The 58,359-nt window shown below is 40.6% G+C and overlaps 2 protein-coding genes and 1 long non-coding RNA gene across 8 annotated transcripts; 1 reads left to right on the top strand and 2 right to left on the bottom strand.

Moving 5' to 3' along the window:
- Positions 1-15,904: 15,904 nt before the first annotated feature.
- On the bottom strand, positions 15,905-21,990 carry Phospho2 (phosphatase, orphan 2). Of its 3 annotated transcripts, none has more exons than XR_013050503.1 (4): positions 21,650-21,972; positions 21,304-21,337; positions 19,224-19,378; positions 15,905-16,667 (listed from the first exon to the last, which is right to left on the bottom strand). XR_013050503.1 is itself a non-coding variant. In XM_006972396.4 (4 exons), the coding sequence occupies exon 4, from the start codon at positions 16,639-16,641 to the stop codon at positions 15,916-15,918; it is 726 nt and encodes a 241-aa protein (XP_006972458.1). In that variant the 5' UTR covers positions 16,642-16,667; positions 19,224-19,378; positions 21,304-21,337; positions 21,866-21,990; the 3' UTR covers positions 15,905-15,915. The 3 variants fall into 3 exon arrangements, 2 of the variants coding, with proteins under 2 accessions (XP_006972458.1, XP_006972457.1); XM_006972396.4 differs by having other exon boundaries at positions 21,866-21,990; XM_006972395.4 differs by having other exon boundaries at positions 21,732-21,958.
- Positions 21,991-22,065: 75 nt separating this feature from the next.
- On the top strand, positions 22,066-54,600 carry Cfap210 (cilia and flagella associated protein 210). 4 transcript variants are annotated; one of them, XM_006972394.4, is made up of 9 exons: positions 22,066-22,220; positions 22,985-23,211; positions 27,533-27,706; positions 27,815-28,008; positions 33,552-33,708; positions 35,512-35,651; positions 39,173-39,365; positions 47,275-47,439; positions 54,158-54,600. In XM_006972394.4, exons 1-9 carry the CDS (start codon positions 22,172-22,174, stop codon positions 54,500-54,502), a joined length of 1,644 nt encoding a protein of 547 aa, XP_006972456.1. In that variant the 5' UTR covers positions 22,066-22,171; the 3' UTR covers positions 54,503-54,600. The 4 variants fall into 4 exon arrangements, 3 of the variants coding, with proteins under 3 accessions (XP_006972456.1, XP_076425724.1, XP_076425723.1); XM_076569608.1 differs by lacking the exon at positions 22,066-22,220 and adding an exon at positions 26,356-26,468 and having other exon boundaries at positions 23,090-23,211; XR_013050502.1 differs by lacking the exon at positions 39,173-39,365.
- LOC121828673 (uncharacterized) lies at positions 33,938-36,256 on the bottom strand. The gene is made up of 3 exons (XR_006071148.2): positions 35,893-36,256; positions 35,685-35,800; positions 33,938-35,202 (listed from the first exon to the last, which is right to left on the bottom strand). It is a non-coding gene; the product is annotated as an uncharacterized LOC121828673 (long non-coding RNA).
- Positions 54,601-58,359: the final 3,759 nt, after the last annotated feature.

Raw genomic sequence — 58,359 nt, 5'->3', positions numbered from 1 at the left:
TTTGTTTGTTTTTTTCAAGACAGGGTTTCTCTGTGTAGCTTTGTGCCTTTCCTGGTACTTACTCTGTAGGCTAGCCTCGAACTCGCAGAGATCCGTTTGCCTCTGCCTCCCGAGTGCTGGGATTAAAGGCGTGCGCCACCACCGCCCAGCTAAATATTTATTTATTTATTATATATACAGTGTTCTGTCTGCATGTATGTCTACAGGCCAGAAGAGGGCGCCAGATCTCATTACAGATGGTTGTGAGCCACCAGGTGGGTGCTGGGAATTGAACTCGGGACCTTAGGAAGAGCAGCTGGTGCCCTTAACCGCTGAGCCACCTCTCCAGCCCCTGGCAAATGGTCTTTTTATAGTCCCAACTCAATTAGAGATTAAAGCTGGCTTTGGAGCTGGAGTGTGGCTCTCTCCTTTGCTAATACAAAGCATGCTTATTAAAACAATCCAAAATCTTTGTCTCATGTCAAAAGAGCCACATGGTATGTGACAGAGGGAAAAGAAAAATTAAGGGACTATTCTATTGCTGGTAATCTCATAAGCATTTGGTTTTATTTTGACTCAAAAATTTTTCTTAAGGTACAAATATTATGCCAAAATTTATAAAATTAATTTTTATATATTTAAGCTTTCTGTTGTGATACTAATGGTCATATAGAGTACTAACTAACTCTAGAAATATGCTTCGTCTAGCTTCCTGTACCTGATTTCGGGCTTGAGTCTGAATCAGACAACTAGTAATTAAGCTTGTGTACCCTGGATGTATTTAATGGATTGTGGTCCTTTAAAATCTCAGAGATCTGCTGCATATGACATGTAAAATATTTAAGTTTTCTGCAGTGAACCATGACCGCTCCTAACAGTGATGTTTGAAGTCTGAAAGGATGATGGAGCCCCCCAATGATGATTCTACCTGGATTGTGGTAATGCCATAAACCGGCAAATACCACCCAAAGATCAACTTTGGACTGCTAACTGCTCAGAACATTTTCAAGGGGGTTAGCTGGTATGGTCCAGCCTTACAGACTACTCCAGCCAGGACTTCAGAGAAGCCCTGCCACTTACCCATCACTCCAAGCCTGGACAATAGCTAACTCTCCTAGGACTTGACCGTTATCTTAATTTTCTCATGATCCCCTAAAGATACCATTGTCCCCAGACAACAGGAAGTAATTTTGAGAAAATGATGCCCAGATCCCAAGAGGTGGGGTGGGTGGTTTTTGGTCGTTCAGTGGATTATGGATGTTTGTCATTGTTTATGGGGGGTTGGTTACAAGTTGTTGGTCGTGGTCAGGGAGGAAACTAAGAAAAGGAGATTAGATTCAGGGATCTCATTATGAAAAGAAAATGGGGGTGTTTAGGAATCATGGACTAAAAGGGTAGATTAGTGAACCTACTTTTAACCTAAAAGAGCAACTACCAGTCTTAAATATTTTACATTGGTATGGATTTTTCTATATTGATACAAATTTAAGGTTATTTTTGTTATACTGGATATATGTTTCTACTCCTGTTTAAGGTAGTTTTGTACACTGATAAAAATTTAAAGTTTTTTTGTTATTATATATATTTTAGTTGTGCTTAATATGTTGTTACCTATGGAGTTCATTTAACAATGTAATGTAAATTTCTAGTCCTTGAAAGTTATTATTATTTAGGATAATTAAGAAATATAGATTAGTAGTCATCTAACAATCAAATTTGTGGCCATGTTAGGTATGTTTTCCAGGTTAAACACAGATATATTTTAGATAGACAGATGGTCTTCAAACACTCCTATAGAATATGTACAGAGATCTACGGAATATGGCATTTAAGATGTCATAATAACATAAAGCTTTCATGACAGTCCTCCTGGCAGCACATACTTCAGAGAAGATTACAGGCATTGAAGAACCTCCATTTGCAGTTGGCTTTCATTGTGCGAAGTTAGCCACTGGGCAAGAAACTGCCCTTGCCTTGACTTCTGACAGTATGCTGTCCAAATTGAAAAAAGCAGGACACAAAAGAAAGTGACTACCAAACTTTGCCACGACAATGTAGGACTGTCCTTCAACATTCCTGCTTTACAGAACAGTCTGTCAGATATTCTAGGCCTGCAGGCTGAAGATGGTTGTCCCAGTGTTGCAGAGGACACTTAGGATGACTGTTCCAGCAGCTAGTTGTCTCAACAGTTTTGGAAGTTGTTTGCTCTGCACTTCCTGATTACTCAAGTAATATTTTATCCTTCTCAGGTCTCTGATGGAGTTGAAGATGAGATAGTTATAATTACAACTTTCCTTCTTACCTAATTCAGAAAAGAAACTCACAAAAGAGGTGTAACGTGTATAAGGTTGAGAGACATAAAAGCTTAATTTGTTTATCTAAGAAAATGTTACGAGGTCTAAAATGATAGTTTTGGGTTGGTAATAGAAGTTAGGATAGAAAATTAATTAGGTACAAAACTTTGGATTCACCAAGATAGGATAGATAATGGAGTATTTTCTCTGAATTTTCCAAATGCAAATGGACTGGACATTGTGAATGTAATTCTTTTTTTTTTTTTTCTTCAAGACAGGGTTTCTCTGTGTAGCTTTGGTGCCTGTCCTGGATCTCACTCTGTAGACCAGGTTGGCCTTGAACTCACAGAGATCCGCCTGGCTCTGCCTCCCGAGTGCTGGTACTAAAGGTGTGCACTACCACCGCCCATTGTGAATGTAATTCTTAGCTGATAATTTTTTTATTGTATATAGTTTTACTGTGTTAGACTTAAAACCTTCCCTTTTTATTTAGATAAAAAGGGGGAAATGTGGGATATTTTGATCAAATTCCAACACTTCCAAGACTGACAATAAAGTTTACTTTGAATCAGAAGGCAGTGCTAGCTACTAGCTGACCAGAATTAGCCGTAGAGGTTTTGGAGGACCAAGAACATATAGAGAGACACAGGAAGTAGTAGGGAGGGCCTTAGAAAAATTCTTGGCCCTGGTTCAAGGAAGGAGAGAGAGAGAGAGTAGGTTACTGGTCGCTTCTCCACTGGTTCTGTGATCCTTTAGGTTCTTACCCCAATATCTGACTCCTGAGTTTTTATTGATAAATAGTAATTAGATAAGGGCTTCAGAAGTGTGTCACTGGGAGTGGGTTTTGAGGTTTTAAAAGCCCATGCCAAGCCCAGAATATCTCTCTCTGCCTGCTGATCATGATGTAGCTCTCAGCTACTGCTCTAGCACCTGCCTGGTGCTGCCTTGCTCCCTGCCATGATGATAATGAACTAAATCTCTGAAATTTTCAGCAAGCCCCAATTAAATGCTTTCTTTAATGAGAGCTATGTGGTCCTGATGTTTCTTCACACTGACTAAGCTTTAATAAACACAAAAGTACCAAAGTAATTTTTTTTTTTTTTGATTTTTCGAGACAGGGTTTCTCTGTGTAGCTTTGCGCCTTTCCTGAATCTCGCTCTGTAGACCAGGCTGGCCTCGAACTCACAGAGATCCACCTGCCTCTGCTTCCCGACAAAGTAATTTCTTATATCCACTGAAACCATAATGGAATAAAACTAGAATCCAATGGCAAGAGAAACTATATACAAATATATGGAATTGATCAGTCTTAAATGATCGATCAGTGGGCTACAGACCAGTGAAAAATGAAACGAATAATGCATTGGAGAATAAAAGAACAACAGCTACAAAAAAAAAAAAAAAAAAAAAAAAAAAAAAAAAAGGCTTCCCTGGAAAGATAAAGAAGAACAACAAACCCTTAACTAAACTAACCATAAGACAGAGAAGGCCAATATTAATAAAATTAGAGATGCCGGGACTGGAAAATAGCTCAGCTATGTAGAGTGCATCCTGCTCTTCCAAAGACCCAAAGTTCTGTTATCAGCACCCATATGGGTGGCTGACAACTACCTGTAGGTCCCACTCCAGAGGATCTGATGCCCTCTTCTGGCTTCCTTGGACATCTGCACTCATGGTGCACATGTTCACATAAACAGCACATACAGAAGATAAATCTTCAAAAGAATTCAAGATTAGAGATGAAAGGGGAGACATTTAAGAGAGATAAATGAAATCTAGAGGCCCATTCAGGAATACTTGTAAAACTTGTATTCGAACTGAGAATATATAAAAGAAATATATAAATTTCTAGACACGTATGACTGACCAAAACTAAATAAGAGGCTATAAAATTAAATAGATGTAGAATGAAAACTGAGCTTGAGGCAGTAATACTGTGTCTCCCAACCAAGGATTCCTGTCAGATCTTTAAAGAACTAACAGTGTTTCTCAAACTATTTCATAAAGTAAAAAGGGAAGGCATGCTATGAAGTCAGTCTAAAAATCCAGTATTAGCCCCATAATAACCGCTCTAAAACCTAGTTTGGAGATCAGACGTAGAGAAGGAGAGATGAAGAGGTGGCTCAGCAGGTAAAGGCGCTTGCTGCCAAGTCTGAAGACCTGCATTCCATTCCCATTCGATATGGTGGAAAAAGAGAGCCAACCCCTGCAGTTTGTTCTCTACCTCCCCATGCACGCTGTGACACACATGGACCCACACACATACACCTACACATGATGAAAAATAAACACAATTCCAAAATGTTTTAATAAGGAAAGGATACAGCAAGAAAGAAAACTATGGGCCAACAAGTACAAAAATATACACCTAATTTTTCTGTCTTATAGATCATGATGGAATATGATAGACCATCATTTTCTTTGATGCACATAGCCACAAAACTCAATAAAATAATGCAAATAGAATCCAACAACACATTAAAAAGATCATTTACATAACTGTGATTAACTTGGTTTCATTTCAAAGATACAAGGGTGGTTCAGCAAACCTGTACCCAACATTATACTAAATGGTAAAAAAATTTAAAGGTTTCCTTAAAACAATAGAAAAGAATGTCCACTCTCTTAATTCTGTCTCAATATAGTGCCTGCATTTTTTTTATTCTTCTCTCATATATTACATCCTGACAAGAATACCTCCCCAATCTCCTTGCCCTACCTCCCCTCTTCCCCAGATCCACCTCCCTTCCCACTTCCATCTCCCCTCTGAAAAGAGAAGATCTCCCAGGGACATCAATCAAACACAATAGTGCCTGTATTCTTAGCCAGTGCAATAAGAGAGTGAAAAGGGATACAAATATGATATAGAGATTGTCAAGTCTTCCCCATTTCAGGAGTGTGGAATATTTCTTTATACTGGGTAAACATATGTCACTGTGATTAGTTTAATAAAAAAGCTGATTGGTCAGTAGCTGGATAAGGTTAGGTGGGAGAACCAGGCTAAGGATACTGGGAAGAAGGGCAGACTCAGAGGAGTTGCCAGCCAGACATGGAGAGGAAAGAGGAGGTGCAAGATGAACAAGAGGTAACACCACATGGCAAAATGTAGATTAGCATAAGGAGTTAATTTAAGTTGTAAGAGTTGGCTAGTAACAAGCCTGAGCTATTGGCTGATCATTTATAATTAATATTAAGTCTCTGTAAATAATTTATAATTAATATTAAGTCTCTGTACATTTATTTTGGAGGTGGCAGTCAGAACAAAAACTCTGCCTATACAGGTGATAGGCTTCTATATTTAAAAGATCCTAGAAATTCCATCTGAAAACTCTTAAATCTAATAGACACTTCCATAAAATTATCAGATACAAAACAAGTAGGGTTTTTTAAAATATACTAATGACATGCTGAGAAAGAATCAGGAAAAGTTCTATTCAGACACACACACACACACACACTTACGCAATGTGCCACCTCTATAAATAAATCTAACCAAGAAGAGGAAAGATCTCTACAATTAGAAGTTTAAAATGCTGAAGAAGACAGTAGAAAACAGAAAGACAGGACATGCTCATCCATGAGCAGAATGAACATTATGAAAATGACTGTGTTGCTGAAAGCAATGTAGATTCAATTCAATCCATATAAAATCACAACATCCTTCACAGAAGCAGAAACAAACCTTAAAAGCCAGGTAGAAGCACACACACACCAAAACTCCCAATAGTTAAAAGTAACTCTGGGCAAAGAGAACAATGCCGGAAGGAAGTATCATGTCACCTGATTTCAACTTCTACAATGGTCTTTGTAAAGCAACAAAGGAATAGGAATAGCATCTGGGCATGGGGGCACACATCTTTAATTCCAGGCCTAGTGGTGCAGAGGCAGGCAGATCTCTGTGAGTTTCAGGACGGCCTGGTCTATATTGAGAGTTCCGGGACAGCCGCAGCTTTATAGATTTTTGCTGTAACTCCCGCGCTACCACCACCCATTTATCATGTCCATGCAAGGGGCTGTGGATCAAAAAACAAAGACAAGAGACAGCAGGTCATTTGCCTCAGCAGAATGCCAAATGCCATTTATTGAAGGAGGAAGGAGGCCTTAAATACAGGCTTACAGCACAATGGGAGAACCCCAGAAGGAAGAAGTTCTATACCAATATTTTACAATCTTGCATCTAAGCTGTTAATGCCCAGTATGCAGGATACATAAACAAGGAACTTCCCTTAAGCATTCAGGAGGGTGGAAACCAGCAAGGAATTAGCATAGGGAGGACATCAAGGTCTAGGTCAGCAAGCAAGGCAACAACTACCCAAAACGGGGGCTAGGGCCCTACAATAGATAGACCTTCTCTTAAACAAACAAACAAACAAACAAACACAACTACACTTATCCTTTTCTTTTTAAAAAGGTGCAAAAAAATATAAAACAAAACAAATAAACAAGACAAACAAACAAAAACACCTGTTGGAGAAGAAATATCTTCAAAATAGGTACTGGGAAAATTGTAGTGCATCTGTAGAAAAGGGAAACTCCATCCTTATTTCTCAGCCTGAAAAAAAAAAAGCCAATTCAAAATAGAAGATCTTGAGTAAAGCTTTAAACTTTGAAGCTGACAGGGGAAAGTAGGTCAAGATACAGGCACAGACAAGGATCTTCTGAATAGGACTCTGGTGGTCAAGGGAATAATAGCAAGAATATTGGCAAATGGGCTTCCATGATATTAAAACGCCTCTGCATAAAGCCGGGCGCTGGTGGCACACGCTTTTAAATTCTAGCATTTGGGGGGCAGAAGTAGGTGGATCTCTGTGAATTGGAGGCTAGCTTGGTTCATATGGTGAGTTCTAGGACAGCCTGAGCTACATAGTGAGACCCTGTCTCAACAAACAATAACAAACAACAAACAAACAAACAAACAAAGCCTCTGCTGAGCAAAAGAAAAAGATTACTAAAGAGAGAGCACACAGACGGAGGGAAAAAAATCTACCTACTGCAAGGAATTAACACAGAATATATAAAGAACTAAAAAACCTTCCCAGAACAAATAACCTAATCAGTAAATGGGTAAATTAATTGGACATTGCTCACAAAAAAAATACAAATGGCCAAAAAATATGAAAAAATGTTCAATGTCTTTAGCCATAGCAGAAAAGGCAAATCAAGGTGGTCGGTGGTTGTGCATGCCTTTAATCTCAGCACTCGGAAGGCAGAGCCAGGAGGATCTCTGTGAGTTCAAGGCCAGCCTGATCTACAGAGCGAGATCCAGGACAGGCACCAAAAACTACACCGAGAAACTCTGTCTCAAAAAACCAAACAAAACAGAGAGAGAGAAAGAGAGAGAGAGAGAGAGAGAGAGAGAGAGAGAGAGAGAGAGAGAGAGAGAGAGAGAGAGAGATTGATTCCGTCTTATCTAGTCAGAAGTACCACAATTGAGAAAATAGCCAGTTGTTGATGGGAGTGAATAGTAAGTAGGAAAGGCCCTTAAAAACTAAAAGTAGAACCTCACGACTTTACTGTACCATTCTCAGGTACATACCTAAGACAGACTATAATAGAGATACATACCTGTATATCCATGTTTGTTGTGACACTATTCACAAAAGCCACATTAGAGGATTAGCCCAGGCACCTTTCAACAAAGGAAGAAAATGTGGTATATAAGCACAATGGAGTTTCAGTCCACCATGATGAACAAAATTTTGTCATCAAAAAATTTCCTCTATAGGAAGATATAGGAAACTGGAGATTGCCATGCTAAGTGAAAGAAGCAAAACCCAGAAAGACAATATAAGTTTTTCATTCACTTTGCAGAAGGTAGATTTTAAAAAGACAAGAAATTAGAGAGGGGCTGTTTGAAGAAAGGGAGGGGAAGAGGTTAGGAACATGATGGTTAATCTCAATTATAACATTTTTGAGACCCAGAATCACCTAGGAGATGGGCCTCTGGGGGTGGTTTTGATTAGGTTAATTGATCCTGGAAGGCCCAGCCTCACTGTGGGTGGTGCTATCCTGGTCTGAGATCCTGGACTGCCTGCAAAGGAGGAAGTGAACTGAATGCAAGTCTTCATCGCTCTCTGCTTCCTGACTGTAGATGTGATGTTTGCAGCTGACTCAAGCTGCAGCTCCCTGCCTTGATTTCTCATCTGTAATGGACGGTGCCCACAGACTGTGAGCCAAAATGAACCCTTTCTCTCTGAGTTGCAAGAGGAAGAGAAGCTAAGACAGGGGGCAAATGTGATTGAAGCACATGGTGTATGTGCGAAATCTCAGGACGAAACCATTATTTTGCACAAATAGTACGCTTTCATAAAAGGGTAGGGATAAACTAATAAATCCTCTTCTGTAATAACAATGAGAGGTAGGCTCTCAAGTCCCCTTCCACATTTGTTGAAATAGAATTGACATTTTAATTGTTATTTCAACAGATTAAGTGAAAAAAGGAATCAGAGTGAGACAATGGTCGTAAGAGCGAACTGGGGTGATCAGTGGCGTGGTGGTTCTTGCTGCGTGTCTCAGAGACACTCTTGTAGGCCACAGAATGCTTAGATCAGAGAAGATGCAAAAATGAAGACAGCTGCCTGAGGACCAAATAAAAATTGAGCTTTTTGGCTCTAAGACAAGAAAACTGAATGCTGGGTGCAGTGGCACATGCCGTGATCCCAGCACTCGGGAGGCAGAGCCAGGCAGATCTCTGTGAGTTGGAGGCCAGCCTGGTCTACAGAGTGAGATCCAGGACAGGCAACAAAACTACACAGAGAAACCCTGTCTCGAAAAAAATGGACAAAAAAAACCAAAAACAAAAACAAAAAAATTAGCTAGATGATAGATGATAGATAGAACTCAGACATTACCCATGGGCTTTAAATCAAAATAAAACGAAAAGCCTCATCTAATGGCCTTTAAAGATGAGTGTGATTATTTTGTTTCAAATAATTAGTTTACTTTTGCCTGTGTATGTGTCGTGTGTGCACACGTGCATGTAGGTATGCATATACATGTGTACATTAGTGGAGGCTAAAGGTCAATGTTGAGTGTTTTTCTTGACTCCATCACTCTGTACCTTATTTTTTGAGACTGGGTCTCTCAGTGAACTGGAGCTCACTGATTCCACTAGAATGGTTGGCCACTGAGCTCCAAGGATCCACAGGGCTGGGGTTAGAGGTACATGCAACCACATCAGCTTTTTCATGGGTGCTTGGGGATCTGAACTTGTCCCCATGCTTACGTGGCAGAACCCCATAAGATTGGAAATGTAAGCCTCCTGCCAACAATCTTTGATAAACTAAGCCTTCATATATATATATATATCACTCAGGAACTAGGCCTCCTACTAAAAGGCATGATTGACCCACCTGAGAAGAGGCTCCTCTAGCCTGTCTTTCATCTGACTGAAGAGCCAGCCAGTATCTTGAACCCCTTTTATCTCAAGCCAGAACCATCTAGCCAACTCCTGACTTCAAATAGTTCATGTTTATTATTCTAAGCTGTTAGGTTTATTTTGTTATCATTGAGAGGACATCACTATGTTGTCCACATGGTCTCAAATTTCTGTGTGTGTGTGTGTGTGTGTGTGTGTGTGTAGTGTGAATCTCACAAGAAGCTGGAACTACAGGTGTACAACACTGAATTTGGCTAAGCTGTTCAATTCTGATCATTTGTGCAACAATAAATAATTGATACTTAAAAACTACCAAAGAACAATCAAGAGAAACTATACAGCTGGAGGAGCTGAGCTATTAAATGATTGAGTTAGTGGTTAAAAACCTTGCACAACAGAAACTCTGGGTCTGCTTCACTACCATTATTTTAGAAATAGAGAGCAGGCTTTTGGCTCCTCGCACTTTTTGAATCTTTTGTTATGTGATGATGATGTGATCATGGTTTTCTTGTTGATGGTGATGTTTTTGTGCTAGGGGTTAAACCCAGTGTCTCACGGGTGCCAGTATGTATCCTGATACTAGGTTGCACCCTAAGCCTAAGTTTTTATTCATCCTGTTATGTTATGGGATATTTGTTCACTGTATGGCAGTGTATTACTGTGACTGGTGTAATAAAAAGCTGAACAGCCAATAGCTAGGCAGGAGGTATAGGTGGGATTTCAGGAGAGAGAAAGGAAGAGGAGGAATCTAGGTGTGCAGGAGAAGCCAGGAGACCCAGAGAGAAAATAGGAGGTACAGGATGAAAGAGAGAAAGCACCATGTGATAGAACATAGATTAACATAAATGGGCTAATTTAAGTTATAAGAGCTAGTTAGGAACAAGCCTAACTATAGGCTAAGCTTTCATAATTAATAAGAAGTCTCCCTTACGGTTTCTGTAGGGCTGGGTTTGTGGATAGGTATTGTTTAAATCTGGTTTTATCATGGAATATTTTATTTTTTCCATCTATGGTGATTAAAAGTTTTGCTGGGTATAGTATTCTGGGCTGGGGGAGTGGCAGGGGGGGAGGTTGGGGGAGTGGGAGGAGGGATGAGAGGGGAATCTGTGGTTGGTATGTAAAATGAATCAAAAAATTTTCTTAAATGAAAAAAAAAAAGTCTCTGTAGTACAGCAGGCCCATAGGGTTGAGGAAACTGGCTCAGTTGCCAAGGCATGCACATAACATACTCCTTAAGAGCCACCCTGGAGTCTGCCTGAGACCTTAGCAACAGTTGTTGTCAGAGTTCCTGATCATGCCCAGCCAATGAGGGATGGCCACATAGACTGGGCGCTGGGAGGAGGGTATATAAGGCCTACTCTGTTATTGAATAAATGAGTTCGTTATTTGCCTTCAACAGACTCCTGGTGTCTGTGTTGTTGATGCTGCACCTTCTCACCCACTCCCTGAGGGAGCCGTTAGAATTCAAGCTACAAGTCTCCATGTCTTTCATTACTTGGGAGGGACAGAAAAAGACTCATTACACTGCTAAAATTTTATTTATTATGCTAAGAACTGTTTTTGTTTTGGTTTTTTTCAGCTATGTTGACAAGGCTGGTCTGTGGGGGTTCTTGCATCTTTAGTTCCATCTCTTCTTCAGTTTGTAAAGTTTTGTCATCTAAACTATGCTCACACTTAGTCTTCTCTCACAAGGAACACCAATTTCCTGTTACACCTTAACATATCTTCGTTTCGGCTTCTCTTTTGCTCTGTTTTAGGCCTGCTGCATCACTCTGAAGTTTCTTCTAACTTTTGTTCATTCACAAACTCTCATTTCAGCTATGCTGACTCTGATGTAAGATCCTAATTCCAAGCTGGACATAGTGACACATCCTGGTAAGCCTAGCACTTGGGAGGCTGACAACTTTTGATTTTGAGGCCAACATGGCCTACACAGGGAGAACCTATCTAAAAGAAAAGAAAAATTAAAAAGAACAGATACCTAATTTGGGTACACGGTCATTTTCAGTTCTAATATTTCTGCCTTTTTTTTTCTTTTGTTGAGACCTGATCTTACTATATAGCTAAGCCTGGCCTTGAACCTACAATGCAACTACACTCATCTCAAACTTACTTCCCTGCTAGAGAATACCAAGTGTAGAATCAAGGTGTATATCACCATGCTAGGCTTCTACTTTTTTTTTTTTTTTAAAATGTAAGTGCGTATTCATGTGCCCAAACGTACATATGCCTTAGTACATGTGGAGGTCTGAGGACAACGCAGACTTGGTTCTCTCCTTCTACCCTGTTGATCCCTGCCTCTGCCTCCCGAGAGCTGTGATTAAAGGTGTTCGTCACCACAGCCTGGCTGAGATAGCAAGGTTTTAAAACACTTTGATGAAATGTTGTTAGTAATAATATAGGAGGTCTCAAATCTAAGAAGTTTTATAGATTGGTGGTGGCACATGCCTTTAATCCCAGCACTTAGGAGGCAGAGGCAGGCCTGATGATGAATTTAGGTCATCAGTATGGTGTTAAGGGCCTTTTTACCTGGTGATGGGGGCCATCTCTCATCGTGTCCCCCAGCATCCTTTTTAAATATTTTCAATTCTTTGGCAAAATTCTCAGAAATTTGTCTCTGAAAACCCTAATATCTTTAGATCCTATAAATAAGCTTAAGTGGAATCTTGCTTTTCACTCATGTCTTTGTGTGACTATTTTGTGACCTTTAATGTACCTGCAGAACTTCTTAAGATTTGAGACTTCCTATATTATTACTAACAATACTCCATCAAAGTTAGTGTTTTAAAACCTTGGTATCTCAGCCAGGCAATGGTGGCGCACACCTTTAGTCCCAGCACTTGGGAGGCAGAGGAAGGCGGATCTCTGTGAGTTTGAGGCCAGCCTGGCCTACAGAGTGAGTTCCAGGAAAGGCGCAAAGCTACAGAGAGAAACCCTGTCTCGGAAAAAAAAACAAAAAAACAAAAAAACAAAAAAAACAAACCAAAAAACCCTTGCTATCTCACAGGCTCTGCTTGGCTGGTTCCTCTGCTTCATGGTCTAAGGTTATTATTATAGTATTTAGCTTGTCTCAGATGAGGCTCCAGTGGACAGGATCCACTTCCAAAATCACAGGGTTGCTGGCATCATCTTACTAGCACAAGCACCATACTCCACTCACTATCTCTTCTTGTCACATGAGGTTATAGACATATCAAGTTAACACAACTTAAGATTGGCCAACACATCAACAGGGCCCCTATCTCTGCATTTCCTTAGAAATTCCTCATTTGTTGTCAGCTTTCTGATGTAGTTGAACTCAACTACATCTATATATATGTGTGTGCATATAGACATATTCTTTTTCTGTTTTTTCGAGACAGGGTTTCTCTGTGTAGTCCTGGCTATCCTGGAACTTACTCTGTAGCCCAGGCTGGCCTCGAACTCTCAGGATCCGCCTGCCTCTGCTTCCCGAGTGCTGGGATTAAAGGCATGCGCCACCACACCCAGCTGTTGAGCAGATATTTTAGTATTTTATTCAGCTGTCAGCTTTTCTAGACATTTTCAGGAAATGATATGGTTAAACTAATTGGCCAACTATTATTGTAAGTGAAACTATTATGTTTTAATTTTAGTTCTATAATGTGTTATTGGCCTCAACATAGACAAATGATAATTTATAAGATGTGGCCAGGAGGTGGTGGCGCACGCCTTTAATCCCAGCACTTGGGAGGCAGAGGCAGGCAGATTCCTGTGAGTTAGAGGCCAGCCTGGTCTCTACAAAGTGAGTTCCAGGACAGCTAGGGCAGTTACATAGAGAAATCCTGTCTGGTAAAACCAAACCAAACGAAACCAAACAACTGCCCCCCCCCCACAAAAAAAAAACCCAAAAAAACAAAAAATGTGTTTCAGCATAATCTAGTCTATTAAAGATTTACTTTGTATTTAGGGAAAAAAAACTAGAGTACAATTTTTCCCTACTACATTACACTGAACATTTCTATTTCTGGAGATTAAGAAAACTGTATTATGTCAGGTGTGGTGATGCATGCCTATAATCCCAACACTCAGGAGGCAGAAGTAGTCAGATTGTTGTGGGTCCAAGGCCAGTGTGGTCTACATACCAGGTTCCAGGCCAGTCAGGACTACTTACAGTAAGACCATACATATCTCAAAAAACAAAACAGAAGAAACCGAAAAAAGAAAAAGCCAGAGCATAAAACTCACAACCAAAACATAAAAAGAAAACCCTGTTATATTATATTTACTAAGTATGATTAATTATGAACCTATGGATTAGCATGCATTTATAAAAATGTGTAAATCAGCAGATATTTTGCTAATATTCCTACATCAAAGTCTCTTAACTGTTGAGTATTTATACAAGTTCTTACTTTTCACAACTGAATTGCCAAATATAAATAGCACACTAAACTGGCAAGCTGAAGCCAGGCATGGTGGTGCACATCTGTAATCCCAACACTCCAGATGCAAACAGGCAGGATTGAGAGCCTGAGGTCTGTCTGGGTTACATAGCAAGACCCTCTCTTGAAATAAAAATAACAGCACATAATAGTAATTAAGATACTTTAATATAAAAATACAGCATGTGAAGAGAATTATGTATTTCATTTCAAGAGGAAATCGTGACTGATGAAAACTTCCAGCAAGAAATACATTGGGGCTGGAGAGATGGCTCAGCAGTTAAGGGCACTGGTCACCAAGGCTGATGACCTGGGTTCAATCCCTGGGACCCACATTGTGGAACAAGAACAAACTCCCATAAGCTGTCTTCTGACCTCCACATATGCACCGTGGCATGCCTCAACCCACACAAATAAATAAAACCTAAAATACTGCCTTATTTTAAAAACAGATTTCAGAGGACATTATATACATTTGAGAGCCTTTTATTCTTATGTGAATTAAGCATCAGGCTTTTTGCGGGGCGGGGGAAGAAAATTAGCCAATACTATTTCTTTTTTTTTTTTGGTTTTTCGAGACAGGGTTTCTCTGTGTAGCTTTGCGCCTTTCCTGGGACTCACTTGGTAGTCCAGGCTGGCCTTGAACTCACAGAGATCCACCTGGCTCTGCCTCCCGAGTGCTGGGATTAAAGGCGTGCGCCGCCACCACCGCCCGGCTGCCAATACTATTTCTTGCATTTCAAGTATTCTTCTATGTCATCTTTTTGTTTGTTTTCGAGACAGGGTTTCTCTGTGTAGTTTTGGTGCCTGTCCTGGATCTCACTCTGTAGACCTGGCTGGCCTCGAACTCACAGAGATCCACCTGGCTCTGCCTCCTGAGTGCTGGGATTAAAGGCGTACGCCACCACTGCCCGGCTTCTATGGCATCTTTAACACACTGCAACCAAGCAGTTTATATGGTTTCCTCTTTTGCTTTCACAGATGCCTAAAAATACTGTAGTTTCTTGTCATTAACTGTAATTAGGTTGATCTTCATGCTGAGGACAAAGCTCCTCCACCACCTTGACATACAGGGGCTCATCACAACTGGGTTCCAGCATGCATCTGCCTAAGGCTTCGGCAGCTTTGTTTGCGTGAGTGCCATGCTGGGCCACATTGGATGAGGGCAGTCGGCAGTGCCACTTGTAAGGCAGTATTCCCGTCCACTACACCCCCAGCAATAATGGCTTCCTCAGCAGTGGGTTATGGGTGAAGCTGAATCCTGAACTCACTCACGACTCATGACTTTCTGATAGCAATGGAAAAAATAACATCAGGCTATTTTCAACATTTCTAATTACTGGACAGATTTTTGAAATAAATTAGTAAAATAAGGCTACCTTTTCCAGGAATAAGTTTAAAAAATACAATTCAGTAACCATCCTTAGTAGAGACCATGAGTTACATCTACCTCAATTACGTATTGTGTTCCATTTTTTTCCCCCGAGGCACACAACACCTGGAAAGAAAGCTGTATTTCCACCTTGGCAGTTAGGGAAGGCACTGACTAGGTTTTGGCTAATGGTGTTTATGGTGTTTGAAGAGAACTATTTGGTACAGTTGGACAATGTCCTTAAACAAAGGGTCCCAGCCTCACTGCCCTGGCTCTTGCTGGCCAGAGTGCTTGCTGGGACGACTTGAGCTTGACATCAACCACAGATCATAAAGCTGAGGTTGGCTAAGCAGCAAAGTGGCCTTAAAATATCACCCAAATTCTCTAAAGAGGAAAACCCCTCTCATTTTTAAAGGTACTAATATTGGGGATTTTGTTTTATGTTGCTGAGCCCAATCTTAACTAATACACATTTCAATTGTTGGCACATCACTTCTTTATTAGAAATTGTAAATGAGAAATTATTTCAGCACCCGAAGACCAGACTATAATGGAAGACTCCATGGGCTCAAGATTCTGAGTCATTCTGGTAAGAGTCCTATGTAAAGTGTACCCTTTCCGCGGCATGGCGACATCACTCTTCCTTAAAAAGGTTACTGGACAGACATCATTTCCACCATCGCCTATATAAACAATCCGTGCATACCTCACTCCCTGTTGTAACTGTTTCTCTACAAACTCTGCCAAAACTGCACTTTTGCAAAGATTCTTTGGGCACCTATTGCAAGAATGAGCATGGCAATGTTTCACTATGAGACGACCATTGTTATCAAAAGCTGCTGGATTTGTAAACACGCTATCAAAGACATCACGAAAATCAGCAGCTTCTAAAACCCAATCTATGAAGACTGAATTTGAATCTGAAATAATGATGCAATCAAACTTATCCTTATTCACTCTTAGAAAGCTGAAAAGCTCTACCATCCCTGAAGTGAAGGGCAGTGAGGTCACTGCTCTCCTCATTTCATCTTCTTTTACCCCTTCATCTCTCAAATACTTAAAGACTCTGCCCATAAACTCTGTCCAAAACCCCTTTTGATAAGAATCTTGTAGTTCAATAGGGAGCTTCTTGTCTGGAGCACACTGCACAATCCAGGTGTCACTGTTGTCATCGATGATTGTATTGTCGAAGTCAAACACCAACAAGACTTTCATGGTTCCAGTAATAGATCTGGGTCACCCTGAAAAAGAAGAAACATTGTTCCCTAAACACACTGTGTTTACATACCTATTCCTTATTTAGGATCACAAGGAAATGTTAATCTGCTCAGAGCTCGATGTGGAAGCATATGCTGTCATCCTAGCACTCAGGAGGCTGGGGCAGAAGCAGCAAGAGGTTGAGGCTGACCTGGCTGTACAGTGAGAACTTTCGAAAAAATAGTTAATATGCTAAATAAGGAATATAAATTAGTAAGGTTTTTATTTATTTATTTTGAGAATGGGTCTCACTATTCACCCGTCTGGTCTGGAACTTGCTATGTAGGACAGGCTGTCCTGGAACTCAGAAAAGTCCATTTCTGCCTCCTAAATGCTGGAATTAAAGGCACGTGCTACCATACTCAGACCTTATTATTCACTAAAGAAAAATTTTAAAAAAAATTTCTGCATGAGTATTTTGCTTACATGTTATGTGTACCACGTTTGTGTCTGGTACCCAAGTAGGTCAGCAGAAATCACTGGATCCCCTAGAACTGGGGTTACTGGTGGTAAGCTGCCATGTGGTGCTGGGAAATGAACCTGGGTCCTCTGAAAGAGCAGTAAGTGCTCTTAGCCAATGAGCCAGCTCTTTAGCTCCTGAATAACCATTTTTTACGACCACCACTTATTTTTCTTAAATAACTACTACACTTACTTTATTAGCTTCTAATATTCATAATTTATAATCCTCATATTAAGTAACAGGCCATAATATATTATGGATATTCTGGATACTAACAAAAGTTCTGAATAAATTTAAGTCATGTAACTTTATAAAATGTAAAATAATTTTTAAACAGTTTCCAGATTGAACTCAATTTCTAAATGTCAATGTTATGACTAAATGATTGTTTAATGCTATACTTGAAATTCTAAAACAATTATTTGAGGTCATAACATAATATGGAGGTCAATTCAATTCTCCAAAATTAGGATGACTTCTGTTGAAAGTTTTGATACATTTGTTTGTATTTTCTCTAACATGTTTAGTTTTGAGGTACCAAATGTTATGTGACTTGAGTAATCACACCACATAAGATGGGACAGATGTCTTTGTTTTCATTAGAATGAAGGTGATGAAATTATAAATCTCCAAGAGAAATGGAAACATTATGTTGGCCCTAGTTAATATGAATGAAAGCTATAATATTAAAAAAATAGTAATCATATAGAATTCCAAGAAAAAGGTAAAACTGCCATGTACAAACAAACAAAAAAGGGAGAACATTTATTTCTGAAACACAAACATTTCATCTAATTTTAATACCCTATTAAGTAGAATTATTGTCACTTTCATCTTAAAGATATATAAACCAATTATTAAAGAAGTTGATATTAAAGAGGGCTGGAGAGATGGCTTAGCGGTTAAAAGCACTGCCTGCTGTTCCAGAGGACCCGTGGCAGCTCACAACTGTCTGTAACTCCAGTTCCAGGAGATCTGACACCCTCACACAGACATGAATACAAGAAGTTGATATTAGAGGTGGAATTGTGGTCTCAGGTCAGCTTGGCTCCAATTTCATGTTTTTAAGTACAACATTCTAGGGCTGGTGTGGTGGCAATGCCTTTAGTCTCATTACTTGGGAGGTAGAGGCAGGAGGATCTCTGTAAGTTCAAGGCCAGACTGGACCACATAGCCAGTTTCAGGACAGGTAGAACTACGTAAGAGAGACCCTATCTCAAAAACACAAAACCAAACAAAATTAATTAAATATACCAGTTTAGTGCCTAAGAAATAAGATATTAAAGCTACTTATTAATTTATTTTTTGAGACAAGGTCTCACCATGTAGCCTTGGCTTGCGAGAACTCTCTATGTAGATGTCTGGCTTAGAACTCACAGTGATCCATCTGCCTCTTAAGTATTGGGATTAAAGGCACATGCCGCCACATCTATGCATTACTTTTTTTGTTTGTTTGTTTTTTTGTTTTTCGAGACAGGGTTTCTCTGTGTAGCTTTGCACCTTTCCCGGAACTCACTTTGGAGACCAGGCTGGCCTCGAACTCACAGAGATCTGTCTGCCTCTGCCTCCCGAGTGCTAGGATTAAAGGCGTGCGCCACCACCGCCCGGCTTCTATCCATTACTTTTAAATAAATACCAAGTAGGCAATTTTTGTTTTTTGTTTTTCAAGACAAGGTTTCTCTGTGTAGTCCTGGCTGTCCTGGTAGAGCAGGGTGGCCTTGGACTCCACCTGTCTCTGCCTCTAGAGTGCTGGAATTAAAGGGTACTACCACTGCTCTCTTAACTCTTTAAAGAGCACAAGAGTGAAATAAACACACATTTAAGGTTGATCTAAGAGTATTTTTTTCCCTCAATTTTAGATTTTCAGATCTTTTTTGTTCATTTGTTTTCTTGTTTTTTTGAGACAGGGTTTCTCTGTGTAGATTTGGAGCCTGTCCTGTATCTCTTTGTAGACCAGGTTGGACTTGAACTCACAAAGATCCACCTGGCTCTGCCTCTCAAGTGCTGGGATTAAAGGTGTGCACCACCACCTCCTGGCTACATTTTTTAAATATATTTTTTTATTAAAACAACTTACCCAAACTGGCACTTGCAGTCCAATTAATCTTATTTCAGCAAAGCGCTTAGGTCATGAACATCTTTAATCTGCCAGCTGTCTTTAAACATTACTCCAGTCCTGTACGCAGAGAAACTGCTCTGATGTGCAGCAAAGGAATGGCGACTTCTTAACTCCTAAAATGAATAAGATATTTTAAAAGCTTAAAATTTATGTTTTCTAATTGGCTCCTTTTCCTCATATCAAAAAACATGTACTGGAAATGAAGAAACAAAATTTGATTATACATATACACTTGAAATAAATACAAAAAAGAACGTCATATGGAAATATTTTATCTAGCTAAAGAAATCACAAGTGTTGCATGCCTTCAATCCCAGCACTAGGGAGGCAGAGGCAGGCAACATATTTTATTATCAATAAATATACAGATATTAGTGATGTACTTAAAATAAAAATCTACAAAACTCAAGGAAGTATACAGATTGACTTTTAACAATGTGAATTTACCTGGAAACTCTTTTATTAACGTTTGAAAAGCACACCAGGCACAGTTGCTTACACTAGTAATCCTAGCACTCAGGAGCTGGGTCAGGCACAACGCTGCACGCTACAGCCAGTTTAGATTACAAGTGCAACGTAAAGAGGCCAGTGGGTGACTCAGGTGGTAAAACACTTGCTGAACAAGCCCGACAAGCCACGTTTGACCCCTGCCAGCCACTCCTGAAGCAGAGAAACTCACAGTGGAAAGAGGATTCCTAAAAGTCCTCTGACCACAGAGCACTGCTGCACTCACTCAGCACACACAAAAAGCCAGGCAGTGGCACCACACGCCTTTAATCCCAGCCCCCAGGAGGCAGAGGCAGGTGGATCTCTGAGTTCAAGGTCAACCTAGTCTACAGAGTCAATTCTAAGACTACACAAAGAAACCTAGTCTTAAAAAATCAACAAAACCAACCAACTTGCTCTCAGGACTGGAGAGACCCTGGTTAAGAGTGCATACTGCTCTGGCAGAGCACCCAAGCTCAGCTCTCAGAGCCCACGTCTGGTGGGCAACGCCAGTGCTAGGAACTTCAGTGTCCCTGAACTCCAAGGTATGCACACACACTGAATGAATAGGCAAATAAATAAGGGCTGGCGAGGAGCTCAGCAGTTAAGAGCACACACTACTTTTGTGGAAGAGCCAAGTCTGAGTGGCTTCCCATCCCCTGTAACTCCAGCTCCAAGGGGATCTGACAGCTCTAGCCTCTTCGGGTACCTTCATTCATGCGCACATACCCTCACACAAACACATGCACAAACATACGCACGACTGAATATAATAAACATAAAAACAGTGTGGGTGAGAGTGGCAGGGTCTGAATGAGTGGTTTGGTGGTTTTGAGTTTTTCTTTTGTTTTAAATATGTCTACATGTTTATTTAAATTCTGTTTCCAATTAGGGTGTAAATGCTACCTTCTTCAATTTACAACAAAACTCAGGGCTATGAAGTAACTAACTCTAGATCAACCTGCAGATTGATCCAACCTGTAGATTGGAGTAGCTAATCAGGAGTTTGAACTCAAATATTAGACCATTTCAAATTAGAAAACTGTCGTATTTTATGAGGATCAGTAATTGCAACTAATTCAGTAAACTACTGAGCGTTTTTCATCGAGAGACATGGTCTATACTGCTCCTGTCCTCTAAGTAATATATTCAATGCCCCAGTTGCTTCAAGGGGGCCTCTATGATGAACATTAAAAGACACGCATGTTATCCCTTGGGATTTGAGCTCCCTCAGCTCAGGGTCCCGGTCCTATAAAGCAACACACATCACATCCATGAGACTGCTTGTCAACTCTGCAGTACCCTAGGGGGGCCTGAGCTCAGAAAAAGGAAGGCAAGCTTTGCTGCCGATGCAGCTACCACTGTAATTCATTGATCCCGCACTAGGCGTCGTGGGTCTCCCACAGAACCACGCAAGCCGCTGTTTGCCTGTAATACAGTAAAACCCCTGACCTTTTAACTCCTGTCATGTTTTAAGCTACACTTCCAACTCACTAGTGTATGTGCACCACGTCCTGTCTACAGATATTCTGATGAATCCCTCCGTACTTACCAGCATTATTACAGTGGAACATCTGATAGGAAACCTGAAGAGAGACAGCACAACTACGTGTTAGAACTTTCATCCTGAAAATCTTACTTGCTCTCATTTGTGAAGGACAATTGTTGCTTAATTGATAGTGCAACTACTTCGTCTTGAAATCATTTCTACATCGGTGTGTCAGGGAAGCCTCTTTAGAGATCAATTAGAGACTGGTTCCCAAGCACACTAATTATAATTTACCAAGCAGTTTAATATATATTAAAGGTCTTAACGTGGATGTCCTGGGAACAGCATTCAAGCTTTCACAATTTTGTGCAACAACAATAAGTAGGGTCTCGTCTACTCCTGGCCATACCGCACAAACCCAACAATTTGAAAACAGCTTGTATGGTCCTTGCTCCCTGGGGCTCTGTGGTCAAGCGGGCTCTGTCCTTCACCTCAGCCCCGGAGGAGCGGTGTGGGAGCTCGCACCGAGCCTGGGCCTCGACTCGCACCACCAGCCGGCTCCACACTAGCGCGGCGGGTGGGCAAGGGGACACCGGCCTGGCGGGACCGAGGGCTTCTCACTGACCCAGGCCCGGGTCGCAACCGGCAGCCAACATCCGTTCCAGCATCCGCCGGTTGGTCCTCGAGGCTGACGTAGACGCGGGATCGCGAGCGCCTCGCCTGGCGCACAGCTCGACACTGCGCAGGCGCACTTCCCGCGTTTCGGTCCCCTGGCCGCGGACTAGACCTCTTCCTGGTTCCGCGATGGCGACGGACGTCGCTTCCGGCGTGGTTGCCGAGCAACCAAACGGTTTGGCCACCCTTCCGCTGCTGAAGTTGGCGCGGCGGGAGTCTCCGAGCCCTGGACTCGCGGGGCTCAGCTAGTTAAGAGATGGAGGTGCGCTTTGGACGGCGCTCCGGACAGAGCAAGAAAAGCACAGGTGAGCTGCTTTGGTCGGTTCCCGAGCTGGCATGGTGGAAAGTTCACCGGAATGGGGGTAGAAAAAGCAGAAAGTCAGACGCCTTCACCCCAACGGGTCAGGTATTCAGGAGTCTGGGGGTTCTTAAACTTTGTTATCCGTTGAATACATTTTGGAATGCCGTTTGGAAGTGTTACTGAGCTATTAAGTCGCCATGCTCTTGCAGACCTGCTGAGTGGTCTTTTCTGAAGCTCAAGGAATTATCTCAGTTCTTTCCACTCTAAAGTTAAAACTCACCCCAAGTCAAATGCTTTGATAGTGTAAAAAGTATGGTACGTAATTAAGGTGACGTAAACTTTGATTTGTGTCATAGATGTGAGCAAGTAGGACTTCTAAAAGTAGGACTTCTTTATCAAGCCCAACCACAACAGTTTAATTGTTGTCATGGTAACTAGTAGACTCTTGGAAATGTGAACTATCTTCATGTTTTGCCTGAGCTCTGTAGTAATAGCCCTGCCCTCACCCCCAGAGAACCCAAGTGACTACCTGTTCAGTGTGAACATTACATGTCTTACCCAAGTTTACTCATGAAGGAAATCACCAAAGATTCAATCAATTTCCTCTGATTTCATAAAGCCTTGTTTTTTTTTTCCCTCTGCCGTTCTACTGTTACACATTTGAGGCAATTTCCAGATACCACTCCACTACAGACATTTCTGAGACAAAATAAATCATGAGAACGCTTCCTGGAAAAGTATCTAATAATTATATTTTTAATGCATTAGGAATGAAGAGCTTTGAAAACGAAGAAATTCCTTATCCACCTCTCCTACCTAGCAAGGTAGATCTCCGGCAGGTCACCATAATTCCTCACGCTGAGTGGGAAAGGATTCGGGATAGCCTTGACAGGTTGTCAAGAGAAGCGGCAGCCCTTCGAGCAGAAAGAACGGCAAAGAAAAAGATGCACATCCAATCCCAAGAACTGGTAAAACACTGGACTAACACATATGCAGTAAGTATCAACTTCCAGAAGTCACATGCTTTGAACACTAACTGTTGCTTTTTAGTAGTGCCTTGTACCTTTTATAAATAATTTTACATTCAAGCTGTCATAAATACAGTGACACTATTTCAATATCTTTAAGTAATATACTGTAAATGACCCAATTAAGGTAAATATTTTGTTAAATTTTGGCATATATATGCCTCCAAAATCATCATTACAGTTAACATAATGAACATATTCATCACCTAAAAATTTCCACGTCCTGTTTAACTCCTTGTAACTCCTCCTTATAAGTTAGTAGGTCACCACTCGACTATTTATTATTATAGATTTTATTCAACAGGGTCTGAGAGTTATTCATGCTATTATATATACTCTCTGTATTACTGAGTAGTATTCTAGTGTTTGATAAGTACAGTTTGTTTATCTGGTCACTTGACGGTATGGCATCAACCAAATGCTGACGTCTGGTTGTCTCCATCTTTTGACTATTACAAATATAGTTGCTGTGAATATTCATATCAGTCTGTTTATGGACATATGCTGCTATTTCTCTTGAGTAAATATCTTGATATAGATGTGTATAGTGAAATCATATGATCACTGTAAATGTAACTTTGTGGTTTTCTTTTTGTTTCATTTTTCAAGACAGAGTTTCTCCGTGTAGCTCTGGCTGTCCTGGAATTCCCTTCTATAGACCAGGCTGACCTCGAACTCACAGAGATCTGCCTGGCTCTGCCTCCCGAGTGCTGGGATTAAAGGCATGTGTCACCACCGCCCAGCTTTGTATATGTAACTTTGCAAGTGGGATAAGGGGTGGCTGGAGAGATGGCTCAGCAGCAGAGTAGGCACAGTTCTATCAGAGGACCTGGATTCAGTTTTCAGGACTCACCTTGAGCAGCTCACAGTCACCTGTAACATCAACTCCAGGGGATCTGACACCATCTTCTGGTGTCTTGAGAAACCTGCACACACACACACACACACACACACACACACACACACACACACACACACACATCTTACGAAATTAATTTTATAAAAAATTTCCAAACTGTTTCAAAGCAATTGTGATTCTTTGTTCCCCCCAGCAGGATGAAAGTTCTGTTGTCTCTGTATTCTCATCAGTAGTTGGTATGGTCAATCTTTCTCATTATAGACATTCCTTTTTTTAGTTTTTAAATTAAATTTATTTATCATTACAGACAATCTGATGGGTGTGAAAATTTCCATATACCTTGAATTTGAATTCCCCTGGTAACAAATGTTAAATATCTTTTACAAATAGTTACCATGTATGCATGCATGGTGCACACGTGGGGGTCAGAGGACAACTGAAGGAGTCAGTTCTCTCTTCCCACCATGTGGGTTCTTAGAATTTAACCCATGTTGCCAGCCTTGGTGGCCGTGCCTTGACTTGTCCTAGTTAGCATTAACTGTCAATGGGACTCAGCCTGGAGGCACCTGAAAAAACGTCTCATTTGAGTAATTGTTTCCATCAGGTTGGTCTGTGGGCATGTCTGTGAGGGACTGTCTTGAGTGATTATTGATGTAGTGTTGGACCCCAAAATCTAGGGTCTCAAGTGGGCGCCCCAAGAACCCAGACTCCAGTCCAGTTGATTCAACAGCACAAGGTTTATTGAAGTGGCTGTACAGTCGGGCAAACTCTTGTCCTGGGAGCAAGAGTCGCATCTTACTGCAGCCCCATGGGGGCTTTTAAAGGAAAAACCCACAAAAGCCATAAGATTACAATTTCCATACAATTTCATTTCACAAGATCATGGTCTGGTTACAGAGTGGGTACAGTCATATCCACATGTACATTCTTCCTGAAACCTCAAGGTGGGTATCAGGGCAGGAGTGGAGTTTACACAAAGATCACAGGGGTCCTTTCTGGAACACTTGCAAATATCCCAGTCACAGTTGAGCACATCTCTTAACAGAAATCTTTTTACATTGTTATATTGTTACAGGGGTGATTGAGTAGTGGCTGAGTCAGGTTGCCCTTGGAACTAGTTTTCTTTTTAGTTCCTTATTTCCTGGGGCTTGGGGGTGTAAGCCTGAAGGGTTAGGGTCCTTGAGTAGGAGATCCTAGCCTACTGTGTGTGGCACCATCACTCAGCAGGTGGTGCAGGACTGTAGTAGGACGCATGCTCCCTGAGTGCCCAAGCAAGACAGAGGGGGAGCCAGCAAGCCATGCTCTTCCATCATTTTTGCTTCAGGTTCCTACTTGTGAGTTCCTGTCATAACTTTTCTCAATGATGGATCGTGACCTAGAAGTATAAGCCAAATAAATCATTTCCTCATCTGTGGTAGTTTGAACATGATTGGCCCCCATAAACTCAAAGGGAGTGGCACTATTGGGAGGTGTGGCCTTGTTGAAGTAGGCGTGGCTTTGTTGAAGGACGTGTGGAGGCAGCTTTGAAGTCTCTCTCTCTCTCTTTTTTTTTTTTTTTTTTTTTTGGTTTTTCGAGACAGGGTTTCTCTGTGTAGCTTTGTACCTTTCCTGGATCTTGCTCCAGTTGAGACCAGGCTGGACTCAACTCACAAAGATCCGCCTGCCTCTGCCTCCCAAGTGCTGGGATTAAAGGCGTGTGCCACCTCCGCCAGGCTAGAAGTCTCTTTTGGTTAAGCTTCACTCATTGTCACAGTCTACTTCTGTTGCCTTCTGATCAAGATGTAGACAACACCATGTCTGCCTGCATGCCGCCATGCTCCCTGTTGTGATGATAATAAACTAAACCCCTGAAACTGTAAGCTACCACCCCCAATTAAATGTTTTCCTTTATAAGAGTTGCAGTGGTAGTCATGGTGTCTTTTCACAGCAATAGAAACCCTAACTAAGATATCACCTAGGTTGCTTTTGGTCAGAGTATATTATCACAGCAATGAAAAGGAACATTGACCAAACATCTTTTGTTGTTGTTGTTGTTTTTGAGACAGGGTTTCTCTGTGTAACCTTGGCTGTCCTGTACCTCACTCTGTAGACCAGGCTGGCTTCATACTCATAGAGATCCTCCTGCCTCTGCTTTCTGAGTGCTGGGATTAAAGGTGTGTGTCACCGACCAGTGGCCAAACATCTTTGATGAACTTGTTTTCCACCTTTTCAAATTTTTATGATTAGATTTGTTTTCTTATTATTGATTTTAGAGAACTTTGAAAAAATATTCTGAAGATAAGTGTGGTGGTGCATTCTTGTAATCCAAATACTCAGGAAGCTAAGGCAGAAAGAGCTTGGGTTCAAGGCCAACCTGGACTACATGGTGAGTTCAAGGCTAGCCTGTTCAACATACTAAGACCCTGTTTCAAAAAGCAAACAAACAGTAACAAAAACAAGGCTAAGAATGTATGCAGATGGTAGAGTGCTTGCTGAGAAAGCATGAAACCCTGGGTTCAGCCTCTAGCACCACTCAAAGCCACGCTGCATGGTGGTCTATGCCTATAATCCCAGCACTTGGAGATGGCAAAAGAGAACGGAAAGTTCAAGGTCATCTTTGACTATCCAGAGCTTCAGGCTAGCCTAGGCTCCATGATACCATCTCATAGAAAATGTATGTATTTGAAAATATTTCCTCTGAGTATATATCTTGAATTATCACTTACTTACCTTGTCTTTTAAAAGACAGAAGATCTTTTGATTTTGATATTTCTTTGTACTGTCTAGGTTGACCTCAAACTCAGTCTCAAGTATCCTTCTCCCTGGCTTCTGCCTCCCAAGTAGCTAGAGTTACAAGCATGCACCATGATAATTTGCTAATAGAAAAATTTTTAATCTTACTGAGGTCTTAGGATTGGAGAGATTCATTATATACTCCATTAATGGTTTGGGTTTCGAATCATCTAAATGTGCTGCCCACCTAAAATTAAATTAAAAATTAATTCAGGGATGGAGAGATGGCTAAGTAGTTAAGAGTATTGACTGCTCTTCCAAAGCACCTAGGTTTGATTCACACACACACATGGCGGTTCACAGTGTTCTGTAACTTGAGTTCCAGGGCATACAACTGTCTCTTCTGACCTCCTTGGGCAGCAGGCAAGCATGTGATACACAGATATAGATTCAGACAAAACACCCATGCAACAAAATAAATAAATAAATAAAATTTAAGAATTAGTTCAGTGTAAGTTCATGTTTACTATTGGATTATGCAAACACAATTAAAATTCATAATGAAATTCAAGTGATCTTATATTGATAATAACTTTTGGGTCAATTAAATTGAAAAATAAAATCAAAAGATTGCTTTGGGGTTAGGGTAACCACAAGGCCTGGGTTTGATCCCCAACAGTATAAAAGATATTGATTGATTATTTTGTCTTTTCACAGGGAATGAAAGAACAGAAACTTAAAGCCAAGCAAAAGCGTGATGAAGAGATTGAGGCAGAAAGACAAATTCTTGACTTGGAGGAGGAAATATACAAACAAGGAGAAAGAAAGAAGGCCATTGAAAAAGCAAAGCAGTATCAGTTTTACCAAACAGAAAGAGTGAAAAGCTTTCATGTACTATCTGGCTTTTCTTCTGTTTATATGTATATTTAACATGCATAGCTAACAGTTGTCTCTAAGTGTTGATACACAGTTTTCTTAATTAGTGCAATTTTTTTGTAGTCAGGACTTCGTCTCAGTAAAGTTATGAAAGAGCGTGATGCCCAGATTGAGTTCAAAAAGAATTCAGTAAAATCAGATAAAAAATGGGAGGAACAATTGAAACTCAACATTGAGAAAGCTCTTAAACAAGAGCAAGAGAAAGAAGAAAAACAACGCAGAGAAAGAATTGCTCTTGCTGAAGATCATCTGAAACAGTATGTATACATCGCCTTTTATGTGTCTTCCCTGATTTTGAAATTAATGCATGCCAAAATACATGGTAGAAAAAAATACAAAGAAAAAGATTAAAGCTCACACTTAGAGTCAAGTATGGTGATACATTCTGTAACCATAGCACTTGGGAGACTGCAGCGGGAAAATGGAGAATTGAAGACTAGTCTGGTCTATGTAACAAACACCATTGAGATGCCCAGTGGGTAAAGACACCTGCCATACTAGCCTGACATGAGTTCAGTCCCGAAGGAAAGAACTAACTCCACAGAGTTCTCCTCTGACCTCACAAGTGCATCACTCTACACACATCGTTCAGGCACACACACGTTTACACATACCACTAACTTTTTCTTAAAAAGAAGAAACAAAGGGCTGTTGAGATAACTCAGTGGTTAAGAGCACTGGCTGCTCTTCCAGAGGACCCAGGTTCAATTCCCAGCACCCACATGGCAGCTCACAGCTGTCTGAAACTCCAGTTCCAGGAGATCTGATTCCCACATACAGACATACTTGCAGGCAAAACATCAATTTATATAAAGTAAAAGCAAATAAATTATTTTTAAAAATTGCCTTACCAAGGGCTGGAGAGGTGGTTCAGTGGTTAAGAACACTGGTTGCTCTTGCAGAGGACCTGAGTTCAGTTCCCAGCACCCACATGGTGGCTCACAACCATCTGTAACTCCAGTTCTAGGGGAGCCAACACCTTCTGACGTCCATGGACATGTGGTACACGTACATACATGCAGACAAAACATTCATACCATCGAATAAATACAATTTTTGAAATGTGTTACTGGTACTGCCCAGGTGACGGTTCTTGGATGACTTCCTCAGAGGATGGAGTCTAATTGTCCCACTGGCTGGAGTACAGGCTATGCATGTTAATTCATCGCCAGGGACCACAGTGTGATGACAGTGTGGGACATTTCAGATTAGGACATAAAGGTATCTTCCTTGTTCCTCAGACAGCTTCTTAGGAAACCTGACTGCCATCTTGTGAGAGCCTAAAGCTATGGGGAGGAGCAGCAGGTGCCTGAAAACTGAAGGTGTGTGACAGTGGATTTCCTAGCCTTATAAAGCTTCGAACCCATTGCAGCCTCAGCCGATAGCTTGACTGCATTCTCTTCAGAACTGCCCGTCTAAGCCACTCCTGGGTCCTGATGGTCAGGAATGGTGTGAGATATAAATGTTTATTGTTTAAGACCACTGCATTTTGAGGTACTCAGCAGTCAGTTATTAAAACTTCTATCCCCATGCCTGGAAAAGTAAGGCATACATATAAGAACATTGTAAACAGTGCCTAGGCACTAGACCTGGGCAGGTTAATCTGCGGCTGTGTGGCCAGCAAGAGTCTGCCTTGCACGAGCATCCTGAAGACAGGGCAAATAAGGAACCGTGGAGACAGAAATCCCCAAATAGAGATTTTAACCAAGAAATTAAACATACCTATTGCAAAGAAGCATAACCAAGTGTCTATTGACAATACATAGTTCTCATTCCTTTGTTAGTTTTTCTGTAGGAAGAACTCATAGACCTTGCTTAAGGAAGTTTTACTGCTGAGATTGGTGGTACACACCTTTATCTCAGCACAGGCAGATCTCTGAGTTTGAGTCCAGCCTGATCTAAATAGTGAGTTCCAGGCCAGCCAAGGCTACATAGTAAGACCCTGTCCTAAATTTTTTGTTTGTCTGATTACTGCCTGTGAATCCTATTGACTTTGCATCACTTTCCCCTGGATAAGTTCCTTTATGAAAAGGGTAGAAAGAGAGAAGAGGCCAAAGTGATTTATCCATCTTAGAGCTCTCAAGCACTTCTGGGAACTCTAGCTTCACATATCCAGCTGCCCAAGAGATCATGGGTACCTCAAAGAGGATTATAAATTCCCTACCCCTGCAGTGGACTGCCCCAGTGGCACCCATTTCCACCCACTTCAAACCAGAAACCCCATTGTCAACCTTGATCCCTCATTTTCTTCATGTTCCACAGCAAATCTGTAAGCAATTCCTGCTGATTTGTTTTCTTCCCAAACAAGTCTTGAAGTTACAGCTGTCCTCTTAGCTAGCCTCAGATGCTCTCATCTAGTATATTGATTATTACATCAGCCTCTTTTTTTTTTTTTTTTTTTTTTTTTTTTTTTGGTTTTTCGAGACAGGGTTTCTGTGTGTAGCTTTGGAGCCTGTCCTGGAACTCGCACATCAGCTCTTAATTGACGCCATACTCTCATAGTCTCCATCCCCTTTGCTATTCATTATTTGTGATATTCCATTAAAATGGAAATCAAGTGAAGTATTCTGTTACTTTCAATGCTTCAGTAGCTTTACAGTCATTTGAAGTAAAATGAACACTTGGCCCTGTGGAATCTGACCTCATCTTTTCCCAGGCTTCTCTCCTACAACTTTCCATTTCCTAATTACTCGGATGCACTCGCCTTCCAGGGCCTTGAGTACCTGATAATAACTTTCTGGGGCTGGAGAGGTGGCTCAGAGGTTAAGAGCACTGGCTACTCTTCCAAAGGTCCTGAGTTCAATTCCCAGCAACCACATGATGGCTCCACACAAGCATCTGTATTGAGATCTGGTGCCCTCTTCTGGCATGCAGGCATACATGCAGGCAGAACGCTGTATACATAATAAATAAATAAAATCTTAAAAAAAAAAAAAAAGAAGAACTTTCTGTACTCAGTACTGCTTGCTCACACACTATTTTTTCTCTCTGAAATTTACTCCCCTGTTCTTTATCTGTGGTCTTCTTACCAGCTCAGAGATGTCTTCCATCTCTTGGAGTACAGCTCAGTCCAGAGAGGTCTGTGTGACTCAGTTGTTATTCTTTTTCTTATTCTTTTTCTTTCTTCTTTACTTATTTTTTCAGAGACAGGGTTTCTCTGTGTAGTCCTGGCTGTCCTGTAACTTGCTCTGTAAACCAGGCTGGCCTTGAACTTAGACACCTGCTTCTGCCTCCTGAGTGCTGGGATTAAAGGTGTGTGCCGCCGCCACCCAGCATCTCTTACTTTCTTTGTGACAGACACATCACAGTTTTTACCTGTAGTCCCTAACTCTAACCTAAGTTTCCTGATGGCTCTTTCATCGTTGTATGAGAACTTTAATATGAACAGGTGTTGGATAATTGAATGAGGGGCTAAGGATTACAGAGGAACTAAGGACAGTCCTCAGACCTCCAGCAGAGACAACGGGAAAGACGGTGCCCTGTTCATCAGAATGAAACCACAAGGATCTGTTTAGAAGAGGAAGATTTGGCTTTGGCTTTACATATAGTGAATGCAAAATGCCTCTGGAATTAGCCAGGCACTGATGCTACTCAATTGCCCTGTAAGAACCAAACTTTCCTGTTGTAATAAAAATTTATTTATTTATTATCTATTTTTGAGACAAGGTCTCACTGTGTAGCCCTGGCTGACCTGGACTTGCTCTGTAGACCATGCTCACCTTTAACTCACAGAGATCTGCCTACCTCTGCCTCTGCCTCTGCCTCTGGGACTGCTGAGTTAAAGGCTTGTGTCACCAGGGCTGGCCTCCCTCCTGCTTTTATAGGACTATTCAAAGCCTTGGTAAGCTTGGGAGATGCTAGATCTCAATCAGCACAGTTTGGGACAGTGAGAATGTGAACCTTCTTTAATGCTGTTGGGCCGTCTCAGCCGTCACGGTGGCCTCTGCATGGTGGCAGAGCTGCTTTAGCGTGCACGAGCCCATCTGGAAGTCAAACATGTCTGTGCATCCACTGCATGATTCATTCTTGGGGCAAAAAGCAGTTATGTGACTGTGAGGGAAACATCTGCTGGACCAGTGAAAGGAGAGAAGTTGTCATTGACTGACATTATTTATGATTAAACTTTTAATTACCTGTGGGTAAAGATTTTTAGCTTATTTGGGTAATTTGACTTAATGCAAATTTAGAATGTTGATAGAAATTTCACATCCTCTGGTTCAACAAAGAAATAGAAACATTCATATCTTATTTTCAGCTCTCAGGTTTAGAGCAGACTTCAGTCTTCCACATCACCTCCCTCCTGCTGAGTCTTGGTCCTCTTCATCCCAATACCCTGGGCAGCTTTTACTAATCAACCAGAACTGACTACATCATAAGATTTCTTTTGGTATTGGTGATGGTAAATCTCAACTCTTAACTTGATCAGATTAAAAAAAAAAACAAACAAACACAAAACACCACTGTATTTATTTATATGTATGTGTGTTTGTGTGTATAAGCCACACAGTATGTTCCTACAAAGGCCAGAAGAGGGCATCAGAAGCCATAGTTATGTGGAATTACATGGGGTTGTGTTCCCGACACAGGCCGAGCTCTTGACCAATGAGCCCATCTCTCCAGTCCTAAAGCTGCAACTTTTTGTGTTTTGTTGTTTTACCCTAAACTTTAAAAAATTTTAAACATTTTTTTTTGCAAAATTGGATATTTTTTCTAATATTCTTTAGATCTTTGTTGTAGACTTGTGAATCTGCCTCTTCAATGTGATTAGTAAACATAAAAATATTACAAAATCAGCCAGTACAGTTTTGAAAACTTAATTTTTTAGGGCCATCATTAACCTGGTGTGGCAAGGGCCAGCACAATCCTTAGTTTCTTTAGTTCCTCCTGAAGAGAAGGCTCTGACTGCCACGCTGCTTTCTTTTGTGTCTGTGTGGAATTTCTTGGTCTGCTTCCCTCTGTTGTGCCTTGTGACCTAGCAGAAGGGAGTTTTCCTCTCTTGTTGCAAAAAGACTCCAGGAGTCTTTTGCTTGATGGCGCGCATATGAAGGAAGGGCCTTATTCTTCAGCGGTCTGTTTAGATTGCTGCCTTACCCTGAGCCACCTGGTTAGAATGAAAACCACTTGTCACACTAATGCATGGGCTTTCAATGAGTGAGTAGATCTGTGGGACGTGAGCTGTCTCTGTGCTCAGGGGTGCCTGCCCACTGAGGGAGCCCAGGGATCCAGACTCTGCTCTGTACTGCGCTGATGGGAGCGCCTGGTTTGCTGGTGATGGGTTGGGAAGTGAATTGAAGAGGTGGTGCTGGAGCGAGACCTTCCAGATCAGGGCTGTGCTGTTAGGCCGACCTTCAGATATCCCTGAAGAACTCACGCAGGAGCCCTGCAAGTCAGTGCGCATTTGGAGCTTACCACTCAGAAGGCATTAGTAGCCAGCCAGCAAGGAGCTAGGGGAGGGATAGCAGCCTGAGCGCAGGTTGGGTACACTCTATTGCTCTTTCTATCACACCGACCTCTCAAGAGGCTTCTGCACTGGAGCCCACGAGCTTTCCCATTCCTTACTCAGCTGACTCCCTGTCTAAAGACAAGGAGCACTTGAGTCTGCTGTCAGGCTTCTTGCAGAGTGGGTTTGGAGCCAGGCAATCTGGCGGTCCTGGGTTGTCCCGGTTGTCTTCGTCACTGCCGTTTCCTGTCTTTTTTTCCAGAAGAAAACTCGATACCCTATCACCCCAGGTTAGAACCTGCTGCTTCTCTCTAAAATATGTCTGCTTTGCTCTCACTTACACTTACGTTTTTGCTTTAGAATAAAGGAACGTGAGAAGGAAGAAGAAAAAAGGAAAATAAATGAAGAAAAAGATGCCGAGGAGATAAAGCGTCAGAATTTGCTGTATGAAATAGAAATGAAAAAAAGACTAAGCAAGAAACAGAAGGAGATCGATGAAAGCAGGAAACTGTTCTTGGTAAGTTGAAAATGCCTCAGTGGAGCGGTTACACAGTCAGATGCCTGACAAACGCCAGGGGAGGAAACAAGTATCCAGCAAGCTGTGTTCCTGTGAACCCCTCCTTGGAGTGATCCTGTTCAGTGTGGTTTTGTGCAGATGGAATTCCATGCAGGAGAGAAAAAGAATACGTTTTCTATTTAAAATTAATTTTCTTAAAAGCTGTGAGGAATGAATGGGGGTGATTTATGAATGATGTGATGTCTTATGGATGTAATTTATTTGATTTCATGGTTTTTAAAATATTATTTTTTAACATTTAAAAAATCTTATTTTTAACTTATGTGTGTGGGTGTTTTGCCTGCTTGTGTGTCTGTGCACCACATCTGTGTTGTGTCTGCAGAGGCCAGAAGACGGTGTTGGATCCACTGGAACAGGAGGTACAGGTGGTCGTGAGCCACGCACCATGTGGGTCCTCTGTAAGAGCAGCCAGTGCTTTTAACCACTGAGCCATCTCCAGCCCCAAGGTTTCTTTTAATTTTTAAGTAATACACGTACAAAGTCAAAACATTAAAACACCTGGAGTCCAATGTTACCAGGTTTATTTAACGTTTTCTTCTGCTGCTAACAGGTGTTATGTACTATTTTACTTTGTTATTTGTATTACATTTACTGTATGTGTGTTTGTCTGTATGGGCATGTGCAGAGCACAGAGGGCAACTTTGGGGAGTCAGTTCTCTCCTTCTATCACGAGACCCCAGCACTCAGGACCGTGAGGCTCAGGCAGCCTGCCTCCTTGAGCCGTCTTGCTAACCCCTGTATTTAGTTTTTATATTAGGCTCCAAATGGTATCAATCTGATTTATTAGTGTCAGCCATTGTCTGCCTCTTTGTCCTGGTTGTGGAGGATTTGGCTCTCATCCTTTGTAATGCATTTCTCAGCTCCTACTCAAGAGTCAGCACACTTAAGTCGTTATCAGGATTGTGTAAATATTTGCCTCTGCAGATCCAAGCTGTACACCATGGTGGCTCCAGTTCTTACATTCTGTGAATGTTCTTTTTCATTTGAAGACAAGGTCTCCCTAGGCAACCCTCATTGGCCTCAAATCTATAACTCTCCTGCTTAGCCCTCCCTCTATCACACAGATCACAGGTGTGCATCACTGTGCCCACTGTTACAAATCCTTACTTCTACCTTGATTTTCATTTGTTTAGTGACTACATTTTTGATCTTTTTAAAATTTCATTTTGATAACTTAGGATTTTTCCATATATTCAATGAATTTTGCCCAGTGAATATTGATGCTAATTTTCAGTATTCAACTGAACAATGAGCACTTACCTATGTTGTTTTTCTTAGAGCCTCCTCCATGCCCTCTCCTTTAGGACTGCCTGTTCCCTAGGCCTGCCTGCTGCCTGGCTGTCGTCCTGGGGCTTCCCTTGCCATTCTGACTCTGATGTCTCCCTGTTTCTGGTTCACTTTCCATCTTGCTGAAGAATATCCTTGAGCATCTTCCTAAGGAAGGGTGTTTGGGATGTCAGTGATTTGTTAAGCTATGTTCTAAACTTTCATGCCACTGATATTACAATTTACTCAACCATCTCTGCATTCTAGAATACTTATAGATTGTTTCCAATATTTTTGTGTTATTAATGTAAATAAACTTGATATAAAGTATGTGGACATAAACATTTATTCAGGCTTCTGATTATTTTGGGATAAATTTTCAGAAGAAAAATAATTATGTGAGAAACCATAACCATTTGGTTCTTGGTAGATATGTTGGAAGGCATTTTTGTGACAAACCATACTTCTTTCCTTAAGGACCATATGCATGACAAAAATATCATCCGAGCTGTAGAACAGCAGCAGCAAGAGGAGGAAGATGAAAAGATCAGAAAGTTTATCAAAGCCAAAAAACGTCTTATACAAATGAGGAAAGACAAGGAAGCTGAAACACACAGGTAGGATTTAAAAATACTTTTTGGATTTCTTACCTTATGACTATGAACGTTTTGCCCACACACGTGGATGTGTGTCTGTTGCTTCCTTGGAACTGAGGTTGTGGATTGTGGTGAGCCATCATGAGGGTGCTTGAAATGGAACCCAGGTCCTGTGCAAGAACAATAAGTGTTCTAAAGTGCTGAGCTGTTTGTCCAGCTCCACAGGTAGGAGTCTTACATAACATAATTGCTAAAGTGATACCTGAGATTGGTTTTCTTTGGAAAATGAAGTCTCAGGGATGACTGGGACATTTGGTGACATGAGAGTTTTAGTTTGGGGCATGAGAGTTAAGGTGAACCCATGGAATGTTCCAGAACTCTCTGTGGTAGATTGTTGAAAACACTGGTCTCCTCTAGGAGAAAGAATGCTGAGCTGAGGAGCCTAGTAGACATCGGTCTAATCATTGCCTTTTCTTATTGCTGTCGATGAACATCTGCAAAGAGACAGCTGAATGGAGGAAGAGTTCATGTTGGCTCACAATGTAGAGTATAAACAGCAGAAAGTCATGGTGGCCAGAGCTACTTGTGACTGTGGAGGCAGAAGCCTGAGGCTGTTTGTTCAGCTCTATGTGGACCAGAAAGCAGGGAGAAATGAATGCTGGTACTTCGGCTCAGTTCATTTTCTCTTTCCTTAATCCAAGACCCCAACCCATGGGATGGTGCTGTCCAGAATCAGGATGGGCTTCCCCTCTTAATTAATCCCCTCTGGAAATGCCATAACAGATATGCCCAAATGTGAGCCTCACCAGTGTCCTGGGTCTGTCTATATATGTCTATCTTTCTTTTTTATTGTTTTTGTTTGTTTGTTTGTTTTTTGATTTTTCAAGATAGCCCTGACTGTCCTGGAACTCACTCTGTAGACCAGGCTGGCCTTGAACTCACAGAGATCCACCTGCCTCTACCTAACAAGTGCTGAGATTAAAGGCCTGTGACACCATAGCCCAGAACTCTTAGATCTTTACTAAGTATCACATTCCTATTGAGGATTTTCAAGATCACCCAAATTAAAAATTGTATCTTCTAGAATAAAACCACAAAATAAAAAGTGAAAAATAAAGGAAAATTACACACTTTGTTATTTCCAATATTGTAAGACCACCTGATTCTTCAGCCAAAAGAGGAAAGTTTTATTTTGGCTCACAGATTTGGAGGCTTTAGTTCATAGGCAGTTGGTCTTGTTGCTTTTGGATCTACAGCAAAGTGGTATACCAGGAGGGGAGTGTGTCCGTCAGGAAACTGATGCCATTGTTGAGATGTGGTGAAGAAGGTGGAGCGTAATTGAAAGAAGTATGTTACTGCAGACATGCCCTGGGGCTATATCTTTTGGTAACCTTTTCTTTTTCTGTTTTTTAATTTTTAAATTTTGGTTTATTCGTTTTATTTTACGTGTGAGTGTTTTGCCTGCATACATGTCTGTTTACCACATATGTGCTTGGTGCTGGCAGAGGTCAGAAAAGGGTGTTGGCTCCCCTGGAACTGGAGTCAGGGGTGGTCGTGAGCCTCCATATGGATGCTGGGAGTCCAACCTGGGCCCTCTGGAAAAGCAAAAGTGCTCTCAACTGATGAGCTGTCTCCACACACACTGCTGCTTGCTCTTTATACTTCTTCCTGTCTACCATTTTTCTGTCCTGTTCTGCCATTTTATTCCCTCCAGGATGAACTACCACCTGAAAACATGAGCTGAAATATCTAATACCTCCTTTTAAGTTTCCTAAATTAGGCACTTTGTTATAGCACTGAGGAGACTTATACAAGGGTAGAGATCTTTGCCGTTTTCATTGTGAAGTCCTCAGTACCTAGAGTAGTGTCTGTAAATAGTAAACTGTTCCGTCTGTAAATGTGCTTAGAACAGTGTTTTGAAATGTTAACTGAACCGTCGTCACCTTTTCCACCAGGTCTTCTGCATGGCTCTCTCTCATTCGCATGGCCTATACCACCATCTGCCCTATGTGTTTGCATAAATGTCTCTTTTCCACTTTAGACTCTACTTTCTTTGCCTGTTCACAGTATCTTTTTCACAATTTCTCATACAAAACTTCATCAACTCACTCAATAAATTAGTGAACTTGTCATAACTAATTAAAATATTTCTGTTTAGTCTCCTTCCCTCATTCTTTTAATAAAATGTGCTTGTTGTGTATGATGTCCCAGACACATACTTGGCCCTGGACCAGAAAGAATTCATCCAGCCCCTGACCTCAGAAACTTCACAATGTGTAGGACAGGGACATACAAACAGATGAAATCAACACGTCTATGATTTGGTTCTGGATGGGATGTTGTGGTAGTATGAATTATTTAGTATTTTGGTAACATATAGTTATTTCCAAGGTTTTATTTAAAGAAAGGGTGTTTATAGTATAAATCTCAGTGTTAGGGCAAGCAGAATGGTCCAACAAAGTATTCTAGAATATGTTCTGGGCTGCACAAGCAGATCCTTGATGTACATATAAAAACTGCACATGATAGGGTAACTAACCCCAGTACTGCAGAGGTGGAAATAAGTGGGCCCTGAAGGATCACTAGCCAGCTGCCTAGCCAAGATGGTGAGCATTAGATTCAAAGAAGAGATCTGTCTCAGAAAACAAAAACAAACAACAACAACAAGTGGGCATGGTGATGTACGGCTGCAGTCCCCGCACTTGGGAAACAGAGGTGGGAAAATCTCTGTGAGTTTGAGGTCAGCCTGGTGTACACAGCAGTTCCAGGACAGCCAAGGCTACACAGAGAAACCCTGTCTCAAGAAATAAAAATGCTGGGCCCGGAGAGACGGCTCAATCGTTACAGCACTGGCTGCTCTTCCAGAGGTTCAGTTCCCAGCACCCACACGGTGGCTCACACCTTCTCCACTGGGATCTGATGCCCTCCTCTGGCATAAAGGTGTACGTGTAGATAGAGCACTCAGACACATAAAATAAACAAATCTTTAAAAAAGTAAAAATAAAAATGCTGAGAGCTGTAGAGGAAGACATTGCAATATCATCCTCTGGTCTCCACTTGCACCCACCCCTACACTCATACACTCATGACCACACGCATGCATACACCACACACATACACACAAGAAAAATATTTTCCTGTGTTATAGAGAATCTTAATGTCTTGCTTTTACACACGTATACATGTACATACATATGTGATTATATTGTACATATTGATCACTTGGAAAAGTTTAGAATATATGCTACTTTGTAGTTGTAAGATTAATTTTCTTATTTAGCTCAAGTATTAAAATTTCTAAAATATATGACAAATTAGTTTCCATTTGATATAATCATATATATAATATATGTGTGTATACACACACACACACACACACACACACACACACACACACACACATACACATATATATATGACCACAGACAACTTCTTTGTTTTGTAGATGACTATAAAATGCCTCCACTTCCCTAATGAAAGTATTTTAACTCCATTACAGAGCTGGTCAGGATGATTTGGCAAATGTGGTTGTTCTGTTATAGGCTAATGGAAGAACGGAGAGAAAGAATAAATAACTTCCTAAGTGAACTAATGAAAGAGAAACTTGACACTGAAGATTTGATTATTGCTAGAGACATTGCTGAAGCCGAGGCTGAACTGGAGAGAAGAGAAAAAGACAAACATGAGAAAACTCAAGCCCAGCTGAAAGCAATCGCAGACTATAGAGCCTCTGTGGTAAACCCTTCAGTTCCAGGGCGTAGAGTTGAGACTACCCTGCTGTGGCGGCTACCTCTTGCCTCTCTCTCAAAACTAACAGATTTGAAAAAGCAGTGTGCAAATTGTCTTCCTACATTCTTGAAACAAACACTTTTTTATTTATAAACTCTATTATATAAATTATATTATAAAAAACCCTTGCAAATAGAAAAATCCTACACTGAAATGAACTCGATGCAAAGTCCATACATCCTGATGAACATCTCTACAGTTAGGATGGCCCTTAGGAGAAGACGTGCAGCTTCACATTGGACTTGACACTTTGACTGTTGAGTTTATTTGTACGCTCTTATCCTCCACCACGGGCGAAAACTCCATGACAGAGTTAGAACTAAATGAACAATTGGAGCCTTTCGTGACTTCTCCTCATTACCCACACCCAGTCCTTCCTCATCTCCTAATGATTAGCTTTTCTTGTTCTCTTTCCTACATCGCACACATGTACATTTATTTACACATGTACATATATTATAGGCTAGGTTTGTATATAAGGGAGAACATGAAGGTTTTTTTCTTCTGCGATTGTGTGTTCTTACCTCAAGTATACACTCTAGGACCATCCAATTTCTTTCAAATATTCAGGTTACAGTTTTCTTTAGAATATATACAACGTATTTTCATTATCCATTCATCTGTTGATGGAAAACTAGGTTGATTCCTATTTTTTTGTTACAGTGAATAAAGCAGCTATAAACATGGGGGTTTGGTATTTCTGTGGTATGGTGTGGAGTTCTCTGGATATTTGCCCAAAAGTGAAATTGCTGGGGAAAATTGTAGTTCTGTTTCTAAATTTTTTGAGAATTTTTCCAAACAGATTCTCACAGTGGCTGTATTAATTTGCACCCTCACCAACAATAAATAAGGGTTCCGTTCTATCCACATCTTCTCCAACATTTGTTGTCAGATTTGTTGATGATAGCCATTCTGACTGGGGTGAGATAGTATCTTGAAGTCATTTTAATTTGCATTTCCCTGATAGCTATCGATATTGTACACCTTTTCAAACAGTAATGGCCATTCACGTTTTGTTTGTTTGTTTGTTTGTTTGTTTTCAAGACAGGGTTTCTCTGTGTAGCTTTGCGCCTTTCCTAGAACTCACTCTGTAGCCCAGGCTGGCCTTGAACTCAGAGATCCACCTGGCTCTGCCTCCCAAGCGCTGAGATTAAAGGCGTGTGCCACCACCGCCCGGCCACCATTCACATTTTTATATTTTTGGTTGTGAGCCTAGCCTTTAACGGCTGAGCCGTCTCTCCAGCCCCACCATTCACATGTTTATGTATAGGATCTGTTCAGGTCGTTTGCTTTTGTTGATTGGCAGTTGTGTTTCCCTAGTGTTTAATTTCCGCCATTTGTAAACTCTGGATGTCAGCCCTTTGTCTGAAGTTGGCTAGTGATGATTTTCTCCCATCTGGAGTCTGTCTGTGATCTCTCCTGATGGTTTCCTTTTGCTACACAACTCTTTTTATTTTCAGGGAGCCCCATCTGTGGATACTGGGCTTGGTTCCTGTGCTGTTATTGTTCTAGTCAAAAATGTCTGCCTATCTATCCCAGTATATTGAAGAGTATTCCCTCTGTTTTCTTCTGGAACGTTCAGTGTTTGGGGCTCTAAATTAAGGTCTTTGATCCATTTTGAGTAGATTTTTTTTTTTAATGTATACAGAGGAGGGTGCCAGATCTCATTACAGATGGTTGTGAGCTACCATGTGGTTGCTGGGAATTGAACTCAGGACCTCTGGAAGAGCAGTCAGTGCTCTTAACCTTTGAGCCATCTAGCCCCATTTTGAGTACATTTTTATACAAAGTGAAAGATAAGAGTCTCTTTCCTCTTCTGTAGGTAGAAATCTGGTTTTGCCAGCACCATTGGCTGACTAGGCTGCGTTTTTCCAATGTGTGTTATTGCCTCCTTTGTCAAAAACTAAGTGGGCACAGCTCTGCCACTCCATTTCCAGTTCCTCTCTTCCCTCCCTTTGATCTCCGTGTCTTTTGTGCCACCACCAGGCTTGGTCACTATAGCTCTCTAGTGTAATTGGAAGTCAGCTGTTGGACCATCTCCAGCAGGGTTCTTATTCCTTATAATCGCTTTATCTCTTCCTTAGCTTTTGTGGTTCCATATGAAAAAAAATGCTTATTTTGATTTTTTTAAACCTATGAAATATGACATTAGAATTTTGATAGATGTCATGTTAAATCTTTAAGTTTATTTTTGCAGTATAGCTTTTTTCACAGTATTTATTCTATCAATCCAAGAGCATAATAGAATGCCTTTCCATTGTCTAGTATCTTCTGTGATTTCCTTTTTCAATATCATGAAACGTTTGTTGTAGAGGTCTATCACTTCTTTAGCTAGATATATTCCTTAATACCTATTTTTAGGGTTATTTTGAATGGAATATAGTTCCCAGTTTCTTTCTCTGAGAGTACAATATGAAGGCTATTGTTTTCTTTACATTGATTTTGTACTCTGCAACTTTACTGTTTACTAGGTTCAAACATTTTCTAATAGACACAATAGGATCTTTTAAATAATCATGTCATCTGCTAATAGGGATAGTTTGACGTCTTCCTTTCTATTTTTATTCCCTTATGCTTTTGTCTTGTCTAATTGCTACAGCTAAGATTCCAAGCACTATAAGAAGTAAGAGAGGGGAGAATGTCTCGTTCCTGATTTTAGAGGAAATGCTTTCAGTTTGTCTCCATTTAGTATGTTGGCTATAGGTTTGTTGTATATAGCCTTTATTATTTTGAGGTATGTTCCTTCTATTCCTAAAGTCTCCAGGACTTTTGTCATGAAGGCATGCTGGAATTTTTCAAATGCCTTTTCAGCATCAATTGAAACAACTATGTAGTTTCTGTTCTTAAGTTTATTTACATGGTATACTATATTTATTGATTTACATATGTTGAACCAACCTTGCATTTCTGGGATGAAACCCATTTGGTTATTAGTATATAATCTTCTTAATGTGTTTCTGAATTTTGTTTGTAAGTATTTTGTTGAGAATTTTTGCATCTATATTCATCAAAGAAATTGGTCTTTAGTTCTCTCTCTCTCTTTTATAGTATCTTTACCTTGTTTCAGAATCAGAACAACATTGGCTTCACAGAATGAATTCGATAGTGTGCTTTCACTTTCTATTTTATGAAACAAGAATTGGTCTGAGATCATCATTGAAAGTCTGATAGAATCAGCAGTGAATCCATCTGTCGACTTTTCTTTGAGGGAGAGCTTTTAATAACAGCTTCAATCTCATTGTTGTAATTGGTCTATTTAAGTTATATCTTCAGGATTTAATTTTGGTATATGATATACATTTACAATTTCTGGATTATCCAGCTTTTCAGAGTATAAATTTTCACCTTCCTTCCTTCCTTCCTTCCTTCCTTCCTTCCTTCCTTCCTTCCTTCTTCCTATTTTCCTCCTTCCCTTTCTCCCTCCCTCACCCCTCCTCTCTTTTTCTTTCTTTCTTTTTGTTTTTTTTGTTGTTTTTTTTTAGACGGGTTTCTCTGTGGAGCCTGTCCTGGAACTTGCTCTGTAGCCCAGGCTGGCCTCAAACTTGCAGAGATCCACCTGCCTCTGCCTCCTGAGTGCTCGGTTTTAAGGCATGTGTCACCACTGCCTGGCTCATATTCATTTCTAATGATGTTCTGTATTTCATTGAAATCAGTTTGTAATGACACCCGTTGATCTCTAGTTTTATCAGTTTTCATCTTTTCCTTCTTTCTTTTTGTCAGATTAGTTAAACGTTTGTCAGTTTCTATAACTTTTTCAAGGAACCAACTGTTTGATTGCCTTTGTGTATTATTTACTAAATCTATATTTCAAGGAGCTGGAGAGATGGCTCAGTGGTTAACAGCACTGACTGCTCTTCCAGAGGATCCGGGTTCAATTCCTAGCACCCATATGGCAACTCACAACTGTCTATAATCCCAGTTCCAGGGGGGCTGACACCCATGGCAAAAACACTAATGCACATAAAATAAAAATAAATAAATTAGGGGCTGGAGAGATGGCTCAGAGGTTAAGAGCACTGACTGCTCTTCCAGAGGTCCTGAGTTCAATTCCCAGCAACCACATGGTGGCTCACAACCATCTGTAATGAGATCTGGCGCCCTCTTCTGTATACATAATAAATAAATAAATCTAATAAATAAATAAATAAGTAAATTAGAAAAATTTGTATTTCATTAGTTTATTTACTAATATTTATTAATTCTTGCCATCTACTGTGTTTGAGGCTGGCTACTTATTTGTCTTTTTTTAAGAACATGAGGTGCATCATTAAGTTATTTATTTGATAGCTCACAGATTTTTCAACATATAAGCACTTGTTGTTATAAATGTTCTTCTTATGACTCCTTTGCTGTCTCCACTCCAAGAGATTCTGATAGGATGTGTTTATCATTATAATTTATCTCTAGAAATTTAAATTCTCCTCTCTGACTTCTTAGATGACCAAAGTTTTTGTAGTTTCCATAGTTTCTCTTATTGTTTAGTTCTAGTTTTATCACATTATGGTATGTTAAGATACAAGGAATTGTCTCAGAATTTTTGCTTATGTTGAGACTTGGCTTATGTCCTCTGATGTGGTTGATTTGGGTGAAGGTCCCGTGTCTGCTGAAAAAAATGTGTATTCCTTTCTGTTAGATGGAATATTCTGTATATATCTATCTATTAAATCTAGTTCATCCATAGTATATTTTACCTTTGAAGCATCTTTATATGTTTTAAGTTTGGGAGAACTATCTAAGTATGAGAGTGGATTATTGAAATCCCCACTACTATTGTGTCAAGACCTATGTGGTCTTTTATGTTTTAAAGCTTGATATATGAGATTAGGGGTTCCAATATTTGATGCACAAAAGTTTACAATTGTTACCTCTTCTTGATGAATTGTTCCTTTTATGGAGTATCCTGTTTTAGCTCTTCTAACTAGTTTTGGTTTAAAGCTTACCTGGTCTGATATAAGGATGGCTATGCCTGCTTGTTTACATTTTGTTTGCTTGGTGATTTGTTTTCCATCTTTGATATTAAGCTTCACTGCATTTTTTCTAGCTTGGAGACAACATATAGTTCATTCTTGGTTTTTTGTTTGTTTGTTTAAATATTTATTTATTTATTTATTTATTTATTTATTTATTTATTTATTTATTTATTTATTATGTATACAGCGATCTACTTGCATGTTTGCCTGCATGCCAGAAGAGGGTGCCACATCTCACTACAGATGGTTGTGAGCCACCATGTGGGTACTGGGAATTGAACTCATGTCCTCTGAAAGAACAGCCAGTGTGCTCTTAACCACTGAGCCATCTCTCCAGCCCCTCATTCTTGCTTTTTTATCCAGTCCATTAATCTGAATATTTTTAGTGATGAGTTGAGGCCATTTACACTTAAGGATTTATCATAGAAAGGGCTTGTTATTTTGTGTAAATCTGCTATATGGTGTTCTATTCTGCTGGATTGTTGTGTTGGTGTCTTTCTTTCTCCTGTGTTAATTCTGAGGGTTTGCTGAGTTGCGGTATTGGACATGCTGATTCTTTCCCATGGTGTATCGTGGTCAGGTTTATCTGGGTCAGGCTCTCTCGTCTTTGTCCTGTGAGGTATTCTCTGCAGTGTGGCTTGCTTGTCGTGAGCTGCCTTCATTTCTATTTGTCTTCAAATACCTCTGTCTGGCTCTTGTCGTTGCTGATGAAGAGTCTGGAGATATTTCTGCCTTTGTGTGATTGATGTTCTTCTCATGCTGCCTTAGGAGTATGCCTTTACTTTGTGTTTTTGACTTCTTGACTATAACGTGTTGAGGAGTTTTTTCTCTGGTCATGTCTAAGTGGAGGTCCATCTGCCTTCTGTTTGGATGTCTCCTTTCTGTAAAATAGGCAAGTTTTCTGCTGTTCTTTCATTAAATCGTCTGTCTATTCCATTTGATTTTTTCCTCTGCTCCTTCTTCTATTCCGTGAATTCTCAGGTATGACCTCTTGAATGTATCCCAGACATCTTGGAAATAGTTTGTGCTCATTGTTTTCCTGAATAAATTTTTGTTTGGATTGTTGTCTCACCTTTGTCCTCCAACCCTGAAATTAGTTTTTTTGCATGTGCATGTCTTGTCTGTTAATGATGGTTTCTCTTGTTGTTTTTATTTAATTGACCATCCTTCATCCTAAGTATTTGTTAATTGTTTTTTTAATGTTTTAATCTCCTTGACAATTTTTTTTCTACATTTTGAACTTTTGCCTCTAATTTACTGTTATGTTGACTTTACAGATGGTCTTGTCAAGGTCTTGGATAGATTTCCTTAATTCATACAACTTTTTATTTAACTTTTTATTAATTCTTTTGAACAGTAATTTTTGGTTCCCTTATAGGACATCAGTCGGTGGGTAATGGGGCATGGATGGTAGTTGTGTCGTTTTTTGTGTTCTTTCTCATGTTTACACGTCTGTTGACATGGACTTGTTTTGATTTCCTTCTCTTCTGAGCCTATTAGGATAGTCTGTTTTCTGTGACTTGCATCTCATAGAGATCAGCTAGGGGGACTGTGAAACTCGGTGTTGAATATCAATGAGTTGATGAAGCGACCTTTCCTGGACCCTTCCTGTCTCGGCTAATTGACAACGGTCTCAAGGGCAGGGCCCCACACTAAGCCACCTTGGTGGTTATAGCCACAGGCCCAAAGTAACTCTGGGACCACAGCAACAAAGACTCCAAATCCTGCAGTGACCAGTGGAACCTCGAAAATCAGAATTCTGTGACCATAATGACCTCAGAGACCCAGAGAACCAAGGCTCCAGTCTCTCAAGGGACCCTGGGCATATTGGAGCTGAAACTCGGTCCCTGCATTGACCTCTTAGACCATTAGTTACAGGGTGCTCTCTGGTCTGCAGACACTGGAGCCCTAGTTGTCCAGTGTGCTCTGGTTGCAGAAAAATCAGTGTTTAATTTTATAACAAAGATAGTAAGACCATCAATTATGTACAAAGTGTTTTTTAAAGGTATTTATTTAGTTATATTTATTTTATTAGTTTACATGTATGAATTTTTTACCTATGCAACATGTGTGCCTGAGTGCCCATGAAAGCCAGAATAGGGCATTGGATCCACTGGAACTGAAGTTACAGATGGTTATGAGCTACCATGTGGGTGCTGAGAACCAAACCCGCTCCTCTGGAAGAGCAGCCACTGCTCTTAACTGCTGAGCCATCTCTCCGGCCACCACCACCCTCTCACAAGCTATTTATGGAGGCAAAGCAACAAGTTCTTCTTCAGAACTATCTTAAAGGAAGGGATTGCTCTTTATATTTAAATGTTTCAAGAGAAGTCACATAAATTACCTGATTGCATTTCTGTATTTCTTAATCCTAGAAAACAGATCCCTTTCTTATTCCCTATATGTCTACCCTAACATCCAAATTACATGGCTCAAACATTTTAGCAGTTAATTGTTAACATAGCAGTATTTCTGTACCTTGAGGTCTTGCTTTTCTGTTCCTGTATTTTCTTCTTCCTGCTCCTGCTTGGTCTAGCCTCCTTCCACAGAGGGTCACTGTGTAGCCCAGGCTCCTCTTGATCTTCTCATCTTCCTGCCTCAGTGTCCTTCCTGCTGGGATTACAGGCATGTACTACCATACACAACTGTGAGTGTTGTCGTTTTTAACAAAGAGATTGCTCTATGTTACTCTCCGTATGTTTTCATTAAGTATGTCTCTTCCATAGTCAAGAGAATAAATAAAAGTAACCCAGCCACATGCATGTAGTTTCCTGTCCTCACATGGTTCCTGGCTCTTTGCTTGAAGCATTCTGACTCCATTTCTTTTTCATGAGAACTGTTGGCTAAAACTGATTTAATGTTTTCCTTTGTCATTAAACATCTAGATGAAAAATAAAGAGGAAGAAGAAAAACAAAGAAAAATAGATTCTAAAGAACAGTTGATAGCTGTCTTGAAGGCAGATAAGATTTTCCAGGAGCTTGAAAAGGAGAAAAAGCTCAAAGCCAGCAAAGAGAAACGAGAAATTCAAGATGCTCACGTTCAGCAAATGGTAACTGTTCCCATTTTTACAGGGATTTTAAAAGTAAATATGTAGTAGAGATTTTGTTTTGGTTTTCTTTCTCTTAAGTGGTTTCCTTTTATTGGAAAGGAACAAAGGATCATTATGGAGTCACGATAAAAATATATTAAAAATGTGAAATTAGTTTTAGAATCTCTGCTCTTTGGTCCTCTTCTGTGATGGTTTATGGGTTGACCTAACTGGGGCAATAGGAATGGAGAAACAGATATACATAGAGAATAGCAAGGATCGGGTGGTCCTGCACTCTGATGAAGACACACACGCAATTGCAGCCTGGAAACTCAGCAAGTTTAGAAATATACCTCTGAAGTGAGGAGGCGGGGCTGTTATATACAGCCGAACCAGGAGGCGGGGCTATTATATACAGCCAAATAGAGAGTCAGGTTTAGTTCATCTCGGTGGGGGGTCTCTGTAGGGAACCGGTTTCAAGCTGTAAACATCCAGGAGGAGGAAGCTGTGGTGGATGTTTTCTGCACATGCTGTCAACATCCACACTTGGACCAGGGGAAGGTTTGCCTCCTTCATGAGGCATTGGCGTCCTTGGCATTTTTGTGCTCATGTCAGCAATAAATATTCACTCAGGACTTCATCCACTCCCCACGGGTCTCATTCTAGGTTTGTTTGTTTGTTTTGTACACATTTTATATCCTTCTTTAGTGCCTGTTATGTTTATTGAATACTAAAGAAATGCAGGTTCATGGGATAGGCCCTAATGCTCATCCTCTCTGTTACATTTTTCTCCCACCTTGACGTTCTTATGGCACATTCCAAAGTCTACCTCTAGATTGCCAAACATTATTTCCTCATCTTTACAACAATGTTCCAGAGGCCACGTTGATTAGGATTTTGTGGGCTTCGATTTTGAGACAAGGGAATGTTAGAGATTTAAATGATGAGTAGAGAATCTGATGTCTAGTCAAGTCTGTGTAGAATCTTTTCCAAATATGTAGTCCTCTTTCCCATTCCTACCAGCAACAGGTGTAAGTGCAAGTCTTTCTGCATCCTTCCCGAGCCGTGGCATTGGCATCTTGGCATGCTGGCCATTCTGATGGAGTGGCGAAACCTAACTCTTCAGTGCGCTCCTTTTCATAGCCTTGTTAGACATTTATACGACTTCCTTTGCAAAGTGTCTCTTCAAACCTGTTCATTATTTTGATTTGTTTTCTTTGTGTATATGTAGAGGGGTGTGTGTGTGTGTGTGTGTGTGTGTGTGTGTGTGTGTGTGTGTGTGTGTAGATGAGCATGTGTATGCATGTGAGGACCAGAGGCCAGCCTTGGGTTTTGCACCTCCAGAGCCCTTCACATTGTTTGACACAGGGTCTCTCACTGGGACCTGTCTGACAAGTCCCAGGGATCTGCCTCACTTTACTGTCGCACATTTAGGATTTAAAGGTACACCATCTTGCCCAGCTTTTTACATGAGTTCTAGGATCCAATTCAGTCTTCATGTTTTCCCAGAAAGCACTTGAGTGCCTAAGCTCTGTCTCTCTAATCTTGGTTTTCTCTCACTGCTGAGGGGTGTGTGGTGTATGTGCACATGTGCGTGAGAATATGTGTACACACATGTGGCAACCAGAGGATAACCGTGGGCATCTCCCTGGATTGTTCGTCACCTTACTTTTCAAATTTTAATTTTAGTGTGTGTGTCTGTGTGTTGTATGTATCACATGTATGAGGGTGCCTATGGAGGCCAGAACAAGGTGTCAGATATCCTGGATTTGGAGTAACAGGTGATTGTGAGCTGCACAGTGAGGGTGCTAGAATCAAACCCAGGAGCTCTGGAAGAGCAGCCAGTGTTCTTACCCGCTGAGCCATCTCTCTGGCCCCTCCATCTTTTATTTTGAGACAGGTTCTCACATTGAACCCAGAACTCACTGGTTTGGCTAGACTGGCTGGCCAGTGAGCACCTGGGACTCTCTGCCTCCTCAACAATGTGCTTACAGACTCACAGCCCTCACTTAGCTTTTCATGGGGCCTTGGGATCGGAGTTCAGGTCCATGGACTTGAGCACTTTCCTGACTGAGCCTTTTCCCCAACGCCTACTGCTGAATTTTTTTAAGCTTTTAAAAATTGTGTTAAAATGTACTTAACACAAAATGTACCCTGCTAACATTTTTTTTCTCTGTATAGTACTGGAGATAAAAAAAAAAAACAGAGGTATTTACATGTTATAGTTTTTTCTTCTCAGTGTTTCTGGAAACTGAAGGCAGGGCCTCACATGAGCTTGTATATAGACAGATCCTTGGGGATCCCCTACTTGCTGAGTTCCATGGCAATGGGAAACCCCAATACATAAAACAAGGCAGATGGCTCTTAAGAAATGACATCCAAAACAATAAAAATAAAAAAAAGATTGTCCTGTGGTCCCCATCTACAGACACGCACATGCACGTGTACCTGCACACACAAACACACCTGCCCACATATATGCATGCAAACTCCCTCATCTGCTGTGTGTTTTTTTTTTTTAAGTTTTCACTAACTATTTAAATATAATTTGGGGTGAATTGAGGAAAATATTTAGGTGAATACTATAATATCAAATCTTCAAATTTATAAGAATTGCATATTAAGTTCTTCACAATTTCACCATAGTGTTTGTAGTTTGGGATGTAGATTTATTTTAAATTTTTCATTAATTTTATCTATTTGTTTGATACAGGCTCTCACTATGTAACTAAGGTTGATATCAAACTTGTGAACCTTGTGCTTCCTCCTCCCAAGTGCTGGCATTTACAGCTCTGAGTTGCCATGCCTGCTGTCCCTTTTAAATGACTGTCACAGAAATTAGTTTATATTCCATATTCATATCACTTGTTTGCAATACAGAGAGGCAGATTTGATTCTATGTATTGATTTGTGTCCTGCAGCCTACTAGCTTTTCGGTAACTTTAACTTCTTACCTATGTGCTCATGTCATCTGTGACTAAAGACACTTTTAATTCCTTTTCCAGTCTGTATGCTAGTTCTCTCTCTCTTGTTTTATCCCAGTGGCTAAAGACAGCACAGTGTTGATTACATGTATAAGTAGCATCGTTCTCCGGCTCTCAATCTAAAGTAGAAAATAGTTCTTTTCCCAGGCACACACTGTGGTGGTCTGAGTGAGAATGGCCCCCTAAGCTCCAATGGGTTTGAACACTTTGTTCCCAGTTGGTGGAACTCTTCAAGAAGGCCTAGTTAGTGTGGCCTTGTTGAAGGAGGTGTGCCAGTGGAAGAGGGCTTTTAAGAAAAAGCACCATTTCTGCCTGCTGCTGCCATGCTCTCAGGCATGATGGTGTAAGTCCCCAATGAGCCTTTTAATCTGTGAGATGCCTGGCCATGGTGTTACTTTCTGGCAATAGAAAAGTGATTAAGACAGGCATGCTGCGTCCTGGAGTTTTTCCTGTAGATACATCTTATCAGCTATCTCTGTATTCCTAATTTGTTGAAATTTTTAACATGATTGTTGAATTGTGTTAAATGTTTTTTCTGCATATATTGAGGTAATTATATCTTGTTTTTCTTTTATTCTACTAATATGGCAAGCAGGTTTCATTAGTATTATTATTTCTGATGGGACTCTCACTATGTTGTCCAACCTGATCTTTAACTCCTGGGTCCAAACAGTCCTTCTTTTTAAATACCTGAATAGCTAGGCCTACAGGTCCACCCAGATTTAAAAAAAGTGTGTGTGTGTGTGTGTGTGTGTGTGTGTGTGTGTGTGTGTGTGTGTGTTTAGGCCCAAAGTTGACGTTAGGTGTCTTTCTCAATGGCTTTCTTTTTTGAGGCAGGTTCTCTGTCTGACCTGGAGTTCACAGATTCCAGCTAGCCCAGCCTGCCAGTTAGCCCCATAGATCCCATCTCGGCCTCTGTGGAAATTACAGTTGTCTCCATGCCTGCCTTGCTTTTATGTGGGTTCTAGGAATCCAAACTCTGGTCCTCAAGCTTGCGGGGCAAGAGCTTTATCCGCTGAGCCACGTTCCAGCCCTTAGACAAGTTTAAACATTGAAACAGTGTAGTGAGTCTTTCTGTATCCCACCAGCCAGCTCCCAAATAATGACTCGGAGACTTCTTATTAATTATGAAAGCTGGGCCTATAGCTTAGGCTCATTTCTAACTATCTCTTATAACTTGAATTAACCCATATTTTTATTAATCTATGTTCTACCACGTGGCTTATACCTCTGTCCCATTCTGTGTGTCCAACTAGTTCTGAGTCTGGCTGTTTCTCTGCTTCTCTTCTTCCCAGAGTCCTCCTTGTTCTTGGAAGTCCCACCTATACCTCCTGCCTAGCTATTGGCTATTGAACTCCTTGTTAAACCAATGAGAAGGTGCCTTGGCAAAGACACATCTTCATTCACAGTGTACAAAAAGAGTATTCCACAACAGTGTATTCCTATGATTAACCCTACTTGGTCATGATTCATTTTTTAAAATGTATATATGTGCTGGATTCAGTTGCTAATATTTTGTTAATGTGTGAGGGCCTACACACACACACACATCACATATGTATATATACACACACACATCACACACATATATACATATATACCTCTACATGCATATGTGTGTGTGTGTGTGTGTGTGTGTGTGTGTATGTGTGTGTGTGTGCACTTTGCACATGCCTAGTGCCTATGGAGGCCAGAAGAGGGAGCTGAATCACCTGCAGCTGGAGTTAAAGACAATTACACCCATGATGTGGGTGCTTGTAACTGAACCTTAGTCCTCTGGAAGAGCAGCCAGTGCTCTTAACTGCCAAGCCACCTCTTCAGCCTCTCCAATGTATTATAACTCAGTGTCTACTATTCCAAGCACTACTACTTTTTTAATTTCTTTTTTTACATGCAGTCCCCTATATTGCTTAGGGTAGCCTTTACCTTATTCTCTCCCATACCTTGGGCCACAGGCTATGGACACCACCATGCTCAGCTTAAATTCCATTTGTACTTATGTTTAGTGCACATCACATTCGCAGCACTTATCACATGAGCCATTGCAGCCAGTCCCCTTTACTGTTGTCATTTTCTTCTTAAGTTTCATGTCATTCTTCCAGGTTCCTCAGTGTCTGTCTGGAAACTATTACTGAACAAAGATATCTCATATTAGCTTATTACCTTTAGTGAGACTGTTTAACTTCTGACTTTAGTCTTATTGAATACTATTTTTTTTAAGTTTATTTTTATTTTATGTTCATTGGTGTTTTGCCTGTATGTGCGTCTGTATGAAGGTGTCAGAAACCATGGAACTGGAGTTACAGACAGTTGTGAGCTGCCATGTGGGTGGTGGGGATTGAACCCAGGTCCTCTGGAAGAGCAGTCAGTGCTCTTAACCTCTGAGCCATCTCTCCAGCCCGAATACTAATTTTTTAAAGACTCTTTTTATCATCACTTCAACAGAATATAATCCTTACTTGTCGAACTCAGTAATAAAATGTTTAATATTTCAAATTGAGATAGTTGCCTTTTCCTCATAATTTCAATTAATAGAAATGATTAGATGTTGAAGTTATAGATTGTCAAGATATTTTAATGGTATTAAATATATAAACACATGGAAAAAACAACTTATATTTAGAAATTAAGCATTTCTTGAAATGTTACAAATATAAAGTGAAATCTGTCAATCAAAACTTCACAGAAAAGCCATTAAAAACATCTCTTCCAATAGAAATTAATGTAACATTATAAGACATTATAAGACAAAGACTTTCTAAAGTAAAGTATTTGGGAGATTGCCTATAGCATTTATTTCCTCAGTTCTGAATAAATTTTCATAGATTAATGTCACTCATTCTTCTAGCTTCACATTCCAGGGAAACAGAATGTAATTGGTTGCATATAACTTAGGGATTCTCTGCTGACTTAGGTTTATGTTGAGTGACAGGAACAATAATTATTTTTATGCCTTTTAACCTACTGAAGATCACGTATGTAAATTATTGAAAGATAATTGTGGTGGTATTATGTTCCCCAAAATATTGTGCATGCTAATCAACTTATCTGGGGTCAGAGAAGAGGATAGCCACAATATTAAACATCGAGGATAGGCAGTGGTAGCACATGCCTTTAATCCTAGCATTCCAGAGGCAGAAATCCCTCTGGATCTCTGTGAGTTCAAGGCCACATTGGAAACAGCCAGGTGTGGTGACTCATGCCTTTAATCTAGGGAGTGGTGGTAGAAAGCAGAAAGGTATATAAGGCGTGAGGACCAGAAACTAGAAGCATTTGGCTGGTTAAGCTTTTAGGCTTCTAGCAGCAGTTCAGCTGAGATCCATTCAGATATGAGGACTCAGAGGCTTCCAGTCTGAGGAAACAGGATAAGCTGAGGAACTGGTATGGTGAGGAAGCTGTGGCCTGTTCTCTCTCTCTGATCTTCCAGCATTCACCCCAAAATTGGCCTCAAGTTTGTTTTTGTTAATAAGAACATTTAAGATTCATGCTACAGATAATTGTAAATTTAGCTGCCTGATTTTTATCTAAATTTTATGCTTGAAATGATTTTGTTATGTTGTTTGACTCTGTATCCCATAAAGCTATGAGTTTAAATGTTTGATCCACTTTGAGCATATTCCTAGTATAGAAGAATTGGTGAGTTACAGCATATTTATAAAACACTGAGTTTATAAAATTACAACTACATCCTAAAATTATATAGATATTTGGAAAACTAATGCTTTGACCAATATTAAAATTTTTCTTCCCAATAGGCCCTAAATAAATTTAATGCACAACAATCAAAAGAAGAAGAATTAGATTACTGGAGACTGACTGAAGCCCTTGCAGCTGAGAAGGAGAAAGAATTTCAGAAGTATGCCAGAGAAGTAATTGAATCTGAATCTGAATCAACAAAGAAATACACTTACCCTCTGGTGAGAGCTGTAGAGGAAGGAGTGGGAGGCGGGCGTGGACCACCCTTCGAAGGCAGGGGTGGCATACGACCAAGCTATCAGACAAATGATGCCACTGGCGTCCAGCTCCCCTTTTATAAATCTCAACGATCAAAGTATAATGATTTTCAGAAGTCGAAGAGGAGGCTAGGTTTTACATGGTAAAAAAAGTTTATTTTTATGATTGATAAAATTTATTGTAGCAAGTATGAGCTACAAATATAATGGAATTTCTGATAATAAAGCTACTCATCTCTATAAAATGTGTTGCCTGATTTGATTCTTTGTAGTATTTCTACTAAGAACATAAGCTCAGGTGTGTGTGTGTGTGTGTGTGTGTGTGTGTGTGTGTGTGTGTGTAGATTCCAGAGAACAACCTTGGGTATTGTTTCTTTCATGGCATCCAACTTTTTTAGAAGACTGGATCCCTCCCTGGCCTGGAACTCAACAAGCAGGCTCCATTAGTCCCAGGGATCTGCCTATGTCCACCTCCTTGGCACTAGGATTACAAGTGTGTGCCACCACACTGGAGTTTTTCTTTAATGTGGGTTCTGGGGGTCAAAATCAGGGCCTCACATTATTGACTGAGTTATATCCTCAGCCACACAATGTCGATTTCATTTAAAACTTCTTCAGTAGGGACGAAAAAAATCTGTCTACAATAAAGTGCATTCCCAGGACTGTACAGCCATGACCTTGTCTCCATGTTTCTCCTCCACACAGCCTCTGCTTTGCCTCTGTCTACCCTACCCTAGTTACTCTGTAAGCATACAACCACGCTGTGGACTTCAGTGTCTGACTTACTTGACAGAGTGTAACTCTGTGTTGTGGACCATAGTGTCAGTACTTTGTTCTTATGGCTGAATCAGAGATAGTACTTTCCTCAAAAAGAAATTTGTGTGCTTATTCAGTGTCACTCAGTTCTTACAATCATTCAGATCTTCATTTTTGCTAAGATGGTAACTTACAACAGGGTTTTGACTTCTCTGTGCTTTATTGTGTAGAGTGTATTTCTTAGACATGAAGTTATTTAAAATAATTCTAGATGTAGTTTTGTTGACTTGATACATAGGTTCATTGAGTTTTTACGAATTGCAACTCCTTCCTTTGTTTGTTTGTTTGGAGACAAGGTTTCTCTGTGTAGTTTTGGTGCCTGTCCTGGATCTCGCTCTGTAGACTAAGCTGGCCTCAAACTCACAGAGATCCACCTGGCTCCACCTCCCCAGTGCTGGGGTCAAAGGCGTGCACCACCATCACCTGGCTGCACCTCCCTTTTTATAAATTGTGGTTTTAAAAAAAGCCAATAGAACATGAGTTACCATCTTAGCCACTTCTAAGTAGTAACACTTAATAGCCTTAAGTGTATTTACACCCAGGTGGTGGTTGGCGGCACACACAGTTAATCCCAGCACTCAGAGGGCAGAGGTAGGTGGATCTCTGTGAGTTCAAGGCCAGCCTGGTCTACAGAGCAAGTTCCATGACAACCAGGGATACACAGAGAAACCCTGTCTCAAAAAACAAGGTGACTCATTCCCAGACAGAACAGAGGATGACTTCAGCTGTTTTACTTGGTTCTATATTCGTGAGTATATTTCCTCAATTTATATCTTAATAAATCCCTATTACCCATTTAAAAAAGTATTAAGTATAATTACATTGCTGTGGGGGACCAGCTCCCACACTTATTTACCCCAGGAACTCTTTGAGGATTGAGGGATAAGAGACTTAGAGATACAGAATGGAGAGAAAATAGAAAACACAGGATAGACTCGGGTGGACCTGGATCCTTATCCAAATGGGCCCAAAGCTTTTTTCCAAAGGTCTATTTATAACAATGCTAAGGGGTGGAGCAAAAGACCCTCCTCCTTGCTAGTTAGACCTTTACAAACACCTGGTACCCAGGCCCAAGTTCCAATCAACCTCCCATGCAGTCCTGCTTGGTATAGCTACTAGGAAACCTAGTGGGCTCCAACACATTGCTATGCAATTTGTGGACTTTTTTCATTCTGTACAACTAAAACTCTATACCCACTTAAAGTAGTCTATGGTGATATTTTATTTATTTATTTATGCTAATAAATAAAGTTGCCTGGGGGGTCAGAGCTAATAACAAGCCATTTAGCAGAAGTCTGGGAGTGGTAGCACATGCCCTTAATCCCAATCACATGACAGGCAGATCTCTGTGTGTTCAAGGACACCACCAGCATGGAGACACACGCCTTTAATCTCAATACCAACCATAGAGACCTGGAGGTCTGTATAGACAGGCAGTGACAAGGAGGTCATGTGGTTGCATTTACAACCAATGAGAAGGCAGAACAGAAAGTCTATATAAAGACAAAAACACAGGAAGTAGGTTTCTTTCTGAGGGGAAGGACAACAGCGAGGGGTAAGAAGGCAGTCTTGGTCTTAGCTCTTGGCTGCTGCTCTGACCTCCTGGGCTTTTAACTCTGCATTTGGCTCTGTTTATTTAATAAAACCATTCAGAATTACATCTACAGTAGTCCCCATCTCCTCCTTCCCTCAACATTGTGAACAACCATTGTTTGCACCTACAAATCTGGCTAAATACTCATATGAATGCTACAGTATGTAATTATTTATTTTCATGTGTGTTTTGCCTGTATGTATGTATATGCACCATGTGCATGACTTATGCCCACAAAGGTTAGGAAAGGATGTTGGATTCCCTGGAACTGGAATTACAGATGGTAGCTTGGGTGCTGGGATCCAAACCTGGGTACTCTGCAAGACAGCAAGTGTTTTTAGCCACTGAGCCATGTTTCCAGCCCACTATGTATTTAATTTTCCCCCTATTCTCTTTAGTGTCTATGTAGTCCAGTCTGTTCTCAAGCTCTACACTCTCTCTTATGCATTACAACTGTGGCCTAGCCCCCAGCTGCCCTGCTTTCTAAAGCGGTAGGAACCATTTCGTATTCCTGTTAAAGGTCTGTATTCTAACATTTTTTTCTAAACATTCTGACTGTGAGGTTGTGTGTCTGATTAGTTTGTGCTGGGATTTAGCCCAGGGCCTTGCAACCGTGGTTGTTATTGCGTGTGTGCATGTGTGTGTGTCTTTCTTTTCTCTCTTCTTGAGACATACATTTTTAAAGATTTATTATTATTTTAAAGATTTATTATTATTATCATTATTATTTTGGGGGGGTTCGAGACAGGGTTTCTCTGTGTAGCTTTGGAGCCTGTCTTAGAACTTACTCTGTAGAGCAGGCTGGCTTTGCCTCCTGAATGCTGGGATTAAAGGTGTTCATGACCATCACCCAGCTATTTACAATTTTTAAAAAGATCTATTTACTATGCAGACAGTATTCTGTCTGCATGCCAGAAGAGGGCACCAGATCTCACTATAGATGGTTGTGAGTCACCATGTGGTTGCTGGGAATTGAACTCAGGACCTTTGGAAGAGCAGCCAGTGCTCTTAACCTCTTCGCCATCCCTCCAGCCCCTTGAGACAAGATCTTATGTAGCTCAGGCTAGTCTCCAACCCACAGTCTCCCAACCACTAGGATTATATTCGGACATCACCACCCTGATGACCCTTTTTATATTTTTTTTTTGTTGTTGTTGTTGGTGATGTGTGTGCCAAAACTTGAACCTTAGATGTTGTTCAGTTCTCCCCTTCCCTCTGTGTCCCCCCCCCCACACACACACTGCTTCTCCATTTCTCTTCAGAAAAGGGCAGGCCTCCTGTGAATAGCAACCAAATATAGCAGCCAGTGCTCTTAACTGCTGAGCCAACTCTCCAAACCCTATAGCAAAATTTGATGTCAAAATCCTCTAGGGGAAAAATTATACATCTCCTTCACCAGTAAAGCAAAAACAAGGAAATGTGCATGTATCAGGACTTCATAACACTCAGACTGCACAGTGCAGTGATTCTCATACTCAAGACTAGTTCTGTGTATGTGGATGACGATAGCCACCTATACTTTGAAAAATGGTATGGCTAGATTCACCTTGAATCACTGTGATGTTTATCCCAAACTCAGGTATGGTGGCACACA

Source organism: Peromyscus maniculatus, chromosome 4, assembly GCF_049852395.1.
Source record: "Peromyscus maniculatus bairdii isolate BWxNUB_F1_BW_parent chromosome 4, HU_Pman_BW_mat_3.1, whole genome shotgun sequence".
NCBI classification, from domain to species: domain Eukaryota; kingdom Metazoa; phylum Chordata; class Mammalia; order Rodentia; family Cricetidae; genus Peromyscus; species Peromyscus maniculatus.
This window is presented reverse-complemented; position numbering and strand designations above follow the sequence as displayed.

Bases quoted from the DNA above. Each gene is read 5' to 3' on its own strand.
- Cfap210 (XM_006972394.4), top strand. From the start codon at position 22,172: ATGGAGGTGCGCTTTGGACGGCGCTCCGGACAGAGCAAGAAAAGCACA. The intron at 33,709-35,511 runs GTAAGTTGAAAA...TCTTTCCTTAAG, and splicing joins AAAGCAGGAAACTGTTCTTG to GACCATATGCATGACAAAAA. The intron at 35,652-39,172 runs GTAGGATTTAAA...GTTCTGTTATAG, and splicing joins AAGGAAGCTGAAACACACAG to GCTAATGGAAGAACGGAGAG.
- Phospho2 (XM_006972396.4), bottom strand. From the start codon at position 16,641: ATGAAAGTCTTGTTGGTGTTTGACTTCGACAATACAATCATCGATGAC.